This window comes from Poecile atricapillus, chromosome 2 (assembly GCF_030490865.1).
Source record: "Poecile atricapillus isolate bPoeAtr1 chromosome 2, bPoeAtr1.hap1, whole genome shotgun sequence".
Lineage (NCBI taxonomy): Eukaryota > Metazoa > Chordata > Aves > Passeriformes > Paridae > Poecile > Poecile atricapillus.
Window position 1 is genome coordinate 55992260 of NC_081250.1, and position 71456 is coordinate 56063715.

At 40.1% G+C, this 71456-nt stretch overlaps 2 protein-coding genes across 7 annotated transcripts; both read left to right on the forward strand.

Moving 5' to 3' along the window:
- Nucleotides 1-5189: 5189 nt before the first annotated feature.
- Nucleotides 5190-42309, forward strand: ICE1 (interactor of little elongation complex ELL subunit 1). Of its 5 annotated transcripts, XM_058830722.1 has the most exons (20): nt 5190-5660; nt 6457-6515; nt 8498-8532; nt 8955-8973; nt 9765-9876; nt 11535-11611; nt 13004-13041; nt 14858-14940; nt 15204-15243; nt 15332-15388; nt 17024-17113; nt 17197-17250; nt 24415-24758; nt 25911-30371; nt 32124-32292; nt 35171-35331; nt 37976-38166; nt 39365-39471; nt 40374-40472; nt 41409-42309. In XM_058830722.1, the coding sequence occupies exons 1-20, from the start codon at nt 5577-5579 to the stop codon at nt 41588-41590; spliced, it is 6462 nt and encodes a 2153-aa protein (XP_058686705.1). In that variant the 5' UTR covers nt 5190-5576; the 3' UTR covers nt 41591-42309. The 5 variants fall into 5 exon arrangements, with proteins under 5 accessions (XP_058686705.1, XP_058686706.1, XP_058686707.1 ...); XM_058830723.1 differs by lacking the exon at nt 6457-6515; XM_058830724.1 differs by lacking the exon at nt 8498-8532 and having other exon boundaries at nt 5591-5660; nt 8948-8973.
- A 3176-nt stretch (nt 42310-45485) lies between these two features.
- HUS1 (HUS1 checkpoint clamp component) lies at nt 45486-52850 on the forward strand. Of its 2 annotated transcripts, XM_058830727.1 has the most exons (8): nt 45486-45680; nt 45951-46078; nt 46534-46710; nt 47371-47478; nt 48404-48478; nt 50309-50408; nt 51042-51173; nt 52001-52850. In XM_058830727.1, the coding sequence occupies exons 1-8, from the start codon at nt 45629-45631 to the stop codon at nt 52081-52083; spliced, it is 855 nt and encodes a 284-aa protein (XP_058686710.1). In that variant the 5' UTR covers nt 45486-45628; the 3' UTR covers nt 52084-52850. The 2 variants fall into 2 exon arrangements, with proteins under 2 accessions (XP_058686710.1, XP_058686711.1); XM_058830728.1 differs by lacking the exon at nt 46534-46710.
- The last annotated feature ends 18606 nt before the right edge of the window (nt 52851-71456 follow it).

A 71456-nucleotide genomic window follows, 5' to 3' on the forward strand; every position in this document is an offset into this window, starting at 1 on the left:
ATTTCAGAGATCTTGTACATTAGACTGCTGTGACAGCTACAGCTGGTCTGAAGCTGCACAGATAAATTTGGCCATAACAGAACCCCAAACTCAATCAACCTAGTTTGTTAAAGAGTAGAAGTAAAGGGTCCCTAGATGAGGCAATGATAAATTGGATTTGAATCCAAACAGGGGAGTCAGTCCTAGCCAATCCCATTCAATCCTGAATGAAGACATCTAACTGGCCAGGAGCTGGGCAGTGCTGAGACTCCAGCCAACCAGGTGTGTAAGCATGGGAATTTTGAACCCCCTGTAAAAGGGGGTGTCCATCAATAAACGTGGGCAGTTGTCGCATGATCTTGTGTGTTCAGTCATGTGCCTGTCTCCAAAACTAAAAAAAATGCAACAGACTGTCAACAGAGAATTGACAAGAAACTGAAATCATCAAGAGCTGCTTAAACAAGAGATTCCACTAAAAGACTGTATAGAAGATTTGCATAGGAAGTCACTCTGCTTATGATTACAGTTGAGATAGGTGAAGTGGCACATCTTCATGAAGTCATATTAAAATAACAGAATCATAGAATCATTTAGGCTGAAAAAGACCTTTAGGATTGTACAGAAAATCATTCTATGAAAAGCCAGTGTCCATAAAGGAGACAGAGGAGTCCTGCAAAATTCAAATACAGGGAGAGAGTACACTGCAGCACATACCTGGGGGGTTTTCTCTCTCAAGGTTTCGGAGGGCACAGCCTCCTTTTATCCTAAACTCACAGTTGCATATTGCCCTCTTCCTTTCCCCATTGTATTAGGAAGGTACAACTTTCCCGAAGTGCCTACCACATTTTCCCCCTTTAACCTGTTCAGAAACTCAAGCTTGTGTAGACCCACCTGCCTCTTTCAGGGGCCAAGCTGTCTGGGCTCTGTAACAAACCTGCTGCCCAAAGTCAGCAGAGACATTAAAACCCATTTCAAAGATGTTCAAATCCATACCTTCACCTATCAAATTATTTGTAAAGACATTAGTACACATCTTCCTGCTCAGGGGAATCATGTTCAACTGTTAACTTAGCACCTCTGAGTTCCAGCATTAACCGTATCTGTAAGTGGCAGATCTACATGGCCTTTAAATATGTCCAGGAATGGTGACTCAAACACTTCCCTGGGAATCCTGTTCCAGAGCTTGACAAATCTTTTTTGGTGAAGTAATACCTAGTAAAACCCTGCTAGATTTCTTTCATATTTATTATAGGTAATAAACATTTCTGCTATAAAGGTGATAGTGCCACATGTTGCAGTTGAGATGGACGTGACTTGACACACCAAGGTTCATACAGCAGTAGCGAATTTTACTGAGTGCAGTTCCTTTTTATATGGTTTTCAAAAACCTTTGTGGCTGGTCCTAATTGGCTGAATTTGGTTACCACCCAGCTCACTGGCCAATAGCCACTGGCATCCATGTTCATCAGGGATTGGTTCGTGTCTATTGTTTGAATTTGAATCTCCCAGTTTCTCAGTGCCTTTTCCTAGGGATGTTTTCTTCTTTTCCCTAATGGTATAGACTGCTCAAGTTCTAATTAGGGTTATCTATGACTGCGGGGCCTCCAGGCCAGCTGTTGGCTGCCACAGCCAGAGACCATGATGTTGTCATGTTGACAAGCTGAGAAGATGGTCAGGCATCTTTATTTCCTCTTCAGTCTCTCTAATTTCACCTATCACCAATATTGCCTTCAGTTACTGGTGGTGAAATGATGACACTTTGGAATGCTACAAATGACCACCTGAGGCTTTTTTATGCAGAAATTCTTTGGGAACATCAGCACTTTTCTGTTCCCTGTTCATGAAAATCAGGAAGGACATTTTATGTTGTGTCTATAAGGAACAGTAAAGAAATAATGTTTATGTGCTGCTGGATATTTCAGTTCTGCTGAAAAAACACAAGAACGCTGCAGACATAATTTCATTCTTCTTTAATGGCCTTGTTCAGAAATTAGGAGATTCACAGCTAAAGAAGTGGCTAATTTTCTGTTTTATCACCAACAAAAGAGACCAAAATCTCTGTGACTTGGACTTCATGGCACACACATCTTAGCCTTGAATAAGCTGAACTCACAAGACTTTTTAAATTCCAGATCTATAACCCTCCTCTTTTAGGTCATGTTTGCCCTTTCCCATGCATCCCCATGCATCTTCTCTGAATTCTGAGGTGCTTATCACTTGAGATATAATAAAGCAGAATCTGGAATTCCATACCCTACAATCTCCTTCTTGGCCTAATTAAGATAAGTAAATTCTTTTACAAAAGCATATAATTTACATTGTTATTTCATACTCTGTTAAAAACTTCAAAATTTTAAAATTTTACTATTTTGGAGGAAATTATTTTAGTAACTAGTTTTTGTACAATGTGTTAAAACAGTTTTAAAACACTTTCTTTTCGGAATGGGAATGTGACATAAAGAAAAGGAATTCTGCCTTGTATTCAGATTCTGAAGCATTAAAACTTAAGACCTTTTTAGAATAAGTGTACATTAGGGAGTGTTTCAACTGAAAAGAGCTCAAAGCTAGTGATGATAAGGCTGATACATCCTGACCTGTATTAGCAATAGTGTGACCAGCAGGGTTAGAGAAGTGACCACCGTCCTGTAGTTGGCATTGTTGAGGCCGTACCTTGTGTACTGTGTCCAGTTCTGAGCACCTCAATTCAAGAAAGACATTGAGGTGCTGGAGTGTGTCAGAGAAAAGCAACAAGGATGGTGAAGAGTTTAGAGCATCAGTCCATGGAGGAGCAGCTGAGGGAGTGGGGTGGTTTAGCATGGAGAAAAGGCTCGGGCTTTTATAAAGGCTCTTTTATTCTCTCTACAACTGCCTGAAAGGAGCAAGGTAGGGGTCAGCCTCTTTTCTCCCAGGCAACTAGCAACAGGACAAGAGGATATAGCTTTGAGCTGTGCCAGGGTAGGATTAGATTGGACATAGGAAGAATTCCTTCATGGAAAAGGTTGTTAAGGATTGAAATGGGCTGCCCAGGGATGCAGTAGTGTCACACCAATCCCTGGAGGTGTTGAAGGAAAGATTGGGCATGGCACTTAATGCCATGGCCCAGTTGACAAGGTGGAGATTGGTAAAAACTGGACTTGATGGTCTTGAAGGTCTTTTCTGACTTAAATGATTCTCTGATTCTGTGAAGCCTAAAAAACTAGAAAGTTTGGATATCTTTTATGTTAAAACAAAATTTTGGTAACATTTTCACTTTAAGCATGAATAGTTACAAGAAACATTGAATTCTTCTGAAAACATCTCATCTATTAATTTCTTTCAGATATAGCATTGCTTCTTTCTGCAGAACTCTGTCCTTAAGAAACTCACCTAATATAGTGCCTTGTTACCTGACCTGACTACAGCCCCAAGTTCTGAAATCTAAAATGTGTAGAACTCAGCTCCATTCCCTTGGAAGGGCACTTCACATGGGGAGCTTACTCAGCCCGGAGAGTAAATTCACTCCAGTGACACTGACACTTAAACTCTTAAAGGGCATTTTATTATACTGTTGTAAGGCCCTCAAAGTAGAAATATTGAGAAAGCCTGAAACACTGTTTCATCAGAGCACTGATTCAGGAGTTACAAGTTTCAATGCCTTCATCAAGGCCAGGTAACTATGCAGCTGTACACATTACTGTTCATCAGAAAAAAGATTTAACATGGTCTGCAGAGCTAGAAATGAATATTGACTCCCCTGGGGAATATGTACAAACTACATGGAAGACAACAGTGAAAAAGCAACTGGATAAATTGTAAGCCAGAGAAAGTTTCAGGTAGAAGTGTAAGCAGCAACATTCAGTGAAAGAAGTCCAACAACGTAAGCTGAATAGAAAAAAATCACAAACTAATTCACACTGTGTGCAATCATCTGTCCTGTCTGCTAAATATTTAATAATTGCTATGTGCCTCAAACAGTAATACAGGGTGACACAATACAGTAAGCAGTTACTACTTTAACTTCTGTGCCTCTAAGTGACTGAAAGCACGGACTGAAACACATAAGCAACCTGGTCTAGCAGCATGTGTCCCTGCCCATGGCAGGGGACTTGGAAATAAAGTCCCTTTTAAGCTAAACCATTCTGTAATTCTGTAAAGTCTTTCCCTAGCTCATTCGCTATGGAAAGATGTAGCATAAGTGGTAAATGCAGGCAGTCATGACCAGCGATGCTAAATATTAAACCTTAAAAGTGTTTACAAATGCTTGGACAAAATAAAAAGCTTGATGTCTTGCCATGAGTATTATGTTCGCACTAGATGCTGTCTGAGTGAGCTGAACTGATATGCTCCCATTTGAAAAACAAGGAGTGTGTCGGGAATAGCATCAGCTAAGCACGCCCCTGTCGAGGCGGCAGCTCTAGCTTGCCAGCAGGGGAGCAGAGAGAAGGCGGCAAGGGTGATTTGTCTCTGAGATAACACAGAGAACAGAAATTTTCAGTTCCCCTGAAGTTCTTAGACAGATCTTAAAAACTAACTAGAAAAAACAAACAAGCAAGAAAGAGAAAAGAATGTGAAAGTATGCACAGGATGATAAACGTGGCTGAAACCAGTGGATAGATAACGAGGAATATAGTGGGATATTTTGGCAAGTTTTATGTGTTTTTATGTGGGATTATTTTTAGGAGTCAAGAAGCAACAGCGCATGTCCAAAAATATGTTCAAGGGAAGGTCATCTGTAATGTTGGGACACTCAGTGAGTACGACCATCTAGGACCATAAAAGGACTTCCCACAGGAGGCGGACTCATGCAAACTAGTTCTACGACTAGTGATGTTTATATACTAGCTAGGAAGTAAGTTGTAATGAATACGTATAATCATGATGGAGTAAATGCCCTGTTGTAGTTTCATGACACACATCCGATTAGAGGAGCTAACCTCAAGTGTCCAACGCTGTAATAAAGAATGCCGGCTTTCTAATATTTCAAAACGTGTTATCTTATTTTCCGGTCGATTTCGGTCGGATTTCGGCGTCACCTCAGGCTCCTCGCGGGTCACCGCGGGCAATGTTCGGCGATTCCCGCCGCAGCGGAGCTCGGCTGGGCCCGGCCCGGCCCCGCGGCTGCAGCGGCACCGAGCGTGCAGGCCCCACCCCTCCCCGCGCGCAGGCCCCACCCCTCCCCGCGCGCAGGCCCCACCCCTCCCCGCGCGCAGGCCCCACCCCTCCCCGCGCGCCCCGGTCCAGCGGCGGCTCCGCCCCGCCTCAGGCGCCTGGTGAAAGAAGCTGCCCCATCACGCGCCTGCGCCAGGATCACGGCAGTTCCCTCGCCACAAGTGCTCGCGCCTAAAAGAAGATAAAATAATTGTTCCGGTAGAAGGGCGTGGCTGATGCGGTGCCTTTCAGTGGACTAAGTCGCTCTCCGCCAGTTGCTTTCAATGCTCAGCCTCTGCAAAGAGCGCTTTTTGCTGTCTTTTCTGTTGCTACTAGTCAGGCAGCATGGGACGTCGCTCGTAAGGAAGCGAAGGCGAGCTGGGTCCTTGCTAAGGCGGTGGCGCGCTGTATGACGTCACCGGAGCGCCGCACACGCACCGCGCTCGGGGCCGGCCGGAGGCGGGGGCACGATGATGCCCGGGGAGACGCCGCCGGCGCCGGTCGGGACCGCGGCCGCCGGCGGGGCCTGCGCCAACTGCGGCGTTCTCCAGCAGGTAGGCACGGACCGCCGTCCCTGTGGCGCTGCAGTGGGGGTTTTGCTCACGGACGCGGTGGTGGGTCAGCGCCGGGCCGCTGGCGGTGGGAAGTGTCGGGTACCACAGTCACCGCTCCCTGTGCCGCCGGGAGCGCAGACAGAGCGTGGTAAACGGGCTCTGTAAAAAGTAGCAGCAGTGTCGAGCTTTAGCCAGGCCGAGTGTGGAAAAGTAGCTTGTGTCTCTGCGACGTGCCTAGTGGGATCTGTCAGGGAATTTCTTGTCGTGTCCTTTTGGCTTTGCTTCGATGCAGTATAAGGATTTAGGATTTACTTCCTTGAGAGCACTTAAGCGAGCGTGTGTTTTCATGGTATTACGCTTTGGGTAATTCTTATTTCTCCTTTAAATGAAGAGAAGGCCCTATTGAGAGTTCACAGGGCGCACTTAGAATGAGTATGGATGAGAAGCTGGAAAATCTGTAGACTCATATTGAGTTTAATGTTTATTGCTGATATTCTGCCAAAGGTCAATTGGCTTTTGAGAGAAAAAGTTATAGGGGTTTAGTACAGAATCTACTGCAAAGATAAAGTTTGAAGAGCTTTTGTAGTAAGGCTTCATTTAAAGATGGATACTTACTTGTGGAACCTGCCTTTATTTAAATGAATGTGCTTTTGGTGATTTAGTAACTTGTTCACTAAGAGAACTGAAAAAAGAAGGCAGTTTATTGTATTTTCTATAATATTAGCAATCAGATTAGAGTTTATTTATAGTATTGATTTTTGGGATCTTTTTACTGACTTGAGACTCCTCCTTACAGAATATAAATGAATATGTAGCTGCATTAATTGCACTGAAGCAAAAAATGATTGATGGAGAGTAAGTACAATTGCACATGTTTTTGTTTGCTTGATTGGGTTTTATTGTTCTTAAGTGCTTACAACAATGCAGGAAATACAATCTGTGGAATGTGGGTATTTGTTAATGTGTTACATTAAATGCTCTTCAAAATGCAAGTGAGTTCTTCACAAACATCTCCCCAATCTGGACTTGTTGCCATTTGATTCAATAAACTGTATTATTAAGATAGTAGCAAACGTTAATAGTTAGCATTAGTTGACATTAGTAGTAGTCATGCTAAGGCTTGGTAGGCCGCATGTAACCTGCAGATGAACTGTATAGCAGATATTGCAATGTAAGCAGTGTAGCTAAGAGATAATCTAAGGAATGTACCTTTTGGCAAAACTTAAAGGTCAAAGAGATAATTGTACCAAGTAGTGAAAGAAAGTAAGAAATTGTTATGATGAAGAAATCATGTAGAAAACATATAAAAACCCTGTAATTTTTCTGTGGTGTGGGGCTCTGTCTTTGGACGCTAGTCCACAGGCTCCCGGGCCCTCAATAAAGCACCACATAAACGACTTCGGTTGTTTGTGTTTTCTTCGGGTCGGGCAACAGACTGTAAGACTAATTTTTTCTGTAAATGATTCTATAAAGCATCTGTGTAGAGTGACAGTAAACAGGGTTTTTTTGTGTACCTATAATATTACTAGAAGTACAGGTAGAAGCAGCTCTTTGAAGAGAATTATTTATTTACTTAAGGCAGAAGCTTATCTTTGATGGCATTTATTTATATTCGTTTAATTAATTTAATTGTGCTTGCTTATTTAATTTTTCTGTAGTGAGGAATATGAGAACTGAAAGTTGAGTACAGATGTATATAATTTTTTTCAGCAGAATTTAGTCATTAAGTTCTGAAATTCTGGGTTAAATATGAGAATATGAAAAGTTAAGCTGAGCATTGTTCAGAACAGTATGATTATAAAATCCTTCTTACAGTTTGCTTTCTTTTCTGTGCATGTGTCCAATTCTTCTCAAAACCCATCAACATATGATTGTATGGAATAATATATCAAGATATGTTATGTGTACCTCTATACTATGGCCTAATATCCATGCTGTGTCTCCTAATTGTAGTGGTTTGTTTCTAATGTACCCATTCCCATTTATGTGTCAATCTGGCTGTAGTGAATCTAAATGCCAGTCCTGCATTCTGTTTCCAGAGAGTACTTCAGCTAGCACACACTGGGTCTCTTAACTAGGATCCTTTTTTCAAAGCTCCTTGACTCTTTTCTGTTTCTCTTTTAGTGATTTCTTTTCTGACCTCTAAACTTTGTATACCTCTTTTCCAGTGCATGTATTTCTTGTGGAAATTGCCTCTTTAACTACTTGCAGCTCAGCCTTTCTTTTTTGCTTTACTGGATTACTCTCAACTATTGCAATAGAAAGTCATGCAGCCTTCTCTGTATTGGGAAACTCCCATGGTATTACTCTTTCTTGTCCTTTCTTCTCTCTGTTATTAAAAAACATAATGTTTGAGGAAAGAAAAGAGTAACTTTCCTTGGTGCTGTCCCAAGCCCTCTTGCATCAGGGTAAGTTCTTTATGGCTGCTAGGAGAACAATGTAAAGACTAAAGCCTTTCAGAGTCTTTCAAACTATTTCTCTGTGATATGTGTTCTTTTTTAGGAAAATATCCTTTCATGTTTGGAAACATGGGTTTTTTTTTATATATATATATATATACATAATGTCCTTTATCTAAGCAATACTTTTTTAAAGCTGCAATTAGTTAATGGCTACAACTTCATGTAATTGCCAGTTGTTTGGTTTTTTTCCCTACTTAAAGCAGTTTGATTTGAGGTTTGAATGGTCCAATGAAATAAAAGGGTTATATTGACTACTATCAGAATATGTAGACCAATCTTACACTTTCTCTGTCAAAAGGAAAGATACCCTAACACACCATCGTCAAAATCAGGTGAGAAAATGAGTAATGTCTGGGTTTTTTTCTTTTCTTACAGTCGTTTGCTGACAGAGTATCAACAGAAATGCTCTGATATCCTTTGGTTTTCTATTTGTGTTCTTACAGGATTAGTATACCTAAAACATTTCTTATACAAGAGCTAGAGGCTTTCTATTTAAGTTCGGAGATGATGTCTCTAATAAAGAACAAACTGGGTAGATTTTGAAAACAGGCCTTTGGAATTAAAACTATCCACTTAACATATGCCTGTTTCTGGTATATGGTTTAAGGTGGTTTATTTGAAATCTGATTTGCTGAGAATTACTCAATCTTTTTCATGTAATAGAAGAAGCTGTATTGAAATGCACTTAGTTCTTAAACTGGAAGTCTTGGGGAGGTTTTTTTTTAACATGAGAAAGTCTTTATTGGATGTTTCTTTGCAAGTGGCAGTTGGATTGAAATATACTTAAGGATTTGATAAACTGTTTTTAATTTCTACCTTAACTAGAGATTACAGCTTCAATTTGCTGAACGGTAAGTTTGATTTATATTTTTTACTAAAAATGTACTATATTCTCTGTGCTGCAGTTAGTTTTAGGAGTCTGATGGTGTCATAGCAACAGCCTGGGTCTAAGCTGCACTTTTAGTATGGTACTTTTACCATACTTTCTACGCCATAGTTAACAAAGGTATGATGAGAAGTCTGTCCTTCCTCTACAATACCTGTGTGGGTTTCTTTTCTGGCCCTGGGCTAGTGAGAATCTTAAATGGCCAAGTGTAGATGGTCATCACTCACCTTTTGGTGGTGGTTAAATGTAAACCTATTTGGTGTATCCCTATTTGCGTGAAGCATTTTGACTTAAGAGCTGTGCCTGTGTGGCCTTGCTTTCTCTGTGATTATAGAGAAAGAGGCAGCATATAATTATATATATAAATATATGTACATATAAACCTGCCTGCTAAAAAACACTGCAGTTGGACTCTGCTCTTACTTTACAGAACTGTGTGTGCATGCAGAGACACCTATTATTGGCACTTTAGTGTAGGCAGTGTACTTCTGTGGCACATGCCATCTGCTTGCATCTAGCTTTGGGTTCAGTGTAGTGTTTTCAAATCAGATCTTGGATTTTCTTTAAATAGGTGGAAAACACCTATTTAAAGAAAATCCAAGAACACTGAAACTCCTAAAGTTTTTGGGTATCTCTTCCAGCATTTTTTTTTCCATAGGATAAAAGCAAAATACTGAGATGCTTGATTGAAGAGTCAGAATACTGAGTTTCAAAGCATCTGTGTTTTTGGCAACTTTTTTAAACATCTCATTTCAGAGAGATCTCTGCTCTTCGTTGCCAAGTGGAGAAGATGTTAGAAAAAATTCTGCCTCTGGAAAAGTGCCAGGAAGAGTTGGGTTCCTTGAAGGCAGAGTTGGAAGAAAAAAAGGTGTGCTTGTAAGGTTTAAATAACTTGCACTTTTTCTGTTGAAGGAAATTTATATATCTAATGCTTGTCTTAATGAAGCTGACTTTAATGAGCTCTGTTTTTCTTTCCAGCTCATTGGGACAGGTAGCTCTGGTGAAAATTAATTAAATTACTTCAGGCTTCAGAGAGGCACTAACTTTAGGATACTGTAGTTCTTACAATTTTTGATCAGATTAGTTTGTTATTTTCTCAGGAAGGAAGGAAGGAGAAACATTCTTACTCCTTTGATTTTCTGCTCTGATCTTGTCAGATTATTGAATATAACTTGTACTAGTGAAAAGCTGCCGAGAAAGAGGGTCTGTGCAGAATAGTGTTGTGCTTCTATTACCTTTTTGGACATATGTTTTTACAGCATTTGTTTTCTGAGTTGGGTTGCAGAATAAGGACTTTACAATTAAAATTGTAAACTGGTATGCTTTATTCCAGCTGGAGAGATGCATGGGGGATTCTCCACTGTACATGCATGCCTGATCGAGACAGGTTTCAGGTTTAAATAGACATTGATCCCACAGGCCCACACCTCTCTGCCTGCCCATTCTCTGTCTTCTTACACTTCATATTATAATTACAGTAATGTGGTGCCACGCCTCCTGGTGGTCTCTGACAGGGGTCTTCTGATGAAGTAAAGACATCTTTAGTGTTCACTGGTTGACCTCTGTCTCTGGCCAGGCACAGTGAAGATTTTGCTTTCTCTTAAGTCAGTTTGCTCTGGCCAAAACCAGGAGCCTGGTTCTTGCTGGCTTCTTAAACCCCCAGTTCTGCTTTATTGGGTTTTCATAATACTTAAGTCTTGCTTTACTGCGTTTTCACAATATACATCTTATCTTTATGGCTTTTACTTAGCGACTAAATTCTTATGTGTTCTGTTACAAGTTGTTTCTACCTAACAAGTTACATTTCTATGTGCTCTTGTTATAAGTTGTTTCTACTTTTAAAATAAAGTGTATTTCTGTTTTCCTTCGCCTGCTTAAGCACTTTATGCACTTCTAATATTCTGAATTTTCATAAGCATACATGTTTCCCATATCACAGTTTAGTCCTTATTTCTTTCCTACCACTTAGCTGAGATTTAGTCTACAAGGAAAGAAGGTTTAGATTGTTCAAATTACCTCCATGTATGAAGTTTCTAGACATCATTATAATTTCTGAAGAAAATACCCCACTTTCTTTCTTGTAGTTTTCATGATGGTATAAGACAAGATACTAATATTTGTCTTGTTGTACCTAGTTAGTGTTTGGTGTTAGAATGGTTTTATAATTCCTCTTCCCTCAGCAACCATTAGTAGCTAATGTCCCGATGGCACATTTTCAGAAAAAATAGGATTATATGTATGGTATATAATAGTTAAGCTCTTGACTTCAGCTTCAAGTTCGTATCCAGCTAGGTATTGAAGGCATGTACTAAAAATATAGACATATAGAGATTTATGTGTTCGTATGTTATAACTTTTGCCTTTAAAGAAGGAGGATAATCTGACTTTCCAACTTGCTTCTTTTCTTCCTGAATACTTTTTTTTGGCTAGGCACTGTTTTCATTAGAAGACGTAAGGTGTCTGCCACCTTTTTTTTTTTTTTTCCCCTCAATATGGACATATTTTAACTGTGCTTTCCTTCTTCAGAGTTCTCTCAAGATTTATCGGGAGAGTCAACTGGAATGTATAAAAATTAAAGAAGAAATATTAAACAGTGATGCTGTGTGAGTGATGCTTCCTTTTTTCCCAACCTTTCTTTGCTTCTCTTACTTCTTCCAGACTTGATAGTGTACCTTATCTATTTATGCTTTTCATTTCGCAAAAATTTTTTGTACTTATGGGTTCTTGGAACAAGGAGTTGATGGTTGGATGATCTTAAGTTTTGTAGCAAACACTCTTGAGTGCAGTGTTAGTTTATTTCTTGTCTTGTCATGAAGTGGCTTTATGTGGTTGTTCAATGAAAGTTTTTAAGAACAGGATTAAATTGAAAAAAAGCTGTAATTTCTTCCGTTTTAAGTGGTTCTTAGTCTCAGCTTTTTGTTACTGCCATCCATTTCAGTTTTGTGTTAAGTCTCTGAGGCCAGTATAGGAATGATTTCCAAAGTGGTCTGTACTAAAATAAGTTCTTAAAATAATTGTTTTAATGTAACAGCTCAGCAATTCATAGTAAATTCACCTATGGCTTGACTGTCAAAGCCGTCATGTAGGAAAGTAAGTATGAACCTCTTCAGGCTATTACTTTATAGTATAAATACTTTGACTACTGAACATGCAAAAGGTGGTCAGTAATACCATTTATGAGTGGGTTTTTGAATATATTCTGGGTAATGTCTGAAGTGGTAATTAAAGCCTGAACATCCAGAAAGGCTTAGATGGTAAATCTGAATCTATTACACAGGTTTTAATATGGGGAGTAGATGAACTGTGTTCTGCTTCGTGAAAATGATCAGTGATCATTGGTAGAATCGTCTACTTACCACAACAGTTTAAAAACAGTTTCTGGGATATTGGAATTTAACGGAAGAAAACAATAGAAATGTTAACTTTTGTATTTATTTATTTTCCAGTTCTGTGTGTTTTACATATAAGGTAGGGCTGGAAACATTGAAGTCAGAATTGTTTGGGGTACTTAATGTTTTTTCCTTTGGTTTTGCTTTAATCTAAAGCATCTGGATGTTCTGAATAAAAGCTGTGGGACATAAGTCATCCTGAAGGCTATTCCTGATTATCTCATTGCTTAAATATTATTCACTGTAAGCAAAGCCTGATTGTTTTTAAGGAGTAAAACTAACCTGTCTGCATTGTATCACAGAAATGCAAGAAACAGAAGCCATTTTTCTTGGGGCTGTATTTCTAATTTCAAATTGTAGCTAAGGGTGTATTTATTGGATTGACTCTCTTAAAAGCAAACTTTGCCTCTGTAATAGATACAGCTGTTTGTGTGAGAATGTCAGCAACATGCCACCAAATTAATTTTTCAACTTCAGGGACTCATTGGTCTCACAGATCCTGGGTATAGGAGGTGTGTTTTCTTTGAATGGCTAGATTTATTTTTTTCTGGCTTTTTATGCAATGTAATTCTATTTTAAAAAATGTTAATGTGTTCTTTCTAACAGGAGAAGGAAACTGGAAACAAAAGTGAAAAAACTTGAAGGTAACTTTCTACATTGAGTAGGACAACAGTACAGTAACATAATCTCTTTTTTCTTTTTCTGTCCCGAGCAAGTGTGACTTTGCCCAAGGAGCAAGGCAGGCCAGTGCTATGTGGGGTGCTTAGTCTCTGATTTACATCAGCCCTCCTGCAGAATGTTTTCTGCTGAGTGTATTAGGCACATGACATAAAGTTGGAAGGGAACTTCTGGTCATGAAAACTTCAAAGGATGGAGTCTTATCAGCCTCTCTAGGCAACTTGATTCAGTAATATGTTTTTCCTTATAATTAGTCGGAAACTCCCATGTTTCATTTACACCTAATGTCTACCATACAGCAGTGAACAGTCTCATTCCATCTTCTTGATGTCTCCTTGTACAGGAAAGTTGTTCTTAGATTGTTTCTATGATTTGTTATGTTTTCCCCTCTGGCTAATTAAGTCTAACAAGCCTGTTTTCATAGGGCATGTATTCCAGTGTTCTAATAATCTGTCAGGATTTTTCATGTTTATGCTCAGATTTAAATATATGGTGTTCCTGATGCATGTTTTCTGATTTTTAAATATTCTGGCACTTGTACATTGGTTAGTTAGTTTGCTTGCTTTGTTTTTACATGGAGAGAAAGCATTGGCTTCATGGCACTGGCTTTTCTTGTTTTGCTGGTAGAGAATGGATATATGTAAGACTTTCTGAGACTTCGTTTGCTGTATCATCAATTGGAAAAGCAGATATTTGCATTCATATCACACGTATTTTAGCTGTGCTTACCATGGTTTAAAATACACTGAACTGAGTGACATATCTTAAGTATTAGAAACCCCCTGAATCTTACTGTAAAGTACAGGTAGAAGGTGTTGATTTTGATGAGAATTTTGGAGTTCCATTGCAGGACAGGCAGATTTTTTTTTTTATACACTTGCCTCCAAAATCTCAAATTGTGGCAGAACTAGAACAAAATACTGAGAGAGAGAGTATGTGTTAGGTCCAATTTCAGTGATTATTTTATCTTTTTTGGTTTTTTCTATCTTCACTAAATACCTCAAACCTTGTATCTTTTGTCAGTATGAAATTTTGCCATGATTGGTTTTTTTTTTGTTAGCCTACCACTCAAGGTTCTTTTTAAACACCTTTTATTTTAATAGGCTCTCTTCTGATTTGATCTGCAGGAATATTCCATTTCTTTTCTTTCCTATCCATATACGTCATCAAGCTGAACTATCAGGAGTTCTCTCAGCTGACTGTCACCTGAGAATTTTCCTAGGAAGCTTGCATTCGGTTCTTGCCTACCCTGTACCCTCTATTTCCACCCATCTGCACTCTTCCCAGGTGTCTGTTAGACATTAAGAGATAAGGTTCTCTTCTCTATTAGTCTTGAATGCTCTCTGTATCTTTCTAATGTAGCTGGCTATGGTGTTTTCATGTTTGAACCAGAGCTCTTATTTAAATAAGGGAATAAAACACATAAAAACCCTCTTGCACCTCAATTTTTTGTCCTTTTTTTTCACATAGTATATATTGTTCTACAGTACAATTTTTAAACAATATAATATCATTACAATATGACCCATTTCTCATTCTTACATAAAAACTGAGAAAACTAATAAATGTATTGCAGTGGTTCAAAATAGTAATTATGCACTAGAAGGCAATATACTTGATGCGTGAGTTGTTGTCTGAATGAACCATAATATAACTTCAATAGATTTGTATTTCACACTATCTGTTTTTTTCTGGTAATTTGATTTGCAAACGGGCACCACTTAAATTAATGGCCTCTTGCAGTGTAGTTTCTAAATGGTTTTTTGGGTCTCTTTTTTGAAGAAGCTGCAACAAAGCATACAAAGGACTTCAGAGAACTGAAAACTGAAAAGAAAAGGCTTGAAAAGGAGCTTAAAAAAGCACAAGTAAGGCTTTCCTTGTCTTTGGGTGAAACTTCTTTTAGTATTTTTGGGGAAAGAAATGAGCTATTAGTGTAATAGATGCTGAAACAGTAAAATTACATTTTTGGGGGCATATTGAGTAACAAAACATAGCAATTCACCGTAAGAGAGAAATTATCCAGTTGAAGAAGGACCTTTGAAATGTTGATATAGATTTCATGCTCTTTAGGAGTTGATGCTCTAAAAAATGTGTGGCATAAAAATTCTGTACTTCTTAATTTTAACAGGGAAAGCTTGATGGTGTAATTAAAGAAAAGTACAGAAAATGTAAGTGTTTGCCTTTGAATACCTTCATATTTGTATGTGTTATTGTTCCATTTGAACCTTTTCTTTCCACTTCTTCTCTTTTTAATAGTTAAACATGCAGAAACTCAGAGTTCAGGTGAAGGTCTTGCAACAGATATAGACAAAGGTAAGACATTTTGCAAGTCCATTCTCTGTGTGGAACCAATTGTTATGAATTTATTGCAGCTCTTCTGGAGTTGCATTTTTGGAAACAGAGGATACTGCCAAAGTGCTATAAGAGTGGATGTGGTTGATAGAAGTAAGTTACACTGATGAAGGACCAATGTAATAGATTACTATTTTCAGTAAGGAAAACAATCTTGATTCATAAAAATTACTAGTCTGCCCTGTGCATGTGTGATGTCAGCTGATGTGCAGTTATAAAACAGAATGCAAACACTGGAAAAAATACTGACAATTCCTCTGAAGCTAACTGAAGCCATAAAACAACAAATATGAAAGTAATCTGCTAAAATTTCTATGTGAGACTTGGAAAATCAAGTGGAAATACAGGCGGTATAGCTGTATTCTATCTTGACTTTTTTTCCTCTAATGATCTAAAATACATGCTACAAACTACCTGAATCTAACTGTAATGGAGCAAACTCCTTCAAAACTTCCTCTAAAGTACCAAGGCCGAACTTTAGGCAGATTTATTTTTTGTATTTTTTGGAGTCTTTTAAAATGCTGGTACTGCTGTTGAGCTGTTTAGAAATTCTGAAGGGCGTTTTGAGGCAAAAGAACTTCACTCTTCTATTTCTTGCTTTGCAGTAAGTTTGTTGCAGAAATTAAATTTTTTGAAAAAGCCACAACTTGTCAGTTTCTGTGTATCTTGGCATATTTTTTACTTTTGGATTGTACTGAATTGGTGTCTGATTTAATCCTTTGATTTTTATTTAATGGCAAAGTAGTAAAATTAATATCTGAACATTAATTTGGGCTTCAAATAGCGGCAAGGATTTATTATGAGTTAATGTCAGTGTTGTTACTAGCCAGTTAGCAAAGTTTGGCGGGTTTTCCTCTTATATGCTGAGGCTTTTTTAATATTGCTCTCAATAAAATAATAGCAGTTGGCTATGGCCTGTGACTTCAGGAATCTGCACAAAAACGGTCTCAGTTCGTGATGGATCTGATAGTTTTGGCCTAAGTAGATGAGGTGATTCTGTGTTTTACTGAGTTTTTGGGTTGTTCTTCCCTCTCCACCTGCCCTTCTTTGAAACTAGGTTGTTTGACATCACCTAGCAATGGTGCTGTTAGGACTGTGGACAGAGTCTCCTAGTATTGTGGCCTGATAGTTTTATCATGTAATAGCACCATGTATCTGAATTAATTAAGATCAATTTTTATTGAGTGAGCATAAATGTGATCCATATCTTCCTAGAAGATTTTCTCCCAAGTTCATATAGCTTGGTCTGTTTTACAGAGCTATTAAATTTCACTAATGCTACATTTGAATCTGCTTTACATTTTACTGTGGGGGCTGCTGTAACTTTTTGCAGTACTCCCTATAAAAATGAAAAGCTAAAGCATTATTCAGCTGCTCCTTTAGTATGCTATGTGGATATGACCAGTACAGGATCCATTCCCTAAATGGTATCTAACATTTCTCTTTCACTGAAGCTTGTGCCTGTCTTAATTTTTTTGTGGGTATTTTGTGTTTAGTTGTAGTCATATCTGTTTTCTGAGTAAAATAAAAATAAATTCTTAGTTCAAGTATATCAATTTATTTAAAATAAGTATTTGTATTTATTTATTTTAACAGGAAGAGTGAAACTCTTACTAGAAGAACTCTGGATGTGCATTGACAGTGCAACAGGAAAAAGAGAGAATAAGAAAAATGATCCTGTCTTAGGTAAAATGGCATGCAAAGTCTTGAAATTTTCTTGATGCTCTGTCTTTTTCTGACCAAAAAGCAATATTGGTATTTTCTTTCAGCTTCTGTTTGGGATAAAGAATGGTCTGACAAAAGAAGACTAACTGTTACAGAAGGTAGGTTCCAGTTGGTAGTGACTGCATAACACTCTTTTTAAAGACTTAAATTATTTCCTTGGTGTTTGTCTGGTTAAGTACATGTGTGATTAGAATATCTGAAAATAATTCAAATATTGATTTGAATATGTAAGTAAACTTGAACCAGCTTCTGATAAAAAGCTATTGTAAATTGCTGTTGCAATTGAGAAATCCAATTCTTTTACTGTTTGTAAGTAGTCAAAACTCATCTCATATTTAAAATGTAATTATATCATATAAGCTCTGTAGTATATAATGTGATTGATGTTGCATATGGGCTCTTTTTAGTCTGAAACAAATATGTGGTAACATAGTTGAATTGTAAAGTTTAAGAAGCTGTTATGTCCATTTTCTTTATTGTTATGTGATATTCAGATAATAACAAAAAATAATCTGAGTAGTTATCCACATGTATATTCACAGAAAAATTGAACTGTTTTAACTTTACATAGCAGATATTTTCTCTCCGCACTCAAGAGTAATAGGTGCCTTGAAACTGCATTAATTTCTGTGTTGCATCCCTGGAATGTTTTAATTAAGCTTTACTTTTTTTTCAGTTTCTCTACTACTTTGATTTTTCTGTTACTAAAGGTGTAGAGATATTGCCTGGGATGGGTACCCAGCTGCATTAAGAGCTTTGAAGATAAACTTTTCAAAGACACTGTTAAGTCTGAAAATTTGCTGCTAGTGTAGATCCCAATGAATCTGGCTTCAGATGTCTTCCAATGAAATCTACATAAGAGGGGCCAAAATACAAGGACCAGCTTATAAACCTTTTAGTCAGCCTTACTTCCATGAGTTTAATGCAGCAGATACATGGCTTCATCTCCAAAACTGAGCTAGACACTTGTGCCCTGCAATTCTGAATGTAATGTCTTGATCAAGGGTCAATCAAATGACAAGAACAAGCACAAGAAACTGAAGTGTTTGAAATATACATGATTTTAGGGGTATCAAATTCCAGAGTAATCCCTTTGCCATCCACCAAAAGAGGAACTTTAGATTCCAGAAGTCCTGTCTTGTCTTTCCTATTCATATCTTCTCAAGGAAACGTCAATACTTGCATAAAAGGAAGCCATTATCTGTAACAGTCTCTTCTAGCTTGTCTTTCTGCCCTCTTCAGTGTGAGGAAAATTCTAAGCTTAGAATATGTTTTTGTTGGAGTGGTTAGATTTCATAGAAATACATCTTCCGTTCTGTTACTGGTTTGGTTTTTCCCTCTTCAAGCCTAGAACAGCCGTCTTGTTATTCAGCCTCTTATGGAAGTGGCCTTTACCTTGAATTCACAGTCACAAAGTGCTTATGTTTACAAGTGCAATCTTCTAGGAAAAAAGGGATCTTAATGAGTTTGCCCTGATTTCTTGTCCCATATTATAGTAATTTCAACTTCAAGAGCAGATCAGCTTGATGGTAGTATCTTTTCCAGAGACTGTCAGTTCATCTGCTGCCTGGATCTAGCCTTTCAGCCTTATGACAGCCATCTAGCCTTATGACAGATTTCTTAGTATATCCAAATGTGCTGTAAATAACCCAGAGATTTGCAATATGATCAGTGTCTTCTCTGTTCTGCTAAGGCTGATACTACTAGAATGGTTTTCTTGAAGAATGTGTTCATATAAGAAAATTGAAATACTTGTGAGGCTTTCCAAATGTGCTGTTGTGAAAGCCTCATAGGATAATAAAAGTTTGCCAAACTTAATTTAAAAGCATTTGGTAGTATTGTTACAAATATCCCAGTAATAAAGTTGACAATACCTGTGTCTGCCCATCAGACCAATGACATTAGGCTATAATCTAAGGTTAAAATCCATCAATGTCTTATTAGTCTTTGAAAAACTTTGTCTCATATAGTTGGGGCATAAAATCATCTACATTGTGAATAAGCATGTAATGAAGCATTTGAAGAATCTTGCAGCTGGGGTGCTGAATATTTTCGTAATTTGAGTTCTCTAACATGCTCTGTTCATATGTTATGGTGAGATGAACTGAAGGAACATGCTAAGACCCTGTCTGTGAGGAGCCAGGCCTTTTCAAGAGGTACTCTGTAACTGGGTCCTGAGCTAACTTTGGCATACTACTGAGCTATACCTATATTATCTGCTCGTCTTTTTTAGTTTAGGGATACAGTATAGAGGAGAAGCTGCATGTAGATCTTAAATGCAGAGATGGAAAGGAGTATACTGGAGTTGTCTGCTTTAATATCAGATAAAAGGAGATAAACACAGTGGTATTGTAGGTAAAACACAAAGATGAGACTGAATCCCCAGGGATATGTATGTTTTATGGTCTTGAGATTAAAGTCCATAGCACATGAGTGCTTTGAGAAGCACTGTGTTTTCTGTCTTGAAAAACATATGAAAATTTCTTGAGATAAAACATAATGCAGCATTGCATATTTAGTTTTGGGTATGCAGTGTTTACTATAGTTTGTTTCATATCCTGGAATATGTGGATTTGCTGTCTCAGAAAACAGAATATTGTATGTGACTTCAAAGAAGAGTGTATGTAGCATCCTGAAATTCACGTAATTTGAAACAGGTTGAAAAATTCTGCTTCATTGTCAGGGCATTGAAAAATTTCTGTGGAGGAAGGTTTTTCTCAGAGAAATACCACTGTTTGTTCTTGAGAAGCACAGTTGCCACTGCCAGGCATCTGCAGTTACTGTGCTGATGAGGTTTTGCTGTAAGTCAGATAAGATTCTATGTCTAGATTATTTATTTTTATAAAGTATCACATCTTAATCTAGTCCTTCTTGAGAGGAAAAAAACCACAAAACTTGTTCCAAAAAGTTGCTTTGTTGCTTAGAGTGAGGAGAGGACAACTTGAAATGGTGAGTTTCCTTGCAATGTGCCCAATCAAGAGTAAAGTTTTAAATTGTAAAATTCAGTTTTACTGCTAAGGCAACCAATGTTAGCATTGGATCACTTATTTCTTCTCTATTTCTTTCTCCACTTGGCATCAAGAAGGTATTTCAAGTAGTACATGGTAGATTTTGATGATGTTTTCAGATCAGAGTAATCTTAATCTTCTCTCAGAAGTGAGAGAAGGCAGTAGTGTAAGGGTTTGAAGCTACATGATTCCAGGTTATAGATTTCAGGAGAAAAAAATAATTTCACTGAGTCACATGATGAACAAAAGTGCAATTCCCTGGATAAAGTAAAATCTGTGTGCAAAATGCAATCTCTGAGAGAATCCTTCCAATGAGGTTGGTTCAATATCACTAGGGCTTTTTGTGGACGTCAGGTTCAGGCTGAGGTCCCAGAGAGTTGACACTTCGAGTAAAGAAACTTACTTATGCTGAATCTTTAAAAATTGCTATGGCAGCTCTTCTACAGATAAATGGGTAACTATCAGAAAAGTATCTCATTCCTAAAGAAATGTGGTTATCAGGGACTGGGTTGGAAAGGGATGAGTAGAGAAGTTAGGAGAATCTCTTAGTTATTCAGAAATTATATCTTTCATCTATTTTTCAGGGGAAACTTTTAGATGGATGATATGTATCAATATTCTTGATGTAAGTGCATGACTGATTTTGAGAGTGTAGATAGGATGTAAAGTTCCTAATAACTCAGTACTATCGTATAGTTCACTGTGAAAAGTAAGCTTCCTAAGTATCTAACTGGAGTTTTTATAGGAGCAAAATATGTAACTGTGTTGCTGCCCACTTCAGTGTGGGGAAACTGCTGAGCCTTGAAATGGTTGGCATAAAACAACATGAAGAAAATGTAAGAGACAACCAACTTCTGAATTTCCCTTATTTTCTTTATTTCTGCTTGTCAAAGATCTCCTTTTGTAAAAATAATGTAGGTTTGTCCTGAGAAAATTTAGACCATCCTGGAAGTTCCATGTGACTTTTAAGTTGTAATACTTAGTAAGTATTAGTAAGTAATGCCTGTAAGTTGTAAAGGAGATGACAGCTTACTTACCTTTGGTGAAAATGATGTGGTAGGGCCCTTCAGGCTGATCAATTTCTCCCTTCTCCTGGTGTCCAGTGCAGCAATTAAGATTTTTACATGGAGGTGCTACATGAACTGAGATAGATCTTTGAAACAGGGTTATTGATCAGTTTTTCTAATTTACTCCTTTAGTGGTGCTGACGTATCAGAATGTGCTTAAGTTTTTCATCACTGAGGAATTTATTTTGACCTATAATGTTAAATTAATATTTTTGAATATGATACTACCATTGATGTTGCTTTGGGAATATCTGTGCAAGTTCTAGCAGTGGATTAACACAGAGCAGTAATGAAGTACACTGTTTTGTTTTTTTTCTGACAGAATGCAAGTTTTGCCAATGCTACTACTCAAAACCATTTTATACATGTGCTGTTCTTTTTACCGTGGGATGGTGTTGTGACTTGCCTCTGAGGCAGGGCAACCCAGTTTGTTGGTCAAGGATTCCTTGGGGTGGATTAAAGTAGAAAAACACTAAATAATTGATGTAACAACAAATTTTATTAGAACTGCTTTGAAACCATAAATGGAAAACACTGTAATGGATTAGAAATGGATGTATATCTGTTCTACAGTGACAACCCTAAGAGAGGAAAAACAGGAAAGAAAAAAGATAGAGGAGAAAAGATAAAAATAACCACCACCTGTGGCTCCAGTGATGTGTGGGCGATCATGGTCTGTGGTTGTGATACAAAGTGGGAGTCCATCAGACATGGAGGTCTACATAAGCATCAAAATTTGGGGTTTTTATAAACCTCATTCTTCCTGTAAACACCCCAATACCTCCTCCAGGAGGAGTTCTGGACATGTGCGATCTTCTTTCTATAAGATCCTGGAAGTCCAGCAGTGTCAAGCAGGGATGTGAGTGTGTGTGTTCAGGGGCTGGACAAAGTTTCTGAACAAAAGTTTTGAGTAAACTTTCAGAGTTTTGCAGCTTATGGTGCATGAGAGAAACTGGCATTAAAAAAACCCCTTACCCTGCCTCCGCAGTTAGATTGCTTAACAGCGGTTTCTCATTTAAATCTAAACTAGTTTGTCTAAGGCAGTATTTAGTCACAAAACCCAAGTGGTTCACAGCAGATGGTACTCATGTGTACACTGAATAGGCTTGATCTCTTGCTTGAATGCTGCTGATTTTGTATCCGGTAGTGTTTGTAAATGCTATAGACAAGATCACACATGCAATGTCATATAAGAATTGCGAATACTAAAGAGTAGATTATAGTTCCATATGACACACTGGGGTTTGGGAATTGTTGGTTTCTACTGTCTTATTTGAGGTAATATTTTCATTTTATAAAATGATATAATTTAAATTTCAGGAAACTGTGCCATCTTTTCCCTTTTTGAAGTATTTAGCACATTTATAATAAATTTATATTATTTGTCTTTAGACTTTCCTGGATGAATGTGTTTTGTCTGCATAATAAATGAGTTACTGTGTAATAGTAAAATCTGATTTGAAAAGTAACAAAACAAAAGTACAGTGCAGCAAATCACACAGAGCACTTGGACATGCTTTCTTGTTGTTAGAATAACTGTAAAACTGTATAGTTGACATCTTGGCAAGGTTGTCAACTGCTCAGTATCTTTATCTTAGTTGTTTAGACTCCTTTGTGCATAGTGTTACCTCTGTCTCTCTTTTCTTTGCCTCCTTTGGGCTCTGTTCTCTGTGGATATAACTTTTCTTTAGTCTCTCGGCCTTCTTTGGGCTCAATTCTCTGTAGATACAGCTTTCTATAGTCCCCCAGCCTCCTCTGGGCTGAATTCTCTGTAGATACAGCTTTCTATAGTCCCCCAGCCTCCTCTGGGCTGAATTCTCTGTAGATACAGTTTTTCTCTCACTCCCCAGCCTCCTCTGGGCTGAATTCTTCTGGGATCCTCCCTCGTGGGGAGTTCCACTTATCTCAGTTCTTTATTATTCGAAGTAAACTCTCGAGCTCGTTAGAATCTTGTTTCTCGTGTTTATTGAAGGATCCTTACAAAAGTTAACAGGTCTCTCTAGGCTGGTTACAAGGTTAATCTTTGCAATTTGGTACATTTCTTTCTTCTGATGGTACAAACAAGGCCTTGTGGCACACTTCATGTCTGATACACAAAATGGCCCCGAACTACGTAGTTCTTTTATCTTTATACCTATTTTTATCCAATTAACAATAGACACGTGTATTATTTTTCTTAATGACCCAATGACCCATCACCTCTGTGATGCACTGCGGCATTTTCTATCCAATCACTAACTATTACCCAAAAACCTCTAGGAGAAGAACATGAAGAAGAAAGAAGAAGGACAAGGGACAACACCCTAAATCCTCCATCTTGTCTCCTGTTCTCTAAACTACTTTTTCACCCAGTGATTTAAGAAACTTTCTAATCTACACACCTACACTTTTAGCTTTTTTTTATCTAACTTTATCATTTGTTTTCATGTATCACTATGAAAACATGCTCATGAATTTCATATAATATGAAATTCAGTGTTCTCTTGGATCCCAGAACTAAATATTAAAAACAAGGGCACACAGTCTGTATTTCAGACTCCAACACATAGGACACATTGTGGTGCTTTTTTTAATAACAGTTCAGCTCTGACTAAATAATATCATTAAAGACAAATTCTTGTGTGATTTGACTCAATATTTACATTTTAAGAACAAACAATTTAAAAGCATATGCATATTAAATCATAAACTAGAAATGTAGCTAAGAGCTCCCTTGTTGTATTTATGGCAGGGTATAAATATAGCTTGTTTGGAAGTACAGCTGCTGGCTCAGACCTGCAGGTTGCTTTAAGAGAATTACAGCCTGAGTGGGGAATGTCTGTGCACGGTTGTCTTGCTTTTCATGACTGTGAGTTACTGGACAAAAGATGGAAATTAAACATACTGGATCTTCAATTCTACCAAGAATGACCCTTCCTGATAGCAAAAATTGGGAATGTTTTAACGATCCAAGTCAAAATGTGTTTGGGGAGAAGCTCTTCGCACACACATATGCCTTTTTCATGAAAAAAATAATTGTAAATAGCAACATTGCATCTCTATAAAGAAAGCTTTTCTGAAAGTGATTAAGATCTTCTATGGAAACATCAATTAAAAATATGGTATTACATTTTTATTACTATTGTATATTATCTCTGTAAACAAAAATGTGAGGGGAAAAATTCTTAACAATGTTTTTCTGTCTTAGACACTGTACAAATCCACCAAAAGATCAGGAAGTGTGATGGCAAAACACTACCTTGGTGTTCTTCAGAGGAAAATGCTGTAAAGCAAAATTCTGTAACAGCAATGATAATTCAAACAAGTACTGAGACTTTTGGAGATGATTGTACTGAGGATGGGGCTACTGAAGAAGATGTGCACAGTGATGAGGATAAAACTGTAGAGGTCGGCATACAGACAGGCAGCACTTCAGACTTCTCTGATCAGGAGCAGGGAGACCTAGGTGGAAATGTGATGGATATATTGAATTGGGCCAGACCTCTACCTGCTCTACTTTCTCCAGTACAGCTTTCACCACTGACTACACAGGTGAGTTTCAGTATGTGTCTGACTTGGCACTTAATTTGGTGTCAAAATTACTGAAGAAATCGTGATTTTGTATTCCTGGGTTTTTTTTGTTTTGTTGCTTTTTTTTTTTTAATCAGTATTAGTTACTTGTGCACTAAAAGGATCTCTGTGTGTTTAGATCCATACAGATACTTCGTAGACCTTGTAGCATACTGCCTGTGGAAAGGAGCAAACACATAATCTTCAGAAGTATATGTGTCATGGTTTAGCCCCAGTCAACCACTAAGTACCACACAGCCACTTGCTGACTTCCCCACCAGCAGGATCCTGGGGAGAATTGGAAAAGTTAGAAAACATGTATTGAGATAAAGACAGTTTAATGGGAAAAGCTGTGCACACAAGCAAAGCAGAACAAGGAATTCATTCCCTCTTTCATATGAGCAGGCAGGTCAACAGGGCTCCATCATGCATAATGGTGACTTGGGAAGAGAAATGTCATCGCTCCAAATGTCCCACCCTTCCTTCTTTCCCTTTCTTTATATGCTCAGCATGATGCCATAACAGTATGGGATGTCTCTTTGGTCCAGTGGGGTCAGCTGTACCAACTGTCTCCTTCCAGCTTCCTATGCACCCTCACCAGTGTGGCAGTAGGAGAAGCAGAAAAGCCCTTGATGCTGTGCAAGCACCACTCAGCAGTAATGAAAGCATCTCTATATTATTAACACCATTTTCAGCACAAATTCAAAACATACTCCCAAAGTAGCTACTGTGAAGAAAATTAACTAGCCAAAAACCAGTACACAGTCACCTATGTCTAAACTTGCTGTCATAATTTCCCATTGGTGCAGACTTAAAGTCCCAATTTATGTTCAGTGTAAGCATGGCTTTCATAGCAAAATTCCAGAGCTTGAAAGTTAAATGCTACTCAAATGCTCTTTTCCAGTAATTTTAGGAATGCCAGTAGGTAGATAAAGAAATCTCCTACTTTTTACAGAGGTACTTCAACTTACTATGAACAACAATGATGGATAAAGTTGTAATTTTGTTGACCAGCCTTAATCTCCCGAAACCACTGCATGTCAGGGCTTTAAGGGTACTTGTTTAGAAAAGTAGGTCTTAAAACTGATACTAAAATTTAGATTTTTAACTTTGTGGTTTTTTTTTTGATTGAAGGATATGTTGTTGGGAGAAGTCACAGATTCCAGTTTTGAAGAAGACGAATGCAGTACTTCTGCAGTGGAGGATATTTTACAAGAAGACCAAGTTCAGTCTCCAAGTTATAATGTAATCAGCCCTGGTGATGAGTGTAACAGACAGTCCAAATCATGTGAGCATGATTTTGCTGCAGAAATCTCACTTAATCTGAGTTGGAATGAAAAGAGCATTCATATCAGTCCAAAGATGTCAAGCAAGGAGGAGAGAGATGCTGAAAGAAAGCAAGCTGAAGGTGCTACTCTAATTACAAACATGGAAACTAACAAAGATTGTTTGGAGGAGAATTCTGAGGATATGGAAACTGAGAACAGAGAGCTAACTGGAGCAACAGCACATGAATCAGAAGACATGGAAGAACAGAAAGGAGATGGTGAGGACATGGACAGTGAAGAGGGAGATTCTTCTGCAGATTTTATGTTACAAAGTTTCAAGCCTCAGAATCAGATAGAAAAAAGTAGTGTGGTAGAGCAAACAGAGGAGAATGTAACCTTAATTACGGCTGTTGATAATGAGGGTACACATGGAAAATATGGTGAATTAGTGAATGCAGAAAGAGAGAAATTAGTAGCACAGAGAGAAACTCCAATAGAGGCATCTGTTCTGCAAAGTGTTACCTCTTTGCTATCTGAGGAATGCATTGTGCTTCAAAGAGAAGATGCTGAGGAAAAATCTGATGTGTTGATAGAAAATGAAGTGGTTGAAAATAAATCAAAAAATGTAATCAAATTAACTAATGTGGCTGGAGCTATTGAGATCTCTGCACAATCTCAGTGCTCTGAAATAAAATATGACAGTGAAGAGATTCTGGAGAAACAACATATGCAAACAAAAGACGAAGTGAACAGAGAATGTGAACAAGAGACTGTTAAAGTCTCTAGCCATTACTTACCTGTATCTGGTGCTGAAGAAATCAGAACCTTATTTTCAGTCTTTCCAAAAGATGAACAGCTCAAAATTGAAGATGTTAATATAACCAGAGCTCCAACTATTGAACTAGCTATGAAATTTAACAGAGAAAGTGTTCTAGAAGTAGCTGAATTGTCAGAGCTACTCCATAGTGCAGAAAATGTAAAATCAGTAGATGTAAAGGAGGGGGTATATTTACAAAGCAAACCACATAATGAGGAAGATGGTAGTAATTTATCTCAACGGACTCAAAGAAACTTGGAAAATATACTTGCACTTACAAAGACAGGACACATTATTGGTGCAGAAAGCAGTGTAGCTAAGTGTGAATCCTCTGTGTTAGATTTTACAGAAGAGAAAGGTGAAATAAAACAATCTGAAAACTTACATAATACATTAGAATGTGGGCAATCCAAACCTCAAAACTTTAGAGTGTTTGAATCTCTAGAGACTGAAGTCAAAGTTAATCCAGAAGATTGCGGAGGGGAAAGCAGTGAGTTGTTAGCAAGAGGGGGTACTATTGAATCTGTCTTACAAAGTAATCCTACTTCTCAGGAACAGCTTGAAAAACCTCTGACTCAGCTCTTGAAAACTGAAAATGTTAAATGTGATGAAATAGAAAGGAAATTAAATAAACAAAGCAAGGAATTGGTGACTGAGACTTGTTCCAGTTCACTAAAGTGGGAAAAGAATGTTGTGAAGAAAAATAATATTTCAGAGATCATTTGCCAGCCTACTTCAGAAATGGATGATGGAAGTGGTTTGGCTTTTTCTACTCAAAAAGACTTGGAAAAATGCTGCATAAATAATGAGGAAACTAATTCTCCTGTGCAAGTGGGAATTGTCTTGGAATCCACAAGACCCCCTGATACAAATTTCAGTCTTCAGAAAGTTGTTGGTTTTGTCAAAACTAATTTCACAGGAAAGACTGCTGTTTCCTGTACTCAGGAAAACAAGGGACATACAAATTCTGTTATGAATGGTACATTTACCTGTTCTTCAGAAAACTTAGAAGAGGGTGCTGAGATTCTGTCTGTTGGAAAAGTCAACATGGCCAAAGAACTGGGCTGCCCTGAGAGAGAATGCGTACACAAAAATGAAATGAAAACTTCAGATAAGGAGCAGCCAGTAGATAAAGAACCTCAGGCATCTACTAAATCACAGATCATGTATGCAAACTCTTACAAGAATGCTCTTCTCCTCCAAAAGTTAGATTGCCAAGAATCAGGATGCAGGACTTATACATCGAGAGTTAGAACAGATCCTTCTGTAACTGGTTCACTAACAGGTGGGGGAGAAAGTAAAGAACTGAATAGTTTTGAGGGTTCTGGGGAAAATGCCATAATAAAGTGTAAAAGTGATTTTGACATGTCAGAGCAGAACAATGACTGTGAAGAGAAAGATTGTTCTATAGAAAAAGTTAAGTATGTGAAGTGTTCTGAATGTGTTCCAATGTTCAGAAACAAACTGAGAGCTTCCAGGAGAATTGCAGTGGATGCTCTGGAAACTGGCGCAATTGTTGATGCTGATTACCAAGTATGTGAGCTTCATTCAATGATGCATCCAGGAAATACTTTCACAGTTAGTCACCTAAAAGCAGGCACTGTAGTGGATATGAATACACACTGTGAACCAAACAGCTCTGGAGATACTGCAGATGAGTGGTCAAGTGTGACTGGGGAGGGTTATCCTGAAGACTCGGCCTCTTGGAAAAGGGAATGTATATTAATAACCTCTGAAAATACTGAGAGTACTAATGAGCTCATGCTGGAGTCTAACATAGCTGGATGCATTAGTCACAGTGAGGAAAGTCTCTTAAAATCTGGGATATCAAAAGAAAGCCCTGTGATGCCAAATGCTTCAAAAAATAGGTTACCACTATGCAAAATGTTAAATGGATTCTCAGAAAATTGCAGGCTGGCTGTAAAAAACAGTAAATTAAATACAAGAATGTTAGCACTTGACAGTTTCTTAGAAGAAAATGATTCTGAAAAGCTACAGTCAAATGGGGAACAAAGTCTGTTACACCGTGTTGATGTGGGGGTCTCAGTGATTGAAGAATATAATAATAATCAAATTTGCAGTGCTTGCAACACAGGAGAAAGCAGCACTGATGTTATCAGAGATAGTGACAGAAAAAAAAATTCACTCAAGTATCTTCCAAATCCAGATGTAAGGTGCAGTTGTCAAACAGTTGGGCAGCTTTCTGAACCACAACGGACGGTATTTGAGAAGTTACATATGGTGGAATCAGAGTCTTGTGCTCTCAAAAAGAGCAATAAATTGAGGTGTAAAGAGCAAGAACCATCTGAAATCTTGACTGTTTCTACCAAGACAGCTGCCCAAGTAATGCATACCAAGCTATCAAAGAGACTGTTTCAAGGTAAAAGAAAAACAAAGACTCTTAAAGTTACTCAGCCAGTTCTTGCAAATGCTAGTACTTCTGTGGCAACAAAATGCTCATCTGAGATGATAAATAAAATCAGGGAAGAGATAGGTCCTCCTCTGCCCCCCTTGCTACTGCCTCTGATTGCTACTCCTCCAAAAACTTCCTGTACTGTGTCCCCAGTAACATCTTCTACAGATCAATCCTCTTTGCTTTCTCCTCTTGATGACCTGATATCCCCACTACGCAAAACTCCTCTTCTTCCTCTCGTGTCTCCATTAGCAGATACTCCAAAAGTAAAATCTGCTCTTTTTTCTCCTCCCTCACCCTCAGAAATGGCAGTAGGTAGAAGGATTTGCTCCTCACCTTTGAAATTTTGTACTTCCATTCCAAAGCATGCACTTCCCGTTCCAGGAAGATTTCCTCTCTTGGCAGCAGTTAGTGCTGGTCCAGGTGCTCCTCAGGAGAACTCTGTAAAAATATTGGACACTATGTATCCAGAGCTGTCTGCAAGGGCAAGGACACTAAACATTCTGAAAGGCAATATTCAGCTTAACCGATGCGCTTTTCCAGACAGCCAAAGTTTGCCAGGACCTGTATCTCAAACAGGTGGATTCAAAGCCATTGCATCTACATCAACTGCTTTTGTTAAAGCTGGGAGCAATATGAAATCTGATAGTAGCAAAGATGAAGACAAAGATATGCAAAATCAGCAATTGTTTTCAAGATCATCAAATCGCCTTGAAAAAAGGACACTATTGCAGGTATCTATGCCAAGAAGTGCCAAAAGACTGAGGCTGGACAGTGAACCGCCAAGGATGGAGCCCAGTGATACTACAGCTGTCAGAAATACTAAAAATACCATTTCTGAAATGCAGGAGGCTTTCCATGGTAAAAGCTGTGAAATCAGTGATTCATCACACAGCTCCAATTTAGAAGAATCACTACCAATAAAGAAGGATCCTGACTGCCAGAAAGTTTCTTTGGCATTAAAGAAAGTTGCTGAATCCTGTTTTGACTTGTTACCAGTTATTAAAGGTCATGTGTATGTTGGTAGTATCTCAAAGATTCCAGTAATGAGAGATGAAGAGAGAGAAGTTGTCTATGAATTTGGTATAAAAAATAAGGTAAGTAGCATAATTTTAAATGTTATGGTTTAATAACCACTTCTGTGCAGATGCAAAGAGTATAAGCTTATAGTATTTGAATTCTTAATTGTTCTAGCAATCTCCTCTTCCAAAGGAGAAGTCTTGAAAGGTTATTAGAAATCTAAATTTGTATAACATAAGAAAATACTGAACAAGAAATTATTGTTCAGTGGTGTCCAAGATGCAAAACTACATGTATAAATACATATGTTTTTCTGATGTATGCATAAACCACTTTATTTTTGCAGCACTTTGTGAAGTGGATAGTATTAACAGTTGTAAGAGTTCCTCCAAAATTACTCTATTATTTTTTAATTAAAAAATATAAACCTCATTGTATATACTGGTATATAATTTTGTTCTATGTTTTCATTTACTGTTCTACATCAGGTTATTAAATTTAATTTTATTGGAAAATTCTTTCCTTATTTTATTTCTCAGAACTTCCTTTGCATCAGTGTTGAAAAATTTCACTTCAATTGCCATATTTCTCATAGATAATTTGTTGTCTACAGCAGAAAAATTCACTGATACATGGCAGCATTTTGTCCTGTTATAGCCCTTGTACGTAATTAAGTTGTTCTCAGAAGTTGCTACCAAGATCTCAGGTCATCTTTGTCAGGAGTTGTCAAGTCTGGTAACTTCATAGAAGCAAGGCTTGTAGCTTTATACTTTCAGGTCCAGCTAGTAGCAAGGTCAAGCATGTGCTCCTTGTAGACAGAAATGCATACAGTACACACTACTCTTATTCCCTTGTCTGGCTAATCAGATTGAAATCAGAGGAAAATAAATACATTCATATATGTACAGACAATATGGATTGCCCCAGCAGCTAACATTAGGCACTCAGTATATCCAGTAGGTGACATTCTTCCCACTTGTCTAGACACTGACAAACACTGCAACTAGACAAACTTACAGACACAGAAAGCTACACACATTCCTCCAGCAGCTGGTCCAGACTTGTGTTTGGCCCTCAGACTCATGGTCTTTCAGGTAGCTGGCTTCTGGTTCCTGCCAAAGCTAACACTCGGAATCCCTATTGCCCACAGGTACTCAGTCTGAACTGTGTACTCTCCAGCACCTGGCTCCTAAACCTCTCTTATCCTACTCCCCACTTTCAAGTCTCCCTCTAAGCATCCCCTAGTAAGTCATGCACAATCTGCACAATCCCAGTATTCTTCTTCCTTGCATTTCATACTGAGTCCCATGTTACTATAGGCAGCAGCATCTCCCCATCTCCTGCAGTGTGTTCAGTGATCTGGGGAAAGACTGCTGTTAACTTACCTAGTAAATCGCACACCTGGACAATGGGCTGTTTGTCCTTCTGTGGCATCTTTGGAAGTAGCTAAGTCAGGGTGCTTACATTTGCTCTGATTAGGTTATTTGGGTTACTCTACCTGTCATTATTCCTCTCCTCATTCCTTCTACTTGTCATTATTCCCATTGTTCTTTGAGGAAGATGGTTATTAATAACTAAACAATTTCTATTCAAACAATAGTACCCCTATCCATCGTTTGTTTATATAGCATGTTTATTCTGGGAAGTTGCCTGCTCCTTCCTCTTTTTTTCTTTCACTGGTTGCCTCTGATTTACTTTCCTGCATTTTTAAATGTATGCAAACAGTATTCCTGCAAATAAGATAGTATTTCTTTTTAGTTATACTACTGCAATGTTGTCAAGTATTCTTAAGTATGTAATAGTCTAACAATATATTTTGTGTCTTATAGCATTTAGCAGAGTCTTTGCTGCATGTTATTCTCAAAAAGCTGAAGGCTCAGAAGAATGCCACGAATTACAATTTCAGTCAGGCTCTTTGTCGAGTCTATGCAGGAATTTGTCGACAGTTGGGAGATTTGGAAAGAGCCCGTCTTTTCTGCTATAGCCTACTTAAAGAAGGTAGTGTGTGGCTTAGTGGCCTTATATCTTAAATATGCTACGTGTCTTTGCTGTAGTGTTATGTTTGTAAAAACAAACAGAAATCCTTTTACAGGGTTGTTTTCCTTAGAACTTTTTTCTGTAATGCAGAAGTATAGACTGTTCTAGAAGAAATTCCCGTTCTCATAGTTCCGCCACATCTGTGCTGTAGTTTTGTGGTGACCTGGGCTCTTAGTAGTCTACTTTTTTTTCCAAGGAAATATTTAATTTAGGATACTCTGTGCTTTCATTTCTTTGCCATCTCCAAAATGATAATGTGATTTCTGGGAATTTCGTTCTTCTAGCCTATTAGTATTTTCTTATTTTAATTGCGTTGGTACTGATTCATGAAGTGTGATTTAAAACCAGGTATTTAAAATACTGTTAGGAGCTGGACAATACCTTGATCAAAACTAGTGTATTTTTATATGTCCTCCTTAAAATCTTTTATCTGTTTTAATCTGTTATCCAAATTCTCACTTGGCTGAGAAGTTTTTTGCATTTTGGTTCACTTCCTTTAACACCCTGCCTTTTGGTCACAGGAACAAAGGTGAGACATACATACTGTTGCTAAATGAAGAATCTTAGTTTTGGAAGATTAAAGCTCACTAAGTTTGAAAATAGTATACTGGTATCTGTGTTTCACATTAAAATAAATATTAAAATTCAAGAGCACTGACAAGCAAAGTGCTACAGCTTGAGATTGTTTCAACTACTTGCTGTCTTTCATATAACACTCCTGGTTTTTTTTTTTTTAATCTTAAAAAGGTTTGTGATTTCATTTTGTTATTAATTAACATTTTTTGTGGAGGTGTAATGTTTTTGTTTGATTTCTTTTTGGAATTCCCCTCTGTTTTTCTATCTCTTAGTCCATTATAACTCTACATTTACTTCTTTCATGTTAATAGCTTTAATACTGCACCATGTTAGAAACTATACTTGTCAGATATATTTTCTGACTCTAAAATAATAATTAAGCCTTTTGTTTTGCAGTATCTTACTGCTTTTTATTTTTTTTGGACTCTTGCAAATATTAAACATTCCCCCTTTTTTAATTTCTTTTTCTGTCTAAGATCCAAACTTTAATAGCTAAATGCAGAACTTTTATTGGATGATTTATTCTTCTATACATTGAATTGCATAAGTCTCTATTGTCATTGTTCTGTGGTTTTGTAGTTATTTTTTGAATGGGAGCAGCTGTAAACATATCTCAAGTGCTGTTTTGGCTTTATAAAATTTGTTTGATTTTATTTGATTACTATGCATTTATTTTTGGCTTTCCTCTTTCATGTAGTTTCACATATTCTCATCTGAATTATAGCATCACAAGCTACACAGTTACCAAATTCACTATAAACAATCAGTATTACTTCTTTAGACTAACATCATCTGTTGTCTTGATGACTTTGTTTTCCATTGTTTTTGTTCTGTTCTCATTTCAAGTATTCTGCCTTAAGTGACTATAAATAAAATGTTACCTTTTTGGTTAATTTTCCTTTTACCTCTCTTCTGTTCCCTGCCTTTTTTCTGTTTGTCACTTTTCTCTTTTTGATGCCCCTTGAACTCTGACTCATCACTGAGTGAATTTTATAAGTGCTTCAAATTCCTGGGCAGGCAATTCAAGTTGTCAGTAATTCCAGTTCACCAATAGTCCTGATAGAAGAAAGTTAATTCTTCACACGATGAGCAGCTTCAGAGTAGAAGGTTCATCCAAGACACTTCATTGAGGTCTAAATTCTTTATGCTCATTAAAGCTTCTTGGTTTGATGTATTTTGATATGCTTCCTAGTTCTTAAGATGTTTCAAAAAATGTAGAAGTTATGCTGAAGTGAAGAGGGGAAGATACATTTAGCTTTTGAGATTTCATTGGTTTTTTGTGTAGTATTCCAGGCATATGTATTCCAGTATAGCATTTCATGGATGAAACTGATATCTACTTTTTTACTTATTCCAATGTATTTGTTATGGCTTACAGTCTGCACGCTCATATTTTATCTTAGTATTTTGCCTTGAAGCTCTCAAGGCTCTCTCAGCTTTGGTATTCAGAAGAGTCTTTTGGCTTCCCATTGATGGCCTGGAACTCTGTCCTCTCTAACTGATAGTTGTCAGATACTAGCTCTGAATTACTTTAATGAATGAGGATTCTTCAATTATATGGAGTAGCACAGTTTTTTACATCTATGGAATTACAAATAGTAGCATGCAACTATTTGCATATATTCATATATGCTCACATACAACTTGTATAATATGTAATTTCTTTGAAAAAGTCTGGGAAAACTGCTGAGCAATATCAGGTTTGAGTTGTGTGAACGTTTTTTGCAGGCCTTTTACATATATATATATACATATACATATGTTTCACAGTTGTATGGGTGCAAGATATTAGCAAGTACTGTAGATTATTTTTTTCTTTGGACTAATTCTAGTTTGGTCCAGTGATCAGAGTGCTTATTTGTGACTGCGATGTATTAGGTAGGTTATTGGCATGCATCTTCTACTCTAAATTAATCCTAAATTAAAGAATCCAGTTTCAATGCTCTAAGACCACTCTCCTTCGTGAATTAAAGTGCAATAAGATGGAGAGGGAGTGAATTTACAATGGGAGAGGTGGCTTAAGGTTTGTTGGTGTTCTACTGGTGTTTCTTGTTTGTTTTTTTTTTCTTGAATCTTTTCTTCTTTAGTCTAAGGACTGAGATATGCTAGTATGACTCCCTTTCCTTAGGCTGCAGTTGTGATGTGATTTCTGTTTCTGTTTTCCTAGTTACCTTGTTGAATGTACTAGCTTTTAATGCCTGAATATATATTTTTGTGTTTTAAAATGTTAAAAATTTACCTCATTATTTCTTTTTTTCCTTAGACTTTCCAGACTCAGAGAAATTGATTTTATTTATCACCAATGTATGGTCTGACATATTTGTCTTCCAAGGTGCAATTAACAAAGCTATGCAATTAGTTGTCAGACAGAGTGCAAGCAATGAGATGCTGGCCTGTTTAAGTGCTTATCTCAACTGGGACCAGGTAATGTCTGATTTCATTGTGGGTATCAGCTTTTGTCAGCATTGATTGCTTTGCTGGCTGAATCAAATCAAGCCACTTACTTTTCTAGTGAAGGGTGTGAATATCTCATGGAGGCTGTATGATTGCACAACTAATGCCACTTGAGGCCTTTTTCCCCTAGCTGTCTAGACCCTACTAGAATACAATACTTTTCTTAGAAGTTTTCCCTGTTAAATACTAATCCATCTACTGAACATTAAAAGTAAAGGTTGTTTTTAAACAATCTTTTAACTAGAGTGTTGTTGGACTAGAGAATTATTTCCATCTGTGGAACTGTTCTTTGAGATGTTTTTTGCTTTTGCTTTGTATTGTTGCCTTTTAATATATGTTTTGGTTTCATTTTTGTAGTTCTCTGTGTAACAGGCAATACATTGCAATAGTTAATTTCAAAATGAATCTGTTTTTACACATGATCTTTTTGCAAGGTAGACTGTAAATACTTGTTTATCACAAAAAAACTTAGGTTAATTTCATAAACAATTGGTGTGATCAATACAAAACCAGTGATACCAGAAGAGGGATGACCAGTGAGAGCTGACTTCAAGTCTTTGAGCTATAAGGCAAATAATTTAATTTCTATCAGTTTTCAGCAGGTACATATTACCATCCTGAAAAGAATGTTGCGAGGAGAAAAAATTTAAATCATTGAGAGCAATTTTGTATCATGCAAATGGAAAGCCAAAGGTGCTTTGCTTCGAAAGGGATTTTTATAACAGGCTTTTATATCTGTTTGAAGGCTAGGACCTTATATTTTTGAAAACTCCATATTAATGCCAGGCTTGCTTCCTGGAGGTGAAATTATTTTGTAAATATCAAGTGAACAAAATCATATTGATTCATAGCTGTCCTGATTCTGGTCAGGACAGGATTAATTTTTACAGTAGCCAAAAGGGGGCATGGCTGGGACCTGGAGGTTTATTCTGTACCACCTCACATCATTACCAGGGATGTGGAGAAGTGAGTCTCTTCCAGGCCAGCATAGTGTGGTGGAGGGAGAGGTTGGGTATTGTTGTTTCCATGTGAATTTTTGGTCTCTCTTTTGTACCCTCCATCATTAGTGTTTGTTGCTCTTACTGTTTTTTTCTCATCTCATTGCTGTTTCCAGTAAATCGTTCTTATCTCAGCCTGTGATCTTTACATTTTGTGCCTCCAATTCTCCTCTCCATCCCGACACAGAGAAGAGGAAAGGAGAGGAGGGAGGAAGCAAGCAGTGCTTAGTGTTTCAGTGGGAGCACTAATTTGGAGAATACCATTCCTAAACCATGACAATAGCTCATCTATTCCTTATCCTAATATGCTGCTCTACAACTGCCTTGAGGAATGCAGTAGTCTTACTGCTGTCATCATAGCCTTTCAGTGCTGTATGATAATTTTCTTTTCTTTAGCCTCTGAAGCCAGCCCTCAATTTAATATGGTATCACTGAAATTTAGTCCCCTAAACCTCTTGCTTTAGTGCAGGAGCGAGTTAATTTGGCATGGATTTGTATCTGGGATTTACTGTTAAATCACAGTTGTGATGTAGCATTAAGATCTGGTATTCAGAGTTATGCTGTACTGCAGTCCGTGTTTAGTGAAGAATTTGTATTCTCTATTCTGTTAGGTTACAACTTTTAGTAACATTTTAGCAGAGATGCACACAAGAATGTCCTAGTAGATGTTCCTGGAAATATTAATTCTTTACAGTCACATTACCTACTTTATTAATGGATCTCTGAAATAGGAGAGCTGTTGCAGCTGGGGATAAAGACCTCAGAATTTTCTATATTGAATATAGGAAATGACATCATCCTGTCTAAGCTCTGTTTTACTTGGGTAGAAATACAGGTACACAATTATTAACAATTATTAACAATGATTAACAATAACTGTTATACATACAATTTTAGGAGAAGATTATTCTACTTTTGAAGGTAAAACTCACATGGAATGGCTATTTATTTCTTGATCAAAGCATGTCATTTTAGTGACTTGCACCATGGCAGAACTTGCCAGTTATATGAGGTTTTGTACTGAGAAGGTCTGCCAAGCATCTATTCTTTTTATGTGATAAGCCTAGACTTTTTTTATGAATACATCAGATATTTAAAAAATATTTGTTTTTAAATTTCCTTTCTTCCCCTACCTATTTAATTAGCAGAATAGTTTCACGTGGCATATTTATTTGCTTCAAAAATTCGAAGTATTTGTTTGCAAATTCACAAATTTATGAAGAATAAAGAGTAACAAATTTTAAAATTATTTAGAAAGTGAACAATATTAGACTAATCTTTTTGCACTGGGAAAACACTCTTCTTACCTTAATGCTGCATTGAGAGAAACAAAAATCCCTAAATTGTAGAAGGAGATGAGAGAGTTGTTCTGAGATCTGACATTTTTCTTGTTTGGGTATTTTTATCCCCAGACTCTCCTTTTAGTAAAGGCATCAGGAAAAATACCTAGTACTTGAAGGTTTTGGTTTATGTACTGTATTTGTTTGTGTTAATTCAACCCTAAAGTTGGATTTATGGTGTAAGATGCTGTATGGGGTCAGTATCAAATATTTGTAAGTTTGGTTATGGGCTGGTAACTTTTCATGCATTAAGATAATTACCTTCTAAAATTCCAGAGTTCATCTTTAGATGCTGGTGTTATGATCTCAAACCTGCTTTCAGAAATGCAGTCATGTACAAAAGTAGAATTTCACTTGAGTGAGCAGTATGGAGAAGATCTCAGTGAAGACGCTTGGCAGTATATATTTGCTCTTGATCTACTCTGCTCTCACATGAAGTGGGAGTGGACACATGATAATGTTATAAGGTACTGTGCCAATCACTTCTTTCAAATGTTTTCTTTGTGGGTTTTTTTTGTGGTTTGTTTTGGTGGTGTTTTTTTTGTTTCCCAAATTCATTATGAATTAGCTTTTAACATAAAAAAATATTGCATAGGTATTTAGAAATGAGGATGTTTCAACCTGATATACTACTGTGTATACATGCATTGTTTTAAGATAGGAGTGATCGATGAGGAAATGTAGGATTTTATGGTACTGTTCCAAGCAATGAACCCTGTTAGAACTGTTCTAGTAAAGAATTGTTTTCAAAACAGCTATGTAAGATTTTGAGATTAATTGTCAGTCAGTAAAGCAAAATAATTGTCTTCTTCTGAACTTGTTGAATTTCCCTCTCCCCACTGTAGAAAATGAGGGTGGAATTTCTGATATGGAAATAAAACTGCTTCAGTGCTGAAAGTGAAATATATCCATACTTACTAGTGTATTATCTGGATTTCATTCTGATTTTGATTCTAAAATAATTATAATACTTAGATTCAATGTTTAAAATTTTCTTTGAACCTATAATCCATGATATGGACTGCTACCATATTTAACCTTGTTTGAAAGACTTCATTTTGATACCTATGCTTATCTGACAGCCTTGATTTTCTATATACAGGTTGCATGACTTAGTAGACATTTGTTTATCTTTGACATAATTTTTTTAGAAAACTGGAAAGTGCTAGTATAAAATGAGATGGTATGGATTATAAGTGATACGTAAAATCATCATTGTCTTGTATACCAGTTCCATACTTTCAGATAGTAAAGAAGTTATTTTTGTGAAATACTTTAAAAATTAATACATATTAGCTTCAGTGAAACATATGTAGTTTTAATTAAAGCCATACCAAAGATGATCATCTCTAAGTTGTGCTAATAATAGGTAACTAGGTCTATTAGTATAATTTTAAGGATTAAAAAAGTCTTACTTTGGGTCTTTTTAGGTTTAAAAACGAGCACATCCTACTTGTAACATACAAACTGAATTTTCAGTCATATTAGAAACTTACAGAACATATCAGCATGACATTTGAAAGCAACACATTTTCATACACACCTGTGAAGTCAGTCTGCCTAAAGTTAGTAATAAACAAGAGTCATTCGCCTTCATTATTGTATGAATACTATAACCACCCCTTCATGCAATATGATATTTTCAAATTCATTTTTCATTCACAGCAAAGTACTTTGGCCTTCTATGGATAACTGGATAAAGAAGATAAAGGGGCATGAAACAGTTCAATCCATTAGTGATAGTGTTATAGCATTGACACTCAGGCTAATTGGTAAGTGATCTAAATTCTTGGTTGAACTTCTACTTTGTATGAGTGTGTCCTTATGAAAGTGTCAAGCCTGTCTGGAAAGGGAGTTAAAGTATTTTTGAATTTTATTGGATCCTTATGCAGATATTTTCTGTTTATCAGCCTGTGGAAGGAAGGTACTTATGTTTTGAGAGATGTATATTGATTAATGATAAATAATACCAACATGTTTTATGTATTTAACATGAGATCATCTGTAGCCACATATAGAATCATAGAAATCCTGAGTTGGAAGGGACCCACTAGGATCATTGAAATCCAACTCCTACCTTGCACAGTCCAGCTCCAGGAATCACGTCATGTGCCTAATGCATCTTGAACTCAGATAGGATTGGTGCTGTAACCAGTTCCCTGAGGAGTCTGTTACAGTGCCTAACCACTTTCTGGGTGAAGAACCTTTTCCTAATAGCTAACCTAAATGACACAGCTTCATGACATATGGTTTCCAGCAAAGTGTATAAAATACGGTTTTTTATGCAACTTAATACCATAATAAATTTAAGTTAGATTGAATTTTTTGGGATCTAGGTGGCATTTGATGTAAATAGATGTAGTTTGAGTTTCAATAAATATTTTCGGTATGTAGGCTATGTGATATTGTTTATTAAACAAAAAGTGCATTCTTTCTGAGTTTTACACTTTAAAATTGTAAACCTATGGGAGGTTGAATCAATCTGATGAAACATGCCTTAGGTCTAGTTACACAAGGAATAGGACAACTGTTGTTCCCAGGACAACATGGTTACTCTTTTGTAGTTAAAATTTACGTTTTCTGTTGATACTTCAACAGACAGTTGGGAAGTATAAAAGCTGGGAATGGACTGTCTAAATAGTCACATATGTAATAACTCCTTTTTTTCTTTCAGGTCGATTAGGACAAATAGGTTTGAAGGAAGGCTATCTTGCTGCAGTGAAGAATGTTAGTTCAGTAATTGGACTGTTTGTACAGCATGCGAAAGAGGAAGGTAATGTTTTTTTAGAGAAACCTGAGTGTAACATTCACAATGTGAAGTTTTGCAATGCCAGAATATAAATTAAGGCACATAGCAAAACAGCCTGCTTTTGCACAAGTTTGTGTTAGTGCATGACAGGTTTTTCAGTTTGAGTCCCTTTCTCTTACAAAGTTAATGAGCTATGAACAGTATTACCTTGTGTTTGAGACAGAGAAAAATTCTGAGATGGTTTCAGACACCTTGGAATTGGACTGTTTAATGTAAGAGCCTATCAGCTGCATTAGAGATCACTTAAAGGGTGATAAAGTTAAGATCACTTGAAGGGTGAGTGTAACTTGAGCAGCAATAGCTAACTTTTTTACCTGAGTAATTTATGCTGAGGCTTACTACTAACAAAATTGTTGTATTGGGAGAAATTTCAAGATATTGATGAGACTGAAGCAAGGCAATTAGGGCAGCAGAGATCTGTATTGCTAAGTTACTCTGGATATTAAGTACATTTTGCAGTGGAGCATTTGTTAATGTTAGGGAGCTGTTTTGAACCACCTTCTCTTCCTTGCAATTTCAAGTTCTTCTAATTTGGTGGTGTATGGTGTACAGTCTGTGTGTACAGTATGTCTGTGTTTGTTTCAGACTCAGTGTAAACCTTACTGTTTTCTTAAGTCTGCTTACTCTTAACTAAAGTCACTAGATTCTCAACTCTTGTACGCCCTTTGAATACTGAAAAGTTGCTGAATTGAGAAAACTGGAAAGTGCTAGTATTACATTCCTCAAATTATGGAATTTGTGTGCAGGTTGTCATCTTTCTACATTATGGTGGTAGGCATCACAACTGTTGATGTGGTTTATTTTCAGTTCTTGAATAATTGTTTCTATAGATTCAAGATTCCTCAAAACATTCTTGCTTATCAAAGTTTCTGTAAGCTGATTTTCATTAACTTCTTGCAGGTGTTCCCTGGGGTGTGCAGCTGGCAGCCGTATATTCACTATGTGACTTGGGTTCAAGCAATCCAGAAGGTATTGTTGAGGCCATCCATGCTTGGAGAGCAAACGTTCTTAACAACATCCCTCCTGCTATCACAAATGGCATAGCTGAAATCACTTCTCTGTGTGAAATGGAGCTAAACTAAAATGTAGGGAAGTGGACTGACTAAAGGAAGAAGTGCCTTACCAATTAAGCAGTAGTTGGTTCCAGTTAAAAACCATACAAAGCGTATATCTTCTTGTATTTCATGTTTTTAATCAAAATGTCTGATCATGCAAGACAAGGTCAAGTATTTTATTTGGCTTTTCTGTTTGAAGCAAGATTTTTTAAAAAAATAAACAAAAATACTTGCTTTTCCTAGTAGCTGATTAGTGATCTGAAAAGGAGTGCATCTTGAACTCCTGAGATATTTTTGGTTTGAGGAAAATAAAATCAGTTAACAGTTTTCATTCTTTCACCTACATCAGTTTGGAGTATGGACGATTTGACAGAATATTCAGTGTAACTTGAAAACCTGGCTCTATTATTTTGTACTATTTTTATAAAGTAACCATTCAGATAGCAGAACATTCTTCAGATTCTGCTTTATTTTGCTTGAATTGTCTCAAACTTAATTTAAAATACTTGTGGAAAACAGGAAGGAATTGACTTTTTGTGTAGCCATCATGTATGGAGTAACAGAGGTAATAAATCTCTGAACTTGTATATATGGTTTATTCTGATGTGTCTCACATTTGATATTGTTCCACTTGGGGAATTTTGTGTATGTAAATAGAGAGTCAGTTCAAAAAAAGTTTATGTTATTAATTATAGCTTCACTACACTCTGTTTTTGTATCTTTCATAATAAAAGAGACAAACACCATTGTTGTTCTTGTTGATCTTTTTAAATAACACAGTTAACTGTGTTTCTAGCTTATATAAATAGTATTTGGGGGGCAGCAGGAAATTACCTGTTCAGGTAATTTCACTGAATGAATTACCCATAACACTGCAGTTCTGGACATCTCTCCACAAGTTTCTGATCTGCTTTGAGGGCTTGGGAAGTAGCTTTAAAAACTATTGAAAATTTCTATTTTCACTCCGTGGCTGTGCCCATATGAAGGGGTGAGCTTTGCTAATGCAGATTCTGATTGTAATGGGATCTAGCTTCTGACAGAGTTCTGTGGTGCTGATATGCATTGTGATTTTTGTGCCTCTTCCAAGTATGACTACCAGTGCAGTCTTCCTAGCCTTCTGAGAGTTTCTTTCCTCTGAGGTCAAACTGTGTAGAGCAAAGTGGCCACTGATTTCAGTTGCAGCTATAGCTGCTAGCACTCTGGACATCAAATTGACCTCAGGGAGTTTACCACAGGCAAATTGGTCAATGAAAAATGATCTGGTACTATGGGGGATACCTGTGCACAACAGGCACTGCTACAGATGTCTGTCATGAAGGCTTCCAGTAGGGATTCATATAAATTAATTTGTCTGGGACCCTGGGCATTTTGGTGATTCTGAAGACTTTGGGGATTTTATGTGTAGCCTTCATTCACCCTCCTTGCACTAAACTAAGCACAAAATATTTGAAGTGGAACCAGGACAAAAGGAGGCACAGGTTGACAATAAAAATATTGATCATAAATCTGAAAACTAAATGAAATGGGAAATAGAGCGAAAAAAACAAAGAAAGGAACAAAATTAGTAGAGGATCTCAGATGTTTCAGTGCAAAAATGTTGCAACCCAAAAATCTTCACAGCAAATAGAAAAACCTATTTCCTTTAGAATTTTCATAAAACACTGGCATTTGAAGTGTATTAGATTCACAGAGGAAATATCAGAATTTTCCAAGACAAAAAAATCCACAGCTGTACTAATTTGGAACCAAATTTAAAAAAAAAAAAAAAAAAAAATTCAACCTACCCTGAAACCATTTTCATGTGAAGTATTCTGCTTATGTAAGAAAATTTTTTGTGTGTACTGGAAACATGAAACTGGTTTTAATTTTGTGTTCCTCTCTACTGCCCAAACTGCATTGGAACAAGTAAAATTAGAATAATTAATACCCTGAAGGTATTTGCTTCTGTTAAATACTAATCAGTCATCACTCATAAAAAAATACTTGTAATTCACACACACTGTGTCAAATTTACTGTATTTAAAGAGCTTTAAAGAGTAAAATGTTGATATCCATGAAGGATAGTGATTTTCAGTATGTGGAATGCTTTATCCATCTTGATATCTGTTCCAAATACTAAAGTCGTATTTTGTTCAAAATAGCCCATTAAAACAGAGATTTTCAGGTTTCTATCATCATTTACAGATTTTTGCTTTTTTGTTCTTACATGAATATTGAGCATGTGGTTTGTCCAAAACTACGCGTATCAGGAAATGTTCAAGTTTTCACTTCCTCCATGCCTTCTCACATTCCTAAACTAAAACATGAAAAGCTGTCTCAACTGCTAAGACATTAATGTCAACAATCTAAGGTTAGACAAAATGCTAACAGTCAAAATTTATGTCAGATTAAAAATCTCAGCTCTAGCAGTTCTCCTGACTCAAATATGGAAGACAGTAAACATGTATAATAGTTTATTTATAAGGGTAATTGTGACTTCATAACTATTATTTGGTACCTGAAAAATCCCTGATATGTATTTACTCCAGGAAAAGAAACTTGTCATAAATAATGGAAAGCAGTGTAAGTTTGTGTGTAGATGAACAGGATGCTGGAATACGTTGTTCTAGGAAAAGTTTTATCTATTTTTCTTGTTTAGTTGCCTTCATACTAAAAGTTATTTTTAGAGTGTCTGTATCCTAACATGTTATACTGGCAGAATTATTTGATTGTTTACTCAGTCATCCCTTACTGGAATACAAATTTTGCACATACATACCTTTTATTTAACTTCATTTCTACAAAAATAGCATCTTAGAGTTAAGCTACCTGATACACCTGTGCCTGTCTGTTACACTCAATTTAATGCAACTCATGTTATGAAATTACTTTTTGGACTATTTGAGTTGAAATTTTGAAAAAAACGACATTCTGAAGCTTAATGAAACAAATAGGTAGGTATTAGGAATTAGAAAATAAGGGAGATATTTAGGCAAATGCCCTGGGTTTTGATTATTTTGAATTTTAGTCTCAGATGGCTCAAATTCCTTCAGCTGCCACATCACCCTAGAGGTGTTGTGCTACTAGATGTTTGCTACTGAAAATGGCCGGTGTTTTCTAAATAAAACTTGCATCTTGTTGCCATGCTTTGACTAGAACAGAACAAATTCTGGTATGGTTTAAAAAGAGAAAGCCCAGTACTTGGCGCAACTCGTCTCCTTGGGCTTCGCATACAGTCACAAGCTTATCTCCAGAAAGCTTTTGATGGTCGCAGAATCACAAAATGAACTAGGCTGGAAAATACCTTTAAGATGCTCCAACCTATGACCTAACACCTCCTCATCAACCACTAAGTGCCACCTCCACTCTTCTTTTAAACACGCCCAGGGATGGTGACTCCACCACCTTCCCGCGCAGACGATTCCAGTGCCCAATCACTCTTTCAGTGAGGAATTCCTTTCTAATATCTAACCTAAACTTCCCTTGGTGCAGCTTAAGACTGTCCTCTTGTTCCGTCAGTTGTTGCCTGGGAGAAAAGACCAAACCCCACCTGGCTACATCCACCTTTCAGGCAGTTGTAGAGAGTGATAAGGTCTCCCCTTTTTTTGCATGCTAAGCAACCCTTGTGGGTGGCCTGCTTAACAGTGGGGCAGTGGAAAGGCGCCTCACAAAGCTCTGTTCGCTCCACTTTCTAGCACGACTGCTGCTTTCCTTCCTCACCGCCGCTTCATGCGGGGCACTGTCGGGGCTTGGCCCCTGCCAGGGGCTGACGGTGTCTGCTGCAAGGGCCCCCTTGGATTTGAAAAAGAAATTTCTCGAGACATCGGGGCCGGGACCCATACAGACGAATTTTCACATATTTTCCAGGGGTTGCCAAGGTATTTCCGAGGCGAGCTTTTCAGCCCGGACTCGGGCGCCGCTGGCGCAGCGGAAGGGGGCCCGGGCAGCCCCCGCCAGGCCCTGCCCACTGCCGGCGGGCGGGCGGCTCCAATGGCGGCTCCAATGGCGGCTCCCGCGCGCCGCTGCTCGGTGTGAGACCTCTCCCTCCCTGAGCGCCGGCTGAGGCCCGGGAGAGCCCGCGCCGCCATGCGATTTCGGGCTAAAATCGTGGATCTCGCCTGCCTCAACCACTTCAGCCGTGAGTATGCCGGGGCAGGGTGAAGGGCGGCAGTACCTCGCTGAGCGACTGGGGCCGGGTTTCGCGGGCAAAGGAAAGGGGAAGGGAGGTGAGAACCGCTGTGCTTTCCTGGGAGGAGGTGGCGCTTTCCCTCACCCCGAGGTGTTTTAAGAGTTTGCGCAGCAGCACGAGCTGAGTTTGTAAGAGCTGAAGGATTTCTGTCCCGCAGAGATCGGGGTGCATGGAGCTATCACCGCTGAAACATCTTCCCTCCCTGTCTCCCTCCCTCAGGTATAATTAACACAATCGCCAAGTTAGCCAAGACCTGCATCCTGCGTCTTACTGTCTGCAAGCTGTATTTCATCCTCTCCGATAAAGTAGCAAATGGAGGCGCCAGTATGTGGTGTGAGCTGAGCCAGGTGAGCCCAGGGAGGTTCAGGAGCCACATGTTGAGAACCGGAGCATGCATTTGGGTTTGGTGTACGGGACATTTCTTGTAGGCCTCACCTTCGATGTGCCAGGTCTCTCAAGGTTTGTCTGGTTGCACAGGTGTTTCAGGCTGGATATTCCCTTTTCCTTGGTTGTCACTTGAATGTAAAGCTTCAGTGTGTGCTGGCCCACATGGGCCTGCCCAAAACTGGAAACAGGAAAGCATAACTCACTGTTTAATGAACTCATTAGGTGTTCAGAGAGGATGTTAATTGGTTTAGCCTGAAGCAATGAGTCTTCACGGTTGTGCAGCCTGTTGTGCTTCCTCAGGTGATGGCAGGCATAGGGGAATTTCTGCTGTACACATGCAGTCCTAAGGTGAAGGTCTAATAAATAAAACGTGCCCCTCTTGTTTGCTTTATTTCCTGGCTTTCAAAAATTGTAGGGGAATTTCTTCGATGAGTTTCAGATGGAAGGAGTAGCTGCAGAGCACAATGAAATCTATTTAGAGTTGGTGCCTGAGAACCTGTCGAGAGCATTAAAAACTGCCCAAAGTGCTAAGGCAGTGAAGATCAAGTTGACTAATAAACACTGTCCCTGTCTCAGAGTTGCTGTGGAGCTAGTAAGTGCAACCATGCTTTCACTTTCATTATTAAGAAAATGTTCTTTAAAATTTAGTGCTTTTCCTAAGATCAAAGGGTAATATTTGGTGTAATTCTAGAATACGAAAGAGACATTGTGCCATTTTCCATTTCACTAGCCTTTCTTGGTCTAGCCATCATGGTTGGTAGTGTACAGAACCAGCTTTGCCTTTTCCAAAAGGCAAGTAGGAGGTGGAGGAAGAAAGAAAGCTATGCTATTGAAACAACTTTTTCTGATTTCTACTTTTCTCCATTCCTTCATCATTTGTATCTTCTGTGGATTATTGCCTTTTTGTTGAAGCCATTAGGTGAAGGAGGTTTCAGTGTTTGCCTCTGTGTTTTGCCATTGGTTTTCCTGATATTGTATGCTGACTTCTGATTCTTTTGTTGTTGTTAACTCCGCTGATTCACCTCCTCAGCTACAAGGATAGCTTATAGATACACTAATGACTGATACATCACAAACTCTTCCTCATTTGACAGGGAAGTCCACTTAAAAGCATATTGATGGGAACCTAGGGAAAACTGGAACTGAGTGTCAGGCATGTAGTTACAGCATTTCCCAGAGTGGGTCTGAAAAACTTAAATTTAGATTTCCAGTCTTGTGTTTAACTGCAAGAGCATCCTCTTTTTCCCTCAAGCCATCCTTATCAAGCAGCAGTAGGATTGTGACACATGACATTCCTGTGGGAGTTATTCCCAGAAGAATGTGGAATGACTTCAGAGAGCCCGGTGTGCCAGACTTTGATGTAAGCCTCTGTTTTTATATTCCCTACTGAGTTTGCAAGTGGAATGGTATTGCTACACAGTATATTACTGGTGGGGTTTGGAAGGGAGTTGAAAGAGGGAAGACTGGAGGCTACAGTTTTGGAGGGGTATGGAACATGGCTTCCATCCTGACAAGAGAGCCCAGAACCTTTGGAAACAGAATTGGTGATTGCCAATTTCCTCTGTAATGTTCACGGCAAAGGATAGGAAGAGAAAAGGACTTGCATGGCTTTAGTCTGGACCACCTCTGAACCACACAAGTTCAGACTGTTTCAGCTGTTCAGGTGCCAAATGGCCCAAATATTATGTTCTTTCTGAAATTTATGGCCTATCTCACAGAGTTAAATATATATGTGTTTCCTCCTGATTTTTATATAACCTCACAATATCCTTTTTGACTTTTAGCAGAGTTGCAAGGGAAGGTCCTTGTACAAATGTGCTCCTATTTGAGGTTATGGGTGTCTGTTACTCTATAGCTAAGAGTATTTAGATTCTGAAGACATACAAGAAGATACTTAAAATATTTTGGTCTTTTATTTCAGATTTACACTGCTGCAGTTCGAGAAATTACTGCAGTGTCATGGGAATCTTGTTCTTTCCTTTTTGGCTGTAGTAATTGACTGTTTAGTAGCACAGATGTTCGTGTGAGAGTCTAATCTGTAAAAACATACCTATATTTTGAAGAGAGAATATTATGTCTGGAATAATTGCTAAAATGATGGCCTATTGTTATAATGAGAGAGAGTTCCTCTGTTCCTGAGATATTTGCTGATTTCAGATAGATATTGTGCATACTGGAAGCCACAGATAACTCAGTCCAAACTAAGATATAATTGAAAGTAGAAATAAATGTGTCCCAGTCACATCTTAAATACTTGTGCAAATGCAGTTCTTCTGTATTTCTAGGTCAGTATTTACCTACCAGTCCTGAAAACAATGAAGAGTGTTGTGGAAAGAATGAAGAATCTCAGCAATTTCATTGTAAGTTAAGGCACTTAAAGCATGTATGCTACAGATATTATTTCACTAGGGACATAACATGTTTCCTAAACTGGTGCTGCCACATCATCTTATTTTGAGATGAGTTAGACACTGAAATCAAAGCACTTGTAGCCTGTGTAAAGATGAAAATAATGATGGGATTTATTTTAGGATTTACACTGAAGAGCTTTCCCTGGGCTTCTCAGAAATTGATGATCTTTGTACTAAATCCATGAAAGCACATTGTTTCTACAAGCCACTCTTTGTAGCTGGTAAGAAATTATAGTCCTTCAGGAAGCTAGCTGGAGACTTTCCAGGTTAATTCATTAAGGAAATGCCTATTGAGTGTTGTGTTAGGTGTCTGTGAATGAACTTTAGGTAAACTTGATATAGGATTTAAAAGAAATTCTGCTAATAACCCTGGGATGTCATACTGTGCTTCAGACTGACATGATGGGTTTGCAGTCTTCCCTGGATTTCTAGAGTGTCAGTGGGTCTTTTAATTGAAAGAAGCCCTCTGCAGTTGAACAGAAAAGGGTTTTGGCTTTTTATTGAGTTGTTTTTGCTCACAGTCACCATAATTGACTGACATGAAAGTAAGTAAGTGTAGAGCTTTGGAATAGTTTGGGGTTGATGCTGTTCATACCAGTTCTGATAAATAGGAAAATTTCTGTTAACGGAGAATCCTGAAATTGGGACAGTCTTGGTCTTTCAAGACTTGGAAGAGTTGAGAGATTACCCTGGGTTACTGGCAGTTTGGCAAATGCCAGTCATCCTGCAAATATGTGTATTTTCTTTTGTGAGAATTTTTTGGGGCTTTTTTTTTCCTTTCTTTCCTTCCTCCATGTCCTTGGTGGATATGCTTACACGAAGTTGAGCACAGTGCTTTTGTTTCTAGAGCTGAGGCTCTTTTCTCACACAGGATAGTTGAATGATGAGATTGAATTCATACTAAGTGCCTTGCTTTCATGCTGTTAGAGAACAAAAACATGAAGTGTCACAATTAATTATTTTTGCAAAATGCATCTGGTAATGAAACTGTCAAGATCGGTGCTGCAAAATGGGCTTAAAAGCAATTTCTGATAGTACTTGTCCATTTTTTGTGAACTTGGCATCTCCATTCTGTACAAGATTCTGGTTGCAGTACAAGTCTTATTTTTTTTTTTTTTAAATTGCTGAGAATTCATCTAATCACAGAAACTAAGTGCTTAGTTGTGCTTTTGGAATCCTCTGATATGCTTGGGGTTTGTGTAAGACCATATATAGTCTCCTTCAAATTCCTCCTCCCAGCTTTCAGGATGGAATTTGAAAGCTTTCAGCACTTTTCCAGGATTTCTGCTAGTTCAAAGTCCTTCTTGGAGTTACTGATCTGATCCAGCTGTTGTCTATTTTAAATTCTTGAAAGCAGCACCGTCAGCTCCTGATGCATCCCATTTTCTGCGTGTCATACAGACCATGCCTTTCTATTTGTTGAACAATTGAATGGAAATTCAGGAATCTTTGCATTTCTGGAGCTTCAGTCTCTTGTTTCTCATGACTTTTCCTCAGCGCATGAACTTCCCAAAGCTAATATTTGTTCTAAAAGTACTGGGGAGCAATTAAATGTCTTTCTTTTCAAAATGGAAAAAGTTCAGTCTAGAGTAATTCACATGGGAATGATGGGAAATGGATTTTATGGCTGAATATTCAAATGTTCAAACCATTTTCAGAAAGTATGGTTGACTTGCACTGAAGTACTCCCGGAAGCTTGTATTTGAACAAAACCAAACTGTATTCTTCTGTAATTCTGCAGTGTGAAAGTGGGTTGCCTAAAACTGAGATTGTTTGCAGGTGATTGAAGCAAACTTGAGTGGTGAAATGAACTTGAAAATAGAAACTGACTTAGTATCTGTAACAACACATTTTAAAGACTTGGGAAATCCTCCCTGGGGTAAGTTTCCTTGTTACCTCTTGTGTCTGTCTGATCTCATTACTTAAGTAACTGTACTTACCTTTTATTCTTTAGAAAATAGCATCAAGTACTTTGAAGTCTTCAAATGAAATCTTAAAAGAAAAAGTGGCCAGTGGAATGTCTGTTTCATGTTTGGGGTGGTGGTGTGGAATCTCTTCCATTAATCTTGACAGTTTTCTACCAAACTGGGATTTATTTTCCTTACACTGTTCTGAAAAACAAGCCATTTGAGTTCCAGCGCTTCAGTAGTTTTCAGGTGTTGCCCTGAAAACTAAAGCCTTCTGATAATGTTTTCATAGTTTTAGTTACTTTCCCATGAAAGTTCTATAAACATAAGTTGTTTATCATAGTCCTTCTAAGAAACGTCTTTTGATGAATGTTTCGCATGACCAGTGTGCTTGGGAAGGTGGTAACGTAATTATCCAGTCCCTAGTCATTGTCAAGAATCTATAAATACTGGAGTCAGAGAATAAAGGTTACTTCTTTCCTGTTCTAACATTGAAAAGTGTTCGTGTGAATCATTTCATGTCTTTTAGCGACATTCAGATGTGTCCTTATGGGTGTTGAAACTGCTTTTTATGTCTGGACTGTGTTGTGTCCTTACACTTTTAGCATCAGAGGATGGATGTCAAAGTTCTGCTCAAGGCAGAGATCTGGAAAGTATGGCTGAAGCACGCATAGACATCAAGAAGCTGCAGCAGCTGCTTGCTGGACAGCAGGTCAATCCCACAAAAGCATTGTGCAGTAAGTTCAACAGCTCTGCTTGTGAACTCCAGTTAAGTAGGGACGTTTGCCATACTTTGTTTCAACAGAATACCATATCTTCTGTTTTGTCTGTCTGAAAGTCAACTATTTTTACTGTACCTGAGGACTTCTAATATTTATACTTTTAAGCAGTAAGATTCAGGTACTAGGCATTTGGGGAAGAAAAAATAAAATCAGTCAGGCCTTTTAAAAAGTCTCAGGCTGAATACTCAGACTCACTAATCATGTGTGTTGTCTTGTTGTCTTTGAAGTTGTTATTAATTTTTATTATTATTTTGAGCTATTATTTTTTGAAAGTCTTAAAGCCTCTAGCTTCTAGCAGAGAAATTGGAATTTACTGGCATGTTTTTTTGGTTTTCTTTTCTTCCCTATGGATGCTTTCTTATACTCATTCTAATACTAAAATGCTTTCTATACAGCTAGTGTTTCTAGCCATAGAAACAATACTTCCTTTCTAGCGGAAGTCTATGCAGGGGTTTATATCCTATTTTTATAACTCTGTGTGCTTTTCCTGAGAACATCTGTTTGTTATGGTTTTGTGGAGATGCTAAGAATTTCCCAAGGAAGATTTAAATAATGGGTGTAGCATTATAAACCTATATACTATATATTTACTCTTTGGTATCATCTTTCATAAATTATTAACGCTTCACAGACCTCCAAGGATTTAAATTGTCTAGTTACCCTTCTGTCAGAAGTGATGGAAGCATTGTTCTAATGATGGCATCTTTAAAAGATGTCATTTTAAAGTATTTTTCCTGCTTTAACATGGACTTTTGTTTTAATGTTTTTTTCCCTCTTTACAGATATTGTACATAAAAGAATTGTCCACTTCATCTTGCTCCATGAGGAGGTTTCACTTCAGTATTTTATTCCAGCAATTGCCTGAGTCTTTTGGAATCTTGGTGATTTTCCAACCTGGGGCCTCTTTCATGAAGTCTGAAATCTTTCTGGAGTTGCTGGAGTATTTTGATGCAAGACACTGTTAGATGCAGCCATCAGATGGACGTTATTTCAGTATTTATGAAAGTATTCAGAATACCTCCTCATCCAGACAGCAATTTCTGTGAAGAGTTATATGTTATGAAAGACACAATGCTGGGGAGCTTTGGTATATCTTACTCTGAGGAGGAGAAAAACTAAAATTTTCCTTACCCACAGTGCAAAGCATCCCAAAAGCACACTCAATTAAATACTTCAATCTCCTCAAAAAACTAAAGGTAGAAATTGCCTCTGGAGCTGCTGCTGTGTGTATTCAGTATTGAGCAATGCGATCCAAGTTAAGGGATCTCTGAGCAAGCTCTCATACCTCCATGAAACAGGAGAGCCTTCTGGAGGGTTGTGAGATTGGTATTTGCCTGGACAAGTATGCACAGCCCTCCTAAAGGGGTATGGAATTGAATTCTATTCCAGTAGAAATCTTTGGATTAAACTTGGTACAACATATCTCAGTAGCTCTCTTTGTGCTTCCTCTTTGTTTAACTCTTGGCCTGAGAGGACAAGCACAACAGTCTGGATTACTTTGTTCATGTGGGCAGTGAAAATCCCTATGTACAAAATGAGTATCATATGAAGACATGTGTGAGCACAGCAATTGGTGTGAAATAAAGAACAGGTTTTCTGTGGATCATATTTTTGCCCTTTCCAGATCGAAAACATTGTACAATCTGTGTCGTCATTGTGTCAGACACAGTGAGATTGCATCTAGGCTCTCATGCCAAGCAGCCAAGAGCATGACTAAATTTCACTCATGGGAGTACTGCCCCTGCTTCTACCTCCTGGTTATTTTCGAGGTCTTTTCCTCCTTATTCCATGTGTGATTTGTTATCCTGACATGTTTCATATAGCCTTTGATTATTTTAGTGATTGAGCCTATGCTGCCAAATGAGACTTGGAGTTTCTTCTAGAAAGTAACGTGTCATGGTCAGAAGTGCTGGGTTTTTGATTATTGTGTCTTTTTCCAAGGGGCACTGATGTTAAGGGAGCAATGAATCTTTTGTTCATGGAGATGCAAATGCTCAAAAGAAGGCTGAAGGAGAGGCAGTGAGAAGATAGAATAGACTTGAAGTGATGAGTGTGTCCACTGACTGTGTTTATAGGACTCTCTGCCTACTCCCTCTTTGTTCTTCCCTGCTCTCCCTTGCCCTGCACATTGCCCCATCAGTTGTCATATCTTCACCCACTGCCTGCAACATGCTGAGGTTTGCATCTTTACCACTTGCAAAGTCCCGTTTTGCCTATGTTGGGAGTGGAGCTTGATAAGCAGCCACTCATTCACACCTGGTGGGATGGGGGAAAGAATTGGAAGGGTAAAAGTGAAAAAAATCATGGGTTGAGATAAGGACAGCTTAATAGGCAAAGCAAAATACAGTATTCATTCACTACTTCCCATAAGCACAGGTGTTAAACCATTTCCAGGAAAGCTGGGCTCTGCTATGCATAACACTTACTTGGGAACACAGACTGCTTAAATCCAGATGTCCTTTTCCTCCTTCTTTTCCTTGAGATGAACACGGTTCTGTATGATACAGATATCCCTCTGGTCAGTTGGGGTCAGCTGTCCCAGCTGTGTCCCTACCAACTTCTTGTGCACTCCCAGCATATTTGCTAGTGGGGCAGTGTGAGAGTATTGCCTTGATGCTGTGTAAGTGCTGATCAGCAGTGACAAAAACATTGCAGTGTTATCAACACTGTTTTCATCATCAATCCAGAACATAGCACCAAATGAGCTACTATGAAGAAAACTAATTCTGTCACAGCCCAAACCAATGTAGCGTGCTGTTTCCTGATAGCCCAACAATTAGCATGACAGATATTTTCAGTTCTTTTTTTTTCTGCTTACTGCCTTTGTTAATGCTAATCAATCTGTGTTATATCTGTGTTTATCTCCGTTTTATTTTTGACATCCAGTATAGGATGTGATCAATCAGATAACCATAGGATAAATATTCTAACACTCACACAGATGCCTCCTAAAATACTCACATCACTTTTGTGTCCCTTGGTGTCCATGTTTTTGGTTGCCTCCTCTTAACCCTTTTTTGGCATGGTATGGAAACTTAGAACTTTCTCTTGTTTTTCTTGCTTTTTGGTTACACACTACATTACTGGTCCTTATTTTTATGCTGTATTTGAAAAAAAAATATTACATATAGTCTGATTTTCTTAATGTGACAGCAATTAAAAAAGAATGACATTTTGATTAGAAAAATTAAACAACAGAGGGTGCTACGGAGCTGTGGAAAAATGTCGTACTCTGCATTCCTAAGAAAAAGCTGGGAACAAGTAATGGACTGCAGTTAACCCTTGTGAGAGGGTGTGATTATTGTTTTTCATAAATGACAGTTCTCAAATGGGCAGGTTGCCAGTGACTAATGTAAGACTGAAATTATGTCAACACTGTATGCTATGGAAAAAATACTGTTTCCAGAGCCAGCATCATGAGGGACCCAGTTCAAATCATTCAGGCATAGATTGAAGTATGTTGCATGCAGATTAGGTGGCTAAATAGCTTATGTGATCTGGACTTAAATACCTCTGCTTCATTTCTTCATATGTGAAACAAGAACCTTTCTGCTATATGGCTGCCTGCAATATGTGATGAATAAATATGTGAAGGATTTCCAGTGCACTTAGGTTCTGATAAAAGCTTAAATTTAAATTCTAACCTTCTTATTAATGCAGGGGCATCTTTATGTCAGGGAAACTATGTTAGTGTGTGTGGGCTAGTATTGTAAATATTTGGCTCTTCTTCGTTTAGACTGGTAAATGTATGTGTTCAAGTCTTAGTTATGTAATAATTAATTTTCCACTTTGTGATGTACTATTCATCTGACAGTCTGAAGCACAGTTTATTGTGGTTCACTAAAGGAATGTTGAATTTCTTCACTTTACACACCAGGTCATTGGCTAATTAGTTGGTTTTTCTTAACAGATTTATATTTTATGAACTTCAATGGCGTACTGTTTTGTCACAGCTATGGAAGAAGCCAGATTGGAGATGATGGCCTTCTACAGTGGCATAACTGGCTGGATAAATGAAGGGAGAGCAGTGAATGTGGTCTTCTTGTGCTTCAGCCAGGCTTTTGACACTGTCTTTTATGACATTCTAATTGGCAGGCTCAGGAAGTGTGAGCTGTATGAGCAGATGATGAGGTGGATTGAGAATGGGCTGTATGGTGGGTCTCAGAGGGTTGTGATCAGTGGTACAGGGTCTAGTTGGAGGCCTGTTGTGTCCCCCAGGTGTATCCAGAAGTGGCCAATACCCCAGAATGTTGTGCTGCTATTCAGATTAATCTCAACAGGTTGGAGACTTGTGCAGAGAGGAACCTTCTGAAATTCATCAAAGGTGAGAGCAGGGTCCTGTACCTGGGGAGAAAGAACCGCATGCACCAGTACAGGCTGGGGGCTGACTTGCGCTGAAGCAGCTCTGGAGAAGCGGGTCATGGTGTGCAACAAGCTGTCCATAAACCAGCAGTGTGACCTTGTGGCAGAGAGCCACTGGTATCTTGGGGTGCATTACGGAGTGTGACCAGGAGGTCATGAGAGGTGATCTTGCTGCTCTACTCAGCCTGGTGAGTCTGCATCTGGAGTGCTGTGACCAGTTCTGAGCTTCTTGCTAGAAGGGAGACATGGAGCCCCTGGATCAAGTCCAGAGGAAGGCAATGAAGATCAGGAGCGTACTGGAGCACCTCATTCATGAGGAGAGCCTGAGGCAGCCAGGACTGTTTAGCCTGGAGGAGATCATACTGAAAGGGGATTTTATCGATATCTGAAGTATTTGAAAGGAGGACATCAAGTGGTAGGACCAAGGCTCTTCTTGGTGATGAGCAACAGGATGAAAAGCAATGAGCAGAAATTGGAACATGGGCAGTTTCATCTGAACATGAGAAGGAACTTCTGAGCACTGGAATAGGATGTCCAGAGAGGTTGTGGAGATCTCTTCCCTGGGGATATTCAAAAGCCATCTGCATATGCTCCTGATTAACATGCTGTAGGGGACCCTGTGTGAGCAGGGAGATTGCACTAAGTGTCCCACTGTGATCCCTTCCAACCTTACCCATTCTGTGATTCTGTGATCCCTGCAAAGCTTGTCTCTCCCAGAGATCATTTGGATTTGTGGAGTTCAACATTCAAGAGCGTTTTGGACAGGAGGGGGATGCATTCAGTAGTGTAGAAGTACGAGACTTGGAGCATGTGCAACATGTTCTTTGCTTCATTCTAGTCTGCAGATACTTTTTTTCCAATCATACTTGGGGAAAGTGTTTAAGAAAGTAGAGGTAAGGAAGACCATTGTGGTTCATTAAATCTCCACTATAGACTATGTCAACCATGATGGCTCCAAGTCTTTCCAGAAATAATTCTCAGAATATTCTCTTCTTGGCCTGCTTCATGTAATGCATCTGAGCTCCAGCCCTCCAGACAGGGATAGCAGCAGCAATAGCATCAGGTCTTGAGACCCAGAATAGAAAAACAGTCTCCTGTATCTGCAACTGATGCTGTTAAATTAATAAATTAATTTTGTATTGTTTTTGTTAGAGAACACTAGTCTTTGCAGTGATGCTTTTCTGCCTGCCTTATAATCTCTCTGTCTCTGGGAGATAGGCAAGAGGTTTTGAACTTACTCTAAATTTATCATATATCATGTGTCTTCAGTACATTTCTGTGAGTGGAAGTTCATTCTGAGTCTGAACAATTCCCCTTACTTGCAAATTCACCGAGTCCTTCAGGTTAAAGACTCAAAGCATGAAAATCTGTAAGTTTCCATGATTGAAATTACAGTTGGTATCAGATGGACAGCACGGAAGATAGTGAAGGCAGATAGAAGATAAGCCCACTAGAGAGGAAATGAATGATTAACTCCCTCAAGTATGGTATATGTTGCTAGAGTTTTTAATATTTTAATATGAGATGCCCACAAAAAGTTATTTCCTTCATTCTGCAATAGCCTGTGAGTTGCAAGACATGAATCTTACCGAGAGGAGAGAGGAGGCTGCAGAGAACCATATCCACTTGGATTTTTCTTTTACACAAACTGCTTTCTCACAACTAGTTGATAAATGAACTTTTATTTGGTTTAGTTGCACTAATGGAATGGAAATCTCATTGCATGCAGACAGGATGCTCCATCTGATCACCACCACTGTAGGCTTTAAGTAGAGAGAAGTAATCCCTCCCTGTAGGTTATGTCCTCAAACTCAAAACATCTTTACAATGTATGTGTAGAGTGTTGGTTTTTCAAAGGACTTCAACACATTCTCTTTTCTAGCCCAGTTAAAACATATGCTTATGAAGTCCACTGATTTTAATAAGAATTAAGGAAAACTTCAAGTTAAGGATGAATTTATTGCCAGTCTGGATATTTTAGCAATTGAGGTCCTAAATACTTCAGCATGGAAGTTCAACATAATTTTTGACATTACCCTCATTTTTTAACTGCAAACCACACACATTTGACTAAATGAATGTTACCACATGTTGATGACACTTTTGTAAAAGAAGCTTCAAAAGATTAATGAAATATTGGAAAGAGTTTCATTTAAGAAGGATTGGAAAGAGTTTCATTTCATTATTAAGGATTGTTGGATTTTATTCCATTATAGAAGGATTGTTGTTTTAATGCCAAAGAGAAAATCTCATAGAAGTGTAAAGAAATATGTTCTACTCTCCTCCAGCTTTAGGCGAACATGTCACTGCTTTTAATATCCACACTCCCACTCCAAAAATATCCAACCGACCAACCAGCCAACCAACCAAGCAACCAACCAACATCCTGCAGGTCCTGTACATGCACAAAGTTTTATGTACTAGGTTTGTGTTATACTACTGCAATCCTGTTAGTGAAATAATTAATCACAATTTTCTCACTGCTAAATTAATCAGAGATTAATTAATTAATTAAAATCAGAGATTTTTGTTATGCAGTGAGTTAGAGTGAGGGTCTGAATGTCATCTTCCTATTGCTGGCAGTTGTTACATTTGTTAAATTCAGTAAATAATTTCTTAGACAGTGGAAGGAAGTAGCTGTTAAAACCTGGGAGAAATTTCTGTTATAAAAACTGATTTATACTAGCAAGACCAAGCCATCAGAGGACCTCTTTAAAACATTTAAAACATCTAAATTACATCCCCCCACCCCCAAAACCAGGAGGCAGTTCACATGCTGGTAGTGTAATTTGGTGATTCTCTATTGCATGATTCTGATCTCTGTTGATGATTCTCTATTGCTGGTCAGTTGACTTTCATCCATGGATAGGTTTGCTTCTTGATGAACTGTCTTGATCCCAGAAGGAACTCTGTATGGGTTTTTTTCCCCCACTATATGCAGTAGCAATGTAGTTAATAGAAAGGAAAACAATACCTGTGAAAAAACCAGGCTGCTTTTACATTCTAGTATGTCCTTTTATTTATCACTACAAGTCTCATACTTCTGCCTGATTTCTGAAAGCTAAAATGTCTGTTATTATGACACATGACTGTACCATAATTTATGATGGCATTGTTTGTCGTATCTTTTCTTTCCACAGTTAATTGTCATGGTTTTAGATACAAGATTTATTTCTACTTGTGGTCTTAACTGAAATCTTAGGATGTTTGTAAGGCTGGAAAAGACCTCTAAGATCATGGAATCCAACTATCACTGCCATGTTCACCACTAAACATCCCCAAGTACCACATCTACACACCTTTTGAGCACTTCCAGGGATGGTGACCCCACACTTCCTTGGGCAGTGTGGGTGCAGAGGAGCCCGCCGAGCCCGAGATCCTGGCTCTCCCCTGGAGACAAGATACTTCTCTGTAAGAGAGAGAAAATGTATTGCTCCCAGGGATCTTTGAGTTAGTTATGTAAAACTGTTGCGCTTCATTGTTGTTCCCCCCTGCCATCCCACCCTGATTCGTGTATCTCGGGCTCCCCCCACCCCTCTCCTCCCCTATAAATATCTGGGGCTTTCCCCTGTTAGAGAGAACAGCTGTTGCTGGCTCCCTTCGCCAAAGCTCTGCCTGAATAAAGGTTTGTGCTTGGTGGAACGCTAGACCAGCTTTCTTGTCCCTTCTTCCCATGTCGCCTGCCCAAAGTTGCACACATGTGCTTCTGCCCAGCCCTTTTCAGGGCTGCTTCTCCAGAGAAGTCGCAGCGCTCCAGCCCCTCCGTTGCTGCAGCAACTGGTGCCCGACCGCGGGGCATTCAGAGATGCCCTGAAGGAAGCGTCCGCCTGCAGCTTTAACTGCGAGGCGCGCCGCTGTTTGAGCCGCCGCCCCTCGAGGAAGCTTCTTTGCGCTGTAGCAAGAGGCGATCCAAGAGGCTGTGACCGGGACCCTTGCTGACCCTCCGGGGCAAGGAAGAGCCCCTGAGGACTGGCCACCCAGGTGACCACCTGCCCAGCAGCTTTTTGTTTGCCTGCCTGCATCTGCTGAAGAGAAATTGTAAGTCGATCCCGTGAAGGGTTTTTTCGGGCTTTTTTTCTTTTTCTTTGCTGTTTTACTGCTGGGCGGGGAGTGAAAAAGGATGGGAAATCAGTCCTCCAGATCGAGACTGACCCCTCCTGAGAGAGACTTTTACATCCAAGTTGTAAGCACTCTAAAAGCAGGAAATTTTAAGTTTTCTAAAGGGGATTTAAAGAGATTTATTCATTGGGTTTTTAAACATTTTAAGATTAATTTGGATTCTGCTAAATCGGAAGTTTTTGGGATAATGTGGGAAGAAAGTTATGTACAGTTCAAGCTAAGAGAGATTTTTCTGTTGCAAAATTTTTTCCTTTGTCTCAAAATATTATCCTTTCATTGGAAAAAGAGGGAAAAAAAGAAGAGGGAGTTTTGGGTCCCCAGTTGAAACCCCCATCCCCATCAACCTCTCCAAGTGCCCCTAAACCCTCTTCCTTATCCAAGGGGCAGTCAGCGGATGGATGTAGCCTCCAGGCACAGGGTTGCTGCTGTCTCCCTGACACCCCCCCCACCATCTCTCTACCTTACCAGGGCGGCACTGGCCATGCCGCTTTAGGTCTTTCCTCTAACCTCTCCCCTATGCCCTCACACCCGGTTGTATCCCTCCCAGTTCCTAACATTAGCACAGATGGCGCCGGCAATGTGGCCAGCCCCGCCATTTTGTCCCACTCACACTCTGGTTTTCCCGCCCTCAAAGCCCAAAATGGCCACTTTCCCTCCTCTACCCCTTCTCTTCCTGCCGTGCCCTGCTCCTCTTCCCCTCCCACTGCGTTGTTGGGTGTAACCTCGTTGGGCCCCACCCCATCCATCAGGAAACCCCTCCCCATCGTGGACCCCGGTCCTGCCCCTTCATGCCAGGGCCCCACCCCCAACGACACGCCCGCTCCAGGGTCCCAACACCCCGGGACCATGAATCACAAAGGGGCCAACCCTAGGCACCCGAGTCGGCCCCGAGCTATCGTCAAGCGCCCCCCATCTCCACAAGGGGATGAGAGCAGTGAATCTTCCTATTCAGATCCTGAATATGAAGATCACTGGGCTGAGGTGCAGAGGGAAGCTACACGGGCGGGGAACTCAGCTCTCTCCCGGAAAATACTTGCCTTTCCGGCAATAATACAGAGGAGAGACAGGGCAGGGGCACAAGTTGCTGCCTGGGAGTCCCTCCACTAGAGGGAACTGCAGGAACTTTGTAAGGCTGCTGAAGAACATAACCAGGGCTCACATTTTTTCAAACACTTGTTGGAAGCCTCCTTCACTGCCCATGTCATGGTCCCCCATGACATCAAAAATATTATGAACTGCCTTCTCTCCCCAGCAGAGTACATGTTTTGGGAGAGGCAGTGGAAAAAACATTTAAAGCGATTGGCAGATGTTTATAGTAAAGTTCCTAACAGACCTAATTTTACTTTAGAGCAATTAGCAGGAGAAGGTGATTTCCAAAAACTCCGAGATCAGGCCCGGGATCTGCCTGAAGCAGCCTTACAGGATATTGCCAATGCTGCCAAGAGATCTTTTTTTACCACCCCTGATGACAAAGTGCCGACGCAGTGCTTCACCAATATTAAACAAGGGGCAAGTGAGTCCTTTATCAAGTATATTGATAAGTTAAAAGTGGCCATTAAAAAGCAAAGAGAGAGCCCTCAGGTGCAAAAGGAATTATTAGTAAAAATAACAATGGCCAATGCTAATTCGGAGTGCAAAGCAGTCTTACGGGCCCTCCCACTGGACCCAGAACCAACTATAGATCAAATGGTTGAAGCCTGCACCAAGCCCTTCTCCTCCTCAAGTGAGAATACAGTGGCACTTGCAGTGGCTAAGGGAGTGACAGAAGGGATATCTGGAGCTTATGCTGCAGACCCCAATAGAAATCGTTGTTTTAACTGTGGCGAGCCTGTACATTTCTTCATGGACTGTCCGGAGAGACGTTTTATACAACCACCTGCCCACCAACGGTTACCCAGACCAAATTGGCCTTTGGGAAAGTTCAAGCAGAGCGCGGAACGGCCCCGCGCTCCGACGTCAAATCAAATGCTGCACCGCTCCACCCCTTCTGCCAAATCCACCATCCTGCCTGCACAGGGACCCCGATCTCCAGCCCAGCAAGTGGAGCGCTTCAGATGGGAATCCGGTGCCAATTGGTAACTAGACTCTCTTTACATATGGAGGGTGACTATATTTACAAAATCCCCACAGGGAAATGTGCACCACCAGGTGGTCCCTCCAACATCTTAATACTTGGGGATCCAACCAACTCTCCAGGACAAATTCATAGCCTTCCTGAGGTTCAAACTATATACCCTGGAGATGAAATTTCCATCTTCCTGACCTGCATAGATCCTACTTAGTATTTCAGGGAACAGACTCCCGTGGCACAAACCTTTTTACTTCCCACTGACTGCCCGGAACAGGTTCCCCTCAACCCCAGCGCTATGTGGACTCAGGCTGTGGGCTCCAGCAAACCCATTGTGGACTGCAGCCTGTTTTGCAAAGGGGAAAAAATCCAGCGCCCAGGAATGCTGGATGCCGGAGCGGATGTCACCATCTTCGCCCGCTCCGAGTGGACAGACAATTGGGAGTTACAACCTGTGGCAGACATGATTTTGGGAATTGGAGGGATGACAGCTTCCATGAGGAGCAAGCGGAATGTTGTCATCGAAGGACCCAAGGGGAAAATGGCAACTATCAGGCCATTTGTAGTGAGGGCACCAATCACCTTCTGGGGAAGGGATCTATTGTCCCAATGGGGATTGGGACAATCTCTGTGGATTCCCAGCAGGGATTTTTAGTGGGGGTCACTGAGGAGTGCGCCAAGCCTACCATCCCTCAACTCACCTGGAAACAGCGCCATCCAGTGTGGGTTGACCAGTGCCCCTATCTGAGACAAAATTGTGTGCATTGGAAGCCCTCGTGGAGGAGCAGCTTGCCAAGAGCCACATCACTGAGTCCAACAGCCCTTGGAGCTCCCCTGTCTTTGTTCTACGTAAACCAGGAAAGGACAGGTGGAGACTCCTCCACGACCTGAGGAAGATCAACGATGTCATTGAGGACATGGGACCCCTTCAGCCTGGTATGCCCCCCCCCTTCTCTGCTCCCTCGGGATTGGAAGCTGGCCATCATTGACATTAAGGACTGTTTTTTCCACATACCCCTCCATCCTCGAGACGCCTCCAGGTTTGCGTTCTCAGTTCCCTCCCCAAGCAGACAGGCACCTTTAAAGAGGTACCATTGGCTGGTCCTTCCGCAAGGGATGAAAAATTCGCCCACCATCTGCCAATGGCATGTAGCCCACATCCTGTCAATGGGGAGAGCCCTGTTTCCCAGATGCCATCATCCTTCATTACATGGATGACATCCTGGTTTGTGCTGCTGACGATGACTATCTGCACCGAACTTTACAAAAAACTATCCAGACAATTGAGGACGCGGGGTTTGAAATCCATGAAGACAAGATCCAGCACACCTGCCCTTGGACCTACCTGGGACTCCAGATTCATGAGCAGACCATCATAGCCCAGCAGCTGACCATCAGAGACGACCCCAAGATCCTGCGGGACTGACATCAGCTCTGCGGGTCCATCAACTGGGTACGCCCTCTGCTTGGGGTAACGATGGAAGTTCTTGCACCCCTATTCATCCTGCTCCACGGCAGCGAGGCCCTCGATTCACCACGCTCCCTCCCACTGGAGGTCCGGGAATCCATCACCAAGGTCCAGGAGGTTCTGTCTTCGCGGCAAGCCCACCACTATGAGCCCGGCCTGCCCTTCCCACTGGTTATCCTGGGTAAGGCCCCGCACTTACACACGCTCATTTTTCAATGGGACATGGCATTGAAGGATCCACTCCTTATCATCGAGTGGATCTTTACACATAACCAGCCTCCTAAGACCATTACCACACCACAGGAAGTCATGGCTGAACTCATTAAAAGAGCTAGAGCCCGTCTCCGCACTCTTGCGGGGGGTGAGTTCACCTGCATCTTCCTGCCATTGACAACTGGAGATGTGGAGCCTTTGCTCCAAACCTATGAGATCCTTCAGTTCGCTCTCAATAGCTATTCAGGCCAAGTTTCTATACATCCACCTGGCCACAGACTTTTCAAAACCACATTTAATTTGGTTCCCAAATTATTACAGAGCAAAACACCGCTCAAGGCTCTGCCATTTTTTACAGATGGCTCGGGGAAATCCCACAAGTCAGTCATGACTTGGAAAGACCCCAAGACACAGAAGTGGGAGTCTGATGTCCAAGTGGTTGAGGGATCACCACAGATTGCTGAATTAGCAGCCGTCATCAGAGCTTTTGAGAAATTCCAAGAACCTTTCAATCTGGTGACTCATTCGGCTTATGTGGCTGGAATAGCTATGAGAGCAGAACACGCATTTCTGAAAGAGGTCTCTAACCCAAATTTATACAAATTGCTTTCTGAATTAATATACCTTATCTCCCACAGAAAGCAACCATACTATGTCATGCATGTGAGGGCACATTCTGACCTCCCAGGTGCCATTGCCAAAGGAAACAGGAGGGCAGATGCCTTAGCCATGCCTGCTGGAGCAGCCATTGTCCCGGACATTTTCGCGCAAGCGAAACTGTCCCACCAGTTCCTCCACCAAAACGTGCCTGCACTGATTAGAACGTTCAAACTAGCCAGGGACCAGCCTAGGGCAATAGTTGCCACCCGTCCCAATTGCCAATCATTCCAGATACCTGCCATTAACTCCGGGCTTAACCCGCGAGGACTTAACAGTTGCCAGATATGGCAAACTGATGTCACTCCCGTCCCGTCCTTCGGGAGAGTTAAATATGTACACGTCTCAGTGGACACCTTCTCTGGTGCAGTCTTTGCCTCAGCCCATGCATGAGAAAATGCCAAGCACACCATGCGACATTTTCTCCTTGCGTTTGCTACTCTGGCAGTCCTGGAACAAATTAAAACAGACAATGGACCCGCTTACACCTCTCACAAATTAAGAGACTTTTTCAATCAGTGGGGAGTGAAGCACACCACAGGCATACCTCATTCTCCTCCAGGGCAATCAACTGTGGAGAGGACACACCAAAACCTGAAAAAAGTCCTTGATGAGCAGCGGGGAGGAACAGAGATCATTCCTCCCATTGAGAGGCTTTGGAAAGCTTTGTATGTCATGAGTTTTCTAAACTGTTCATCTACGGAGCCTGACCCCCCTGTAATATGGCACTTCTCCAATTCCACCCATGCCAAACTCACCGAGAAGCTGCCGGTGCTGATCAAGGATCCTGAATCGCAAATGACATCAGGACCTTTCCCACTGATTACCTGGGGGTGAGGGTATGCTTGTGTGTCCACATCATCAGGACCTAAGTGGCTCCCAGGGAAAAATGTAAACACCTTATTTAGGCCCTACAAACCCTGCACAAGACTCAGAAATTTCAGGGTCTCCTGAGACCCACACAGGTCCAGAAAAACAACAGACCACTGCAGCCTGGAAACGGAGACGTCGTCAGAGTCCACCGAACCGACCTGTAACCAGACCATCAACCAGACAGAAGCCAAACTATCCTGCTACCAGGACCGCAACAAGACAAGAGCCAACGTCAAGCCCGAGATCGTGACATTGCACAAGTTTTCTTAACTCCCTCCCCCTCCCTTTTCCCTCTCTCCCTTCCCCTTCTTACCCTCATTACCTAACCCAAATTGCCAGTTTACACCAAAATGCACCTCAATGCTGCTGTTGGTGTCTGGTCATGTGTCCCCTATGCACAAAATAGCCCCACCAGCAACCAACTACCTCATCCCCAATACCCGTTCCCTGCTTATAGTTATTTTCTTTTAGAAAGAGGGGGGAGACAGGAGAGGAAGGAGAAAAAGAAAATAGTCCCGCCATCCCCAAAAGTCAGAGCTAATCTTTTTATGTTTTGTTATAGAAAATGGAGAGCAAAACTATCCTTGGGTTCCTGACGTTCCTGACCATCTGGATGCTCCTGAAAACATCAGCTGTGGATGTCTGGCTAGTAGCACAGCCCCAGGAGAATGTGTGGATCACCCTCGCAAAGACTCTCAAACAAGAGGTTGTGCATGGGCAGCGCCACCAACCCTCTCTCATCCTGCCTGGTAGGGATTCCTTTGAAACCCCATGAATACCCTTTCATAGGGAAAGAACCTAAGCCGGTAGACATTTGGGATGAGTGAACAAAGATCTTACCCCACGCACCAGAGGAACCCCAAGAATTGGAGCTTTTGGGCTCCTCCAGGGCTACCTATTGCGTCAATTTTGATTATCACCCAGTAGGCAATGCATGGCCTGCCTCAAAATACCACAGGGCAATTAAATCAAAGAAAAATGTGACTCCCAACAGTAAAAGTTACAATCAGTTCAAATGGTGCAATTACACCAGCAGCACACGATCTGCCTCCTCTCGCTGTCCCAGAGTGCTGCCCCCGGGAGTGTTCTTGATCTGTGGGTATAGAGTGTGGGCAGGAATCCCTTCCCAACTCCAGGGAGGTCCTTGCACGCTTGGACAGCTTACCATCCTCACTCCAAACTCAACTCTAATGCATGATTGGCTGAAAAAGAATGAATTGGCCTGCCAAAAGAGAGATCTCACTCAATTAGATGAAAATTGCCATAGCCAAATTGAAGATTGGTCACACACAAAGAGGGTGGTGATGTTGGCATTTTTACCGTGGGTAGCTGCTGCTAAAGCCCTTGGTGAGCTTTCTCACCTGGAGTGTTGGCTTGGTAAGCAGGCCAACCTGACCTCCTCTGTCCTCAGCGACCTCTTGACAGATGAAGAGACTCTTAGGCTCACCACACTGCAAACCCAAGCTGCCATAGACAAAACTCTGCAAAATGCCCTTTTAATAACTAAAGAAGGGGGAGTTGTGGGGGCCGGGCAACCAGCTGATCCAGAGATCCTGGCTCTCCCTTGGAGGCAAGGCACTTGATCTCAGAGAGAGAAAAGTGTCACTCCCAGAAATCTAGGAGTTAGTTATGTTCAACTGTTACACTCCATTGCTGCTCTCCCCTGCCATCCTACCCCGATACATGTATCCCAGGTTCCCCCCACCCCTCTCCTCCCCTAGAAATACCCCAGTTTTTCCCCTTGAGTTCAAGGAGAGCTGCTGTCACTGGCTCCCTTTGCCGAGGGCCCTGCTTTAAGAAAGGCTAGTTCTCTGTGGAACGCCACACAGCGCTCTAGTCTCTCTCTCCGCGTCGCCTGCACGCTGCTGCTGAGCTGAGCTGAGCTGAAATCAGTCACCAGGCAGAGGATGTGCCTGTGTCCCCGGGCAGTCCAACCGTGGACCGCTTCTTCCGGCTCGTCGCGGCACCCCTGCCACTGCCGCTGCCCCCCGCCGCGGCACATGATCAATTTCCTTTAACAGTGCTTGGTCTCATCTCTATGTGATGTCAGCTAGATATGCAGAATCAGTTACTATATTTAGAGGGATATGGGGAAAACGTTGGAAAGCCCTAGCTACAGCATGTAATTCTACCAACTGGGGAGATCTGTTCTGATAACTTTCCAACATTTGCCACTCACTCTCCTCTTTCCATGTTGCTATGGCTTTTCCTGTTTTCCCAGAGCCATCTGTATACGCTGTAACAGCCTTTAAGGGTGTTCTGCTATTCAGAGCTTTAAGAGATAATGTGGTCTCTCCACTTCACTTGAACAATCTATGGCTTGGTAAATGAGAAGTGATTTGTCCTGTGAAATTTTTCAGGGCACTTTGCAAGGCTGTACTGTTGGTAAAACACCATTCAAAATGTTCTTGTGTCACAGGTATAATTTGTGAAGGATCTCTTGTGTTCAACTGTAAACACCTGTGACAACATTTGATGATTAATTGTGCTACTAGCTCCAATACCCTGGTGCTGTCTTTTCTGGTTGATGAGGTAAAAACATGCACTCTAGGATGTGCAAAGGATCAGGCCAGTGAGTGTTCTACTATAGTAGAATATATATTCCATTCTGTAGTAGTATAGTATAGAATATATATTCTATAGATTCTATTCTATAATAGCAGTAGGGTGCAGGGCAGTCTGGGCATATCCGGTGGACTTGTTAGCTTGAGATAGCTTGCTCCGCTGTTTTGAGAGCAGCCTTTGCCTCGGGGGTTAATTTTCTAGGGGAAGGTAATTCCCGATCACCTTGTAGTAGGTCAAATAGAGGTGCTAATTGTGAATTTGTCAGTCCTAGATAAGGCCTGACCCAGCGGATGGGTTTTTGTGCATAATTTAGGGTCTGAATTTTGGTTGAAACCTGAATTGTTTGTGGTTGTATAGTCTGGTTCATTATTTGGAGTCCTGAATATTTCCAAGGTGCTTGCTGCTGCACCTTCTCTGCTGCTACCTGCAGCCCAAATGTTTTTCATGCTTGCAGAAAGCTTGGCTGAATCTCTGAGAGCTCTTTTTTGGTTTGGGCTGCAATTAAAATGTCATCCATGTCATGGTAGTAGTATGCTCCTGGAAATTGCTTGCTCACTGATGAGAGTGCCTGTGCAACGTACCACTGGCAAACTGTAGGACTGTTTTTCATCCCCTGGGCTAGGACTTTCCATTGATAATGTTGCACTGTTGCTGTGTTATTAATGGAAGGCACTGTAAAAGCAAACTCTGGGGTATCATCAGGGTGCTGTGGAATAGTAAAGAAACAATCTTTCAGCTCTACTATCAGAATGTCCCAGCAGGTAGGTATCATTGTGGGAGATGGCATACCTGCTTGCAATGGAAATGCAAATGGATTAATATCAGGTGCCAGAGAACCCGTTTATAATTGAAATTGGATAATTAGGTTGCAAGCTGTCTTTGAAATAAGAATCAACCAGACAGCTACAGCTCTTGACCTTCTTGCTGACCAGTCTACTCAGATAAGAAATGCAGTATTTCAACATCGGATAGTAGTAGACTATTTATTAGCAGAAGAAGGGGAAGTGTGTGGAAAATGTAAGGACTCAAAGTGCTGTTTGCAAATAGATGACAATGGAAAAGTGGTAAAGCAAATAACAAAAAGAAGAAGAAAGTTAGCACATGTACCGGTCCAAACTTGGAAAGGATGGGAATGGGACATGTTCTCATGGTTACCTGTTGGCCTATGGGTCAAAGAAATGCTTTTTTTTCCTCTTATGTGTTGTAGCAACTCTAATCTTTTTACCATGCATGATCCCTTGCTTAATACAACTCCTTCAACATGTGATGAAAGGAATGCAGGTAGTAGCCGTGCCTAGTGAGCCAGAGATAGCTAGAAAAGGGCAGAGAGTGATGCCACTGCAAATAATTGCAAAGCCAAAAAGGAGCCAAGAACAAGAAACTGGGTCAATGATAAGTAAAGTTTGTAAAGAGAATTCTTAACAAAAATTAAAAGAGGAGGGATTGAGAGGAATGATGGGTTTGTCTTTACAAACAAGCTGTGGGTCTGCTGCTAACAGGCAGCTATCAGTGAGAGACAACAGAAACAATGGGATGGATTCCACTAAAAGATCCAAGAGGCACTGAAAGAACACTATGAATTCCATCAAAGTTAAGAATTAAGAAGGGATTATGCACTGGGTGGGGGGGGAGGTATGGCAGGTATCAGGCATTGCGGGAAGTCTGTACCTGTCAAGTATCTCAGCCTATGGGGAAAGAGAGAAGGGACAAGCGGCCGGGAATTAAGATAAAAAGGAGGCTGCGCCCTCCAAAAATTGGAGAGACCCCAGGGGAATGGCCCATGGCCTCTCCCTTTATTCGAATAAAGGAAAAAGGACTCCTCTGTCTCCTTTTTGGACATAAACCTCTGGTGTTTGTGGATTAATTTACCTGACACCTGTTTTGGTAGGTGAGTGCAGTAGACAGAAGGTGGAACGGGTTTAGTAGATGGCACCTGCCCACAGGGCCAGGGCAGGCAACTGGCTGCTTTCCTGTGACTACAACAGTTACTGCACTTTCCATCTCCATGGGTTGTTTTTAAGGCAGAGGAAGATATTTTGGGGAAGTGCAAGGAACCCAGCACCATGGGAGTGACTCCAGCATCTCAACATTTCCCTTGAGCTCCATGTGCATGACTCACATAGCTGTGGAGCCAGCTGGTCAAAGGCCCAGCCCTGCCTCCCATTTCAGGGGAAGAAAGAGGAAGAGTTCATCAGGGCTCAATCTGAAAGGAAGTTTTGGTGCTTCCAGAAGCACAGCTTTGGTAGCAGAGGAACAGCCCGGCTCCCGCCACCCGCTGGCCCTTGGAATGCACACACAGCCCTAGTTTCATTTCAGGAGACACCAAGAAGCTGGACAGTTTGAAAGGGCAGCTGTTGTTTCACTGTTGCAATTCTTGGCTTGTTAAACACCCTCCTAGCTGTACTACAGCCTGTGCTTGAAGACGCCAAAGTACCATCCTGGAGGAAAGGCATCAACAGCTTGACAAAGGCTGAAGGGAGTGCCTTTGATTACCCCTTTTCCCAAGAGGTCTCTTTAGCTGAAGTTGCTAACAAGAACCAGACTTGACAGCCTAGAATATGCTTATGGTTTAAGGTTTTATTTTTTGGGTCCTCAGTCCTGCATGGGCTTCAGGAAGTGGGTGCTGCAGAGGCTCCAGCAAGGCATCAGAAACGCTGGCCCCGCACCCAAGGGTGGCGCAAGATCTCCTCCAGCTCTGGCCTGTCCGCGGGGTGCTTGGACAAACACCAGCGGATCAGATGTTGGCACTCTGGGGAGAGAAGCCAGAAAGCGCTGGTCATTTTCAGAAGGCTCCTGCTCAGCTGCTGACGGCGCCCACAGGGCCCGGGCCACGCTGCGTGTGCTCGGAGCTGCGCCAGCCTCCCAAGGGACTCTGCCCTGTGTGGGAGAGTGGCACGGTGGGACACATGCACTTCCTTCAGTTGCACGGGCCACCTCCTGCAGCCAGCTCTTGAGGGCAGATCCATGTCCTGTGGAGCTGTGTGAGGGCCGTGCTGGGCTGCATGCTGCCATCTGCAAAAGTCTGCCTTCTTGAGGCCACATACCAACCTGGAGAGATCTGCTGCCTGAAGAAGGGCTGCCGCAACCTGATGTCACGGTCCTCCTGGAAGGGGAGGTTGCCACACACCATGACATACAGCAGCACGCCCAGGGACCAGATGGTCGCTGAATGGCCATGGTAGCAGCCAATGCAGATCCACTCGGGTGGCCTGTACGCGCGTGTTCCTAGGGGAGATGGGAGAAGGCGCTGTCCAGACGCAGGCTGCTGACTTTCAGCGCCTGCTGCCCGCCTCCTGGCAGAGGCAGGAGCTGCAGCGGTGGACACAACTTCTCCCCGAGGCCACCCCACATCCCCCAGGCAACTGGCCAAAGCCAAGAAACCATTCTGCAAGGCAAAGAAGGCCAGCAGAGCAGCCCAAGCCCTTGTGGGCCTGCTGAGGGGCCAGGACCCGGCTTTTGCAGCTCCCCCTGTGGGCAGGGCCAGCAGCCAGCTCCTGGGGCACAGCATCTGCTGCCAATGGGCCGCCAGCAGCCAGCTGAAGGATGCACCCTGCAGCCGAGGAGGGAATGGGGCCGTGCAGTGGCTGGCACTGGGAGCAGGGCCCGGGCTGTGGGCTCACCGGCAAATTGCGTGAAGACCTGCTCCTGGAGAAAGGTGCCGCAACCAAAGTCAATGAGCTTCAGCTCGCCGCTGTCCAGGTCCAAGAGGAGGTTCTCTGGCTTGATGTCTCGGTGCAGGACGCCGCAGGCAGTGCAGTGCCGCACGGCCTCCAGCACCTGGCAGAAAAGCCAGCGTGCCACCTCCTCACACAGGAACCCCTGCTCCAGCAGGAAGTGCCGGAGATCCTGCGATGGCTCCGGACGCTCCATCACTAGCAGGAAGCTGTCAGGCAGCTCAAACCAGTCGAGGAGC

Excerpts from the sequence above, each read along its gene's own strand:
- HUS1 (XM_058830727.1), top strand. The coding sequence starts at position 45,629 with ATGCGATTTCGGGCTAAAATCGTGGATCTCGCCTGCCTCAACCACTTC. Across the intron at positions 45,681-45,950 it reads CTGCCTCAACCACTTCAGCC|GTATAATTAACACAATCGCC; the intron begins GTGAGTATGCCG and ends TCCCTCCCTCAG. Across the intron at positions 47,479-48,403 it reads CCGGTGTGCCAGACTTTGAT|GTCAGTATTTACCTACCAGT; the intron begins GTAAGCCTCTGT and ends CTGTATTTCTAG.
- ICE1 (XM_058830722.1), top strand. The coding sequence starts at position 5,577 with ATGATGCCCGGGGAGACGCCGCCGGCGCCGGTCGGGACCGCGGCCGCC. Across the intron at positions 9,877-11,534 it reads CAGAGTTGGAAGAAAAAAAG|AGTTCTCTCAAGATTTATCG; the intron begins GTGTGCTTGTAA and ends TTCCTTCTTCAG. Across the intron at positions 11,612-13,003 it reads ATATTAAACAGTGATGCTGT|GAGAAGGAAACTGGAAACAA; the intron begins GTGAGTGATGCT and ends TCTTTCTAACAG.